This window comes from Capsicum annuum, chromosome 12 (genome assembly GCF_002878395.1).
Source record: "Capsicum annuum cultivar UCD-10X-F1 chromosome 12, UCD10Xv1.1, whole genome shotgun sequence".
In the NCBI taxonomy this organism is placed as follows: Eukaryota; Viridiplantae; Streptophyta; class Magnoliopsida; order Solanales; family Solanaceae; genus Capsicum; species Capsicum annuum.
This window is the reverse complement of record NC_061122.1, coordinates 21677989-21750077: the sequence shown is the minus strand read 5'-3', so window position 1 is coordinate 21750077 and position 72089 is coordinate 21677989. Positions and strand designations below refer to the sequence as shown.

At 32.8% G+C, this 72089-nt stretch overlaps 3 protein-coding genes and 3 non-coding genes across 8 annotated transcripts in view; 3 read left to right on the top strand and 3 right to left on the bottom strand.

The window, feature by feature from the left end:
- Window positions 1-4379, top strand: part of LOC107851425 (iron-sulfur assembly protein IscA-like 3, mitochondrial) — a 5043-nt gene extending 664 nt beyond the window's left edge. The window contains exons 2-3 of one of the 2 annotated variants that reach the window (XM_016696426.2): window positions 2347-2464; window positions 3979-4379. In XM_016696426.2, the coding sequence (XP_016551912.1) occupies window positions 2347-2464; window positions 3979-4090 (230 nt within the window). In that variant the 3' untranslated portion in view covers window positions 4091-4379. Of the gene's footprint in view, window positions 1-2346; window positions 2465-3656; window positions 3752-3978 lie in introns of those variants that run through there. The other variant, XM_047400859.1, reaches the window with a different exon arrangement.
- Window positions 4380-29397: 25018 nt separating this feature from the next.
- Window positions 29398-35797, top strand: LOC107851610 (L-aminoadipate-semialdehyde dehydrogenase-phosphopantetheinyl transferase). Of its 2 annotated transcripts, none has more exons than XM_016696692.2 (5): window positions 29398-29553; window positions 31687-31819; window positions 32974-33098; window positions 34268-34439; window positions 35324-35797. In XM_016696692.2, the coding sequence occupies exons 1-5, from the start codon at window positions 29438-29440 to the stop codon at window positions 35534-35536; spliced, it is 759 nt and encodes a 252-aa protein (XP_016552178.2). In that variant the 5' UTR covers window positions 29398-29437; the 3' UTR covers window positions 35537-35797. The 2 variants fall into 2 exon arrangements, with proteins under 2 accessions (XP_016552178.2, XP_016552177.2); XM_016696691.2 differs by having other exon boundaries at window positions 32854-33098.
- Window positions 35798-38205: 2408 nt separating this feature from the next.
- Window positions 38206-40507, top strand: LOC107851824 (putative pentatricopeptide repeat-containing protein At5g37570). Its single transcript, XM_016696920.2, has one exon. It carries the CDS (start codon window positions 38740-38742, stop codon window positions 40414-40416), a length of 1677 nt encoding a protein of 558 aa, XP_016552406.1. The 5' UTR covers window positions 38206-38739; the 3' UTR covers window positions 40417-40507.
- A 2984-nt stretch (window positions 40508-43491) lies between these two features.
- On the bottom strand, window positions 43492-43607 carry LOC124890004. The gene has a single exon (XR_007048903.1). It is a non-coding gene; the product is annotated as a U5 spliceosomal RNA (small nuclear RNA).
- Window positions 43608-45118: 1511 nt separating this feature from the next.
- Window positions 45119-45233, bottom strand: LOC124889817. The gene has a single exon (XR_007048736.1). It is a non-coding gene; the product is annotated as a U5 spliceosomal RNA (small nuclear RNA).
- A 2887-nt stretch (window positions 45234-48120) lies between these two features.
- Window positions 48121-48237, bottom strand: LOC124890005. The gene has a single exon (XR_007048904.1). It is a non-coding gene; the product is annotated as a U5 spliceosomal RNA (small nuclear RNA).
- Between the last annotated feature and the right edge of the window lie 23852 nt (window positions 48238-72089).

Below are 72089 nucleotides of genomic sequence, written 5' to 3'. Positions count from 1 at the left end.
CCTTGGTAGACAGAGTTACTGGTACTTGTTGCTTGTGAGAGGGAGAAGTTAACCTGTGGAATTAGTCAAGGTACGTGCCCACAAGCTGGCCTGGATATCGCGATACTAAGAAATAGAAAGGGATGGTTCTTTCATTCCATTGATAGAATCTAACTGGAAAAAGACTCGCTATCACTTTGATGAGAGAATTGTTGGCTTGACCTACCAACTACGTGGGAAGATAGACCTTCTTTTGTTGATTTGAAGCAAGAATTTTTGAAAGTAATAATTCCATTCAGTTCGCTTTCGGAAAAATTTTCGTCTCGGATTAGTTTGTTCTGCTCCTCCAACAGCCTCAACTCAAAGGCACATTGTTGATCTCTCTCTGTTTGTGGCTGCATTCATTTAATTCATACTCAACTTGACACGTGGGAAGGGCTTACTCTACTAGTGGTTCGGCTTGGTCTCGCTACCTTCCTGCACTGTTCCTCCCCACTGAAAAGAGCGATTGAGAATCTTGAGAACCTTTCCGAGCGTCTTTCTTCGCGGGGCGACAGGAAATGAAAGGAGTATTAGAAACTGTACCACCTACCGCCATACGTAGGCGGAGCTAGGATTTTGAGTTTGTGGGTTCTGAAATTTTAAGAAAGATAGTTTACTCGATTCTGGGTATAAATTATATGTAAAGCTCCAGCAATAGCGGTGTGATCTGGTAATATTCCAATTTGACCACTATAAGAAGATAAATTATTTCCTCCACTTCTGAATCCCGAACAGTTTAAGTAATATTTGAAGGGTTATACTCGAGGACAATTCATTAATTTTTAACTTCTCTAACTTCAAAACTGAATATACTGGGTATGTTGTTGTTGTTGTTATTTCAAAACCCAATATGAAACTTTGGTTTCATTCCGAATATCCCACACCCTTTGGGAATTCTCTTTTTTCTTTTAATAGAAGGAAATAGGTTATAGATAAAGAGCATAAGAGATGGAGGGGAAGAAATGGTATTGGATAGAGGGAATCATTGGAGCTTTTCTGGGTATGAAATACTTTTTCTTACTTGTAGATCTTTTTGGTTTTAAGGTCATTTACGAAAGCGATAATATCATTGTAGCTCAAATAATTTCAATTTTACAACATTTATTTCACATGATTTTCTTAAACATATATCAGAAACTAATATGTCAGCTACAAATAGAGTGCATAAAATCCACCCCGCTGTCCCAATATATATAAAACCAACTCTCTTCCAAGTTCATATAACAATGTATCCTTTTTAACTTTGATGTGATATGCTCCATGTCGAACTCAACAGTACCTACTATATAATATATAAACAAGTCAACTTAACATCTTAAACTTTGTGTCCAGTTAAATAGTGTCAAAAACAAATGTGAAGGAGGGAGTATTTACCTTGTCGGGTTAAAGTTAATCAGTACAGAGTCAGAGAGAATGGCAGTAATATATCTTGTCTTGGTTTGCTCATTGCTAAATCTAAGACTTCTACTCCAATGTTGCCTAACCTTATGGACTGATGACTTTGATTTTGGAAAATGAATACCATCTTCCAAACTCCTTTGCCATCCTCCCAGTTTTTTTTTCAACTGTGCTACCTGTTATTAAATGTTAATTATCTGCATTTGCTGACTAAAAAATATCTTGCATCTGGGCCTTAGTGCTTTGTTTTAGTCGCAAGAGCATAGTGCGTGATGTGTTGGCTAAACATGTCATCGGTTGAACCCTGTCACTGACAAAGACCTGGTATTCAAGTGGAAAAGGGTAGAGGAGCGGATCCATTGTCCATCAAGTTTCAGACCTTGCGCCATCAGTCTTCAGGATTTCTAGGTTATCAAAAAAAGAAATGCCATACATCTGTCATAGTTTGGGCTGCTCTTAATGTATAATTAGTCTACTGATAATTTAAAAATTTTTCACACCGAGCGAAATCCGTGCACAGAAAGATTCATGATGTACAACTAAGGGCTTTCTTTTTACCCGTTTGAAAGGAAGTGTATCACTCATCAAATGTGTGTGTGCAGGCATGTGGCAGGTGTAGAGGAGTTCACAATAATAGTCTTCATTTATTTATTTTTCCTCAAAGTTTCAATACGACAATACCCTTCTATCAGCATCTGCATAGAGCTAGTTCTAGAGTTAGTGTGTCCCTACAGATTACTCTGCTGACTAATCATAATTTATTACCATTAGAGCTTGCCTAATCTATAACTTAATAACTGGTATACCATCTGTGATATTTCTTAAATAAAAAGTAAAACATCTTTGAAGTTTCTCATAGGAAAGTTAAACCATCTGTGAAATTTCTTCCATGTGTCGTTGATTTCCAAAATGACCTTCCTTGTACAGACGATAAAGGAAAATTCGATGAGGTGGTTGAGGACAAGGGAGTGAAGATATTGATTGATCCAAAGGCTCTTATGCATGTTATAGGTACCGAAATGGACTTTGTTGACGATAAACTCAGGTATGAGATGGTATTTCCGCTTTATATTCTACTAGTATAGTTATATTATGTATTTTATTCATGGCTGTTGCCGTTCAATTTGTAACCTTTTTCTTAAGATCGCTCTTATAAGCTTATTCCTAGAGCTGTCAAATCACTAAGATTAAGTATCAGTAAAAGTTTGATTAAAGCAAGTTTAACTTCCCAGTTTTTCCTGTACCGTCTCATGTCATGACATTAAGTATCTCTATGAGCTAATATTAAAGCAAGTTAATTTTTAGTTTCTCAGTACGATTATGACATAACTTTGATGTTTAATAGGCTGAAGTGAGCTGCAGTGTTCTCTTTTTCCCTGCAGAAACAAGCTTCTTTTTGTTATTCTCCTGAAGCTATCTGCCTGCTTTATTAAATAATATTGACTTAGATTTAGTATTTATCGCGGATGATCTTTGCGACTTGTGTTGTAACACTCTCTAACGAGCCTATCATGTCCTTTTAGCACAACACTTCAAGGAAAAATAAGGTGCAACAGAATAGCAATTACATTATCTGATTCTTTTTTGCTTGTCGTGTCTAGCTATAATGCAATATCTTCTTTGCCATTTGAAATCTCATTCACTTGTAACAAATATACAATCTACCTTCTTTACTGTATCTCGTCTTAGTATCTGTGATTCCTACAGTTGAGTATGAGAAAATATTCTTTTAAATTATACAGACTTCACCCATGATTCATGTCTTCCCTTTTTCTGTTTGTTTCCTCCAAATAAACTTCTGTGATGGTTGCTAGAACAGTTGACTGGATAGTGGATGGCCTCCTTGTGTCTCCCATTTTGATTCTGTAGTTTAGCAACATATGTTTTCTCTTTTATTGCAGTGTCATAGTAAACACCCTTGATCCCATTGCTTTGTTTCCATGCAATTTAGCACGAGAGGAATATGAACATTATATTTTGATTAGGAAAATGGAAGATATCACAAGCTTCCAATCTTTTTCTTCGTTCCGGCAGGGAACTTGTTAATCTGTCCCTCGGCTTTGTAATGGAGTTTCTCTTGATTGGATACTGTTCTGTTTTGATGGTCATTTCATATGTTGGTCATAGGATTCAGTCTCTAGTTAGGTAGTATTTTGGTTAATAGTGATGGTGGTTTTGAGGTGGTCTGGGAGGTGAATTACTTAACTGTTATGAGCAGTATATTTTGTCTTTTACAGGTTATGGTTCCAACTTCCATATATCTCTATGTAACTCAACATCTACCGAAAGAAGAAGGCTAAAGCTAAGATCCAAGTTCTATTCTAAAGTAAACCACGTTGACCAAACTCGGGATAAGCAATCAAAAACTTAGCTGTTCCCATTCGATTCATTTTCATCTCTGTCCTTGTGAAACAGATCCACCGTACTTCACTGCTTAAATTCTAGTGGCACTAACTTGCATACCCGCTTGCTTTCAATTTATTGTCGTTCATTATCCTCGTTTTATCGTTATTCGGGTCTCATAAACGTCAAAACTGACATCCTTGATTTAATGAACAGATCTGAGTTTATATTTATTAATCCAAATGCTACTGGCCAATGCGGTTGTGGAGAATCTTTCATGACGACAACCAGCTCAGAAGCTGCTAAACTGCGTGGCAAATCAAGCTGATAGCTTCATGCTACTAGTATGTCTGTTATATATACACTTAGATCTTATAGAAGTGTGAGTATATAGTCGATCTGTAGTAACAAAATCGACAAGTGAAAGGTCAGAAACAGAAGGTTTTGTTATTTTTCCTTCCCTTTTTATAATCTTTTGTTCTGTACATACTGTAACGCTGTTCTTCACCCCCAATAATTTGAGCGGATGCATGTATTACTTACTGCAGTTGCTGTTGTAAAGAATAAGATTTCCTTTGCGATGGAAAGGCGAATGTAGAATGAAAACCGATTTCATACATACTGTGTTGAAGACCCTCACCGGTACCATTAGACTTTTAAGTTTTGATATATTTGATTAGTGACATTAGCAGATCAGTTCATAATAACATGAAATTTCAATTTCTTGGCTCTTGTCACTTTTCTTAATGTGTTGCATGTTTGCAGCAACATACACATAATTGGCCATGTATAAAAGATACATTACACCATAGTAAAGCATGAAAAACACAAATGAAGAGTAAATATACAAAATCATAGAGTGAAAAATACACTTTTTCAGATGAGATGGTCTCACAAAATTAATTGCATTTCTCCACTTGATCTGGTTTTTCCACATGAGATTTTTTGGACTCAAATTTTAATATCACTCTCTGCATAGCTGCTTTAAATCTTTTCACCTTCTGCTTGTCATGATCTGCTAACTCATAATTCTTCTGAGAGCAGCTGCCACTTGACAACTCATGATCTTCTTGGCTTCCATGGAATTTGTAAAGCTTCACATACCTCATCATGTTTTCCACAAAGTTGTTGAAAGTTGAATGTAACTTATAATCAAAAGTGAAGCTATTTATAGTATGAGAAGACTCAAAAATTGGACGTATAAAGACAAAAGAAATGACAAAAGTTTCTGCTAAATGAGAAAATTCCAAGAATTTTGTTGGTGGTTGGTTGTACTTGTCGTAAAGATTTGATAGATTGGTCCAAATAAAGGATGTCATTTAATTGTGATAAAGTGGTAAGTATTCATTCATCCTTAACTTTGGATTCGAGTCCTCCTGAGTACGGAATCACCTTTGTTAGGATGCATTTTACCCCCAATGTGGGACTTTCCGATGCGAATTTGGATTTAATTGGGCTTCAATATGGGTATCGAACACTGAATAGAAAATCGAAAAAAAAAGTCATTTTGCCGTGATGGAGAAAAACGTTACCCCTTGTTTGTTCAACTATGTAAAAATTGTACAGTATCATGGACTTTAATTATTGTTTGGTGGTGTTTCTGCTCATCCGTTTTGGCCACCTAATTCTGGGGGGAAAATATATAATTTACCCTCTAAATTGGTTAGAAAAGTTCTTATGTTATTCACAATAACATTTTATCTGCGAGTGACCGAGTTGATTTAAAAAATGGTCTTTCAAATGGGTGTGGGTGATCAAGTTAGCTGAAGAAGAGGTCTTAGATTCAAAACTCTCTGCATAGTTTCTCGTTTGAACTCATCGTACATGCTTACCTCATGTGGTTACCTTTTCTGTGTAGTTTGTGAGTTATTATACTAGAGTGAGATTTATCTTGTGATCATCGGCAGGATATCGACTACGAATTCTAAAAAAAATAATGGGGGCGATTACTCCGATTATTAACCTTTATCCTTGATTAAAGTGGAATTAATTTGCCCTATAACATATAGTCATATACATTTGAGATGTTTCACATGTATTTCTCTTCCCTTTTTATACTATCTTTAATAATTTTCCCCACTTTTCCCTCTTTCAAACGTTCCCCCCTCCGTCGGCCAAACCAAAACAAATGGAAGTATGGAACCAAAATTTTAGATTGTCATCTCCTTTTAAATAGGTGCTTTTGACAAAAAATATATATGATTTTAGAAAGAGTAAGAAAAAAAGTATTTGAAGTTATTTGAAATTAAAATTATGTTTAGACATGTATTTACTGTGAAATAAGAATAAATTTTTGTGAATGGAGAGAAAATCACTCAAAAAATTGATTAAAACTCAAAACTATTTCATCAATCTTAAGACATATCTGTGAAGGAAAAAAAAATTAATAATGGAATGTGTGCAAAAACTGAACCGACCGATAAACCGAATTGATAAAAATAGATTATTGAGTTAACGGTTTTTTATTGATTTTATAAAAAAGATTTATTGGGTAAACGGTTTGATTTTGATTTTAGCTTATTGGGTTATCGGTAATAAAGATACACTAAGTTACTGTTTTACCCCTATATATATATCTATAATCTGTATTTATAATCTATTCTGTAATATATTAAAAGTGTGAAGACCCTTAGAAAAGTGATTTGAATTTTTTGCCCTTCATTAAAATACTATGCAATAGACAAAATCGTCTTTTTCACTTTTTAAAAATTATTATTTTAATTATATTTATTATAATTTAAAGTAAAGAGTCCTTATGGTAAGTTTTATAAATTAAGTACTACTAAAAGATATGGTAAGAATTATTAATAAAATTAATAATACACTTTTTTCGGCAAAAAAAAAAAAAAAACATTCCTTTTAAAAAAGAAGTTAACATTTTGTAAAATTTAAAAAGGTCAAAAAATAATAAAATAACTAAAAGACTTATTACTATATAAATAAATCAAAACCAACTAAATATGTTTATTAATTTATTATCATTCACGTACCTTTTAAATTTGGTAAATTTTTTTTTGCCTAATTTACTTATTTCTCTAATAAATTTAAAATTAATTAAAATAATTTAGTAACTTTTCCTTATTTGAGATATTAAATTTAGAACTTTCAAACTGATTAATATTGTATATTAATTTTTTCTTATTTAGAACTCTCTTATATATAGAGATAAAAAATACTAACATCATAAAATTTTCGAGGTATGCTTTTAATCTCGAGAATTTTTTTTGTTTCGTGAATTTTACACTTTTTTTCTTCAAGATATATGTTTTTCCTTCAAAATTTAATTACATAACATGAACACTTAAATATTTGTTTTTCCTTCAGCATCTTTATTGGTTCTTCTTCTACTTTATTTTTTTTCTTCGCCATCGATATTCGTTCTGTTTCTACTTTATTATAGTTTTCTTTGTTATTATTTTTGTTATAAGTAGTTGTCTAATATTATTATACTTATATATAATATAGCTTTATTCTTTAGGATATGCTTCCGTGCATCAAGATCAATATATATAATTTTAATTTTTGATATTAGTAGCGAAATTTTGTTCACTATTTTAATTTGCTCCTCAATTGTAGTGTAATAATGAATTATCATTATATTAATTTGATATTTTTGTAGGAACCTGTAAATTTCAAAATCTGCTCTATGTTTATATAAACATATCCATGTTTATACAGCTAATTATAGTTGTGACTACTTAAATATATTATGTAGGAACCGATAATTGTAGAGACACCAAATCTCAAAGTATATTGTTAATTGACGAAAAAACTATATAAAGAAGGGGACATAAAACCTTATATCCCAAGAAAAATATGTCATATTTACACATTCAAAAGATAATTCAATCATTATATCTGTATAATAACATTAATTTCCACTATTTAAACAAATATTTCATTTCATGTAACATTAATAAGTTTTTTTAAAATAAATTGTTATTTTTATTATTATATATTAACTGACACAATATACACGTGCAAGGCTAGACTAGTATATATATATATATATATATATATATATATATATATATAAGTATTCACCTATTCAGGGAAATAAAAGCACAGTACAAAGCACGGGTTTTGTCGTATACTCGTATTGAAAAGCTTGAAGCATTTAGTAGCTTCCAACAATTAGGATTCAATTTTTTTCCAAACTAACATTCAGTTCAAGTTTGAAGATTTTTGTAAACTAAAATGCATTGCGTATGATTTTGGCGGCAACAAAGATTTCGTTTTTTTATGTTAGTTGTTATTGTTTCTATTTAATGAGTATTTTCTTATTTGTTAACCGAAATCGAACCGCTAAGGATCAAAAACCTATAAGAAAATATCCTATTGGTTGGTTATTGATTTTGCATATTTAAAAATAAAAAATTGATAAAGCGAACCAATAACACGTAAAATCGAATTAAACTGACTGATGCACACCTCTACTCCGAGATTCTGAAAAGCATTGCTAGGCTAGAGCAGCTCAGCTCGCTTCGCTCTTCAACATCCCGCCCCCTTACTCAACCTCGTAACCTCGTGTGAGAAAGGTAAGGTTGGACGGCTATTAGTGCTTCAAAATTGAATGCATTGATGAAGCTTTTAAATAGCCTACGTTTTTTTTCTTTTGAAAACTACATTAAAAATTTTATAGTTTGTTATGTGTAGTCAAGGTTAGAATATTTAAATATTCGTATATTTCCATTTATTTTGAGTGATTAAGCTATTAATCACCTTATTTATTTTACTGCACTTGCTAACTTTTGGTTTGAGCTAAAATAGAACTCATAGTTGTTAGCAATCATATATTTACGTTTGTTATTTAAGTTTTCTACATTATTAAAAGGGGAAAGGACATGAGCTGACCATTTTAAAAAGTGTAAGCACAGAAATCCCGTTTAATATAAAAGTATTTATAGATAATCTCTTTAGATTTTCTCTCTCCCTGTTTTGCAAAATATACTCATACATTGGTGAGTTTGTTATACATTGTGGGGATGTATGATAAAACTGTTTTGCTTACAATTAAGAAAAAAGTAATCAGAAAATATCTTCCAAATCCTTAAATTACGCTATTAAATACCTATAATTAATTAGTGTATGAGATAATATAGTAACTGAAATTTAAATTTAAAAAAAACTCTTAAACAGTACTGTTAATTTTCATCATTGATGATATATCTTGAGAGAGAAAAAAGTCTTCTTCTTTCTTGTTTTTTGGAAATCAAAAAGATAAACATCTCCATATTGTTGCATCATTCCGGTGTTTGGGAGTCGAAAATCAGTTATAAATCATACAAAAGTGATGCCATTATTGTTTCTGAAAGTATTAACTTTTTGAAATTGATTGCGACGATCGCGATGAAATTTGACTATTGACGATGTTCGAAAAAAATTAAACTTAAATATATCGTTGATGGTAATTCTTCTCCAATTATCACAAGGAATGATAATGGAGAGAAGGTTTACGTTAAGTTGAAGAAATAATTTACGGAGCTTGTTAATTTTTCGTTGTGTATATCAACTTTCGACAAATCGAATAAGGATATCGAGTTTGATAGTGAAACTGGGGCAGTACTGTGTATTGAAGGTAGTGAATCTGATTCTGTTGCTTTAACGGTTGTTGAAACGCAGAATCAGTATTCATTATACGTTCCAGAATTTAAAGTTAAAAATTTCATTACTGATTGCAAGAACACCAAAATAAAGGTTAACCAACACTATAAGGATAGTAAACTTTGGTATCAGTAATGGCCAAATATGCAATATCGAATGACTTCAACACTTTTTCTAAACGATCTGACAAACAAAGAAATGAACAAAAATATTATCTTTATTTGTTGATGCTTTAATGGATGTTTTGTTTTGTAATAGCTGTTTTGGAGGAGTAGCTATGTTGACAAAAGTTGTGTTTTTTAATAGCCGTTGCATTAACAATGTATAATATGTCATTATACATTCGAACGAATGTATAATGAAACTGTAATTGGACAATTTTATTAATTTTAATAGAATTATTAATTTTGTAAGTATGTTAATACATTGACAACACGTTTAAATTTTATGCAGCTATGTACTTCAATGTCGTAACAAAGACTTCAAGTGGTTCCTTAAGGCGTCTTCTATGAATCATTCTGAAATCTTTGTGATAAAGAGATTTGATTCGGAACATACATGCAGTCTGAGTGATAGATTACTGAATAATTTGATTGCGACAATAATTTTTGTCAGTGAATTTACAACACCAAAATTAATTAATTACAAGAGAATAGACACACCCGCGGACATAATTGAAGAGATAAAGGTTGTTTACGGTGTTGATATTAACTACATGATGGCTTGGCGGGTAAAAGAGAAGGCAATTGCTATGCTTAGAGGTGGATCAGTTGATGGATATCGAAAAATGCCCCGTTATACCTATATGTTGAACCAGGTTTATCCAAGATCATACATTCGGATGCATAAGCCATTAGATAACGAGTTTAAATACTTGTTTATTGCCTTACATCTTGTGATAAGGGGTTTTGAATTTTGCCAATCTGTTATAGTTGTAGATGGTGCTCATTTAAGCAGTCCATACAAAGGAACATTTGTATCGGCAAGCACTCTTGATGGTGCAGGTATTATACAATACTTTTAAATTTTTTTTCTGTATTCATTGTACATTTTGTATTTATTAGAATTGATTATGCATTGCTCTTGTATGTATAATAAAATATGGACTTGCAAAATCAGTACATAAATTATTGGCCTACACATATTATTTTAATTTTTTTTTATTTAGGATGTACCAGTTTTTGATTTAACAACATAAGAAATGACACATTCATGAAACAAAATTTATGAAAATTTAATTAGCCTTTCCATTGTGTGTTATGTGTATGAGTATGGATTATACGTTAGGGTGTATGTATAATATTATAAATACTCATATTTTCTTACCAATAATATGTTTAATGGCTGATTCATTTACCAATCATTAAATGTATAATTCCTTAACTGTATGTTTATAATATACGATGTAGTGTTATACTTCATAAATATGTATGCTGTTAAATGTTTTCATTGTTTTCAATTAAGCCATGAACGCGTGACAACATGTATGATGATATGTAATACATAATTATAAAATCATTAGAGACTTGTTCAAGGTAGTACATATATTATTGACCTACACTTATTAATTTGATTTATTTTTTATTTTTATTTAGGATATATTTTTCCATTAGCTTACGGTGTTATGGATTCGGAAAACGATAATTTTCGTACTTGATTTTTTCATCAATTTAGGGAAGCATTTGGGGAACGAGAAAATATATTTGTTGTATTGGATCGAAACGAGAGTATCATAAAAGGTGTGAGCATTGTTTATCCTAATGTCCCCATCTAGCTTATATTTGACATTTATGAAAAAATATTTGCAAATATTTTATAAAAAGCAAAGATAGACTTAGTGACCTTTATTATTCCATGACTAAAGCTTATAGAATAGAAGATTTTGATTACATTATGTCAAAGGTTGGTAAGGTTGATCCTAGGATTAAGGAATATCTGGAAGAAGCTAGTTATGAAAAATGATCTTGATGTCACTTTCCTGTTAATAGAGGCAGAATGATGACTTCTAATATAGCCGAATGGATTAACGGTTGCTTGGTAGAGGCTAGAGAACTTCCTATTTTAGGTTTCCTTGAAGAAGTTAGAATTTCATTTGTTGTATGAAATTGTAAAAATAATGAAATTGCATCTTATACAAACACAACACTCGGAGAGAAGATTTCAAGAAATTATGACTGATAATGGGGTTATAGCTTTGCGGATGACGGTATGTATTAGAATAATTATGTAATTAAATGTCTTTTTTATTCGTTATAAATTTTTATGTTATTATCTGTATTAAATAATTCGTTTCTAACAGGTTAAGACAGTTGGTAGTTATATGTACTATGTATATGAATCAGGAAAGAGGTACATTATTGATAATGATCGTGGCACGTGCAACTATGGCTGGTATCAAATTGATGAAATACTATGTGCACACGCAATTGCCGTTTTAAAGAGTAAAAATATTAATGTAAAAGAGTATGATCGTTATTGCTCAGAATTGTACAGGCCAAACACCATTGTCAAGACGTATGAACTCCCGATAGTTCCTATGTCAGACATGAAGGATTGAAATATTCCACAATTTGTTGACGACGAAGAAGTTCTGCCACCCAAAGATAAAAGACCTTCGGATAGGTCAAAGAAAGGAAGGCATTTGAAATCTAGAAAATCACTTACTGCAAGTTCAGACCATTGTGGTAAATGCGGGCGTGTAGGCCACAACCGTAGGATGTGCGACTACTTTTCAAAGGAATCGTGAAGAAGATAATTTATTGTTGTAAATGCTTCTGATTAGTTTGGTTTTAATTGAATAATCAGTTTACTTGTTTTTTGTTGATACACTGGAAGAACTTTAATTTATATTGTTAATTGTTATATGATGTTTACTTATTAATCAATGTAACGTTTTCATAATCGTTTAATACAATTTTCAAAGATCATATTTTGTTACATTATCACTTATAATTATAACATAGTTATATATGTGTATATACTATATAATTTGAATTATTACAGTAAATAGTTGTTGTAACATACTGTGTTTTACATGGTTACCCAATAACATTTCTTATATAATTGATGTATGATATACTATTATACTTTAATAACATGTATGATGTTAAAGTAAAACCGGTGGTTGTTAGCTGACTGGTTGTACCAGTTTTTTATGAAACAACATAAGAAATGGCAGATTCATTTAATAAAAATTGTGTAAAATTTAAGTAGCCTTTTCATTATGTGTTATGTGTATGAGTATGGATTATACGTTGGGTTGTATGTATGAAATTATAAATGCAAAACAGTTCTTCAAAAGATGAATATGTGTAAGAACAAAAAGGACATTCATAAAATGTAAATTAAAATTCAACATCCAAAAAACAATAATGTATGTAACTGTTTAACATCAACCACTTTAAAAAATAATTAGAATAATATAAAAAGGTGCTACTCTAAAGTAACAATTGCATTTTCACCAGTTGATTGAGAATAACTATTCCTTGGTCGAGGAGGATCATCATTATCACTCGTGTAACCTTTCTCTGCCTTTGTCATCCCATAATGCCATAGTAATAAAGCATATCGTGCACGTTGACTTCCAGCATCAAAATCACATAAATGCTCTTGCTGTCCTAGTGCCCTTCACTTAATATTTCTGCGTATGCAGCCACAAAGACCTCACAGTCCCTGATTTGATAATAAAATAAAGAAATAGTATGTTCAATAATTAAACCATGATTATACATGTTTAAAAAAAATAAACAAAAAGTCACTTACAAATTATCAGACGTTTGCTGTGGAATATTTTGAATGTATTCAACATCAAATGGGTTGTGAATGATATGACTAGTTTGTTGACCAAGCTTCCCTTTGTACGCTTCCAATGTTGATTAGTCAGTTCGCTCTATCTTTTTAAAAAAAACATCGTCTGACTAGTAAGTAGGAAGCATCACTGCTAACTTTTGTATTTCATTTGGTGGTTCACTTTTTCTTTTACTTGACAATGAGTCATACACATGCGTCACTCTTTCCTTCAACACAATTACAGCCAATACCCAGTGAAATTCTTTGCCATAGTTAACAGGAACATATACCTCATCAATCATATGCCATGATAATTCTGCAGGAATACAAAATTTATTAATTATATTTGTAATAGCGTCTTCATTCTTAGCCATAGCATAAGATTCTGCATAGTCGTCTTGCATGGATATTTGATCTGTTTGAACTGCTGGATAATATCGGCTATATGTCTTATCGATATATGTTTTGAAGAAGCAGCTGGTTGTTGTATATCTATAAGTATCACACTGTTGCAGCTTCGATTTCTTTCTCAAGTGGTAGAATATCACATCTAAGTACTACATGTTAAAAATAGTAAAAAATTTAAAACACTGAAAGTAAACAACATATTCTTTAGTTATTATTATGTATTGCACAATCACATTAATGTATGAGTTATTGACATTACATGTATGATATGTAATTATACAAAAATTTCTATGTATGATGTAATATAGTAGTGCATGTTGTAATAATAAATACATTTTCCTACCAATTAAAACATACATAATATCGTATTAATGTTTAATTTCTAACAATAAAAAGTGGTACATGGTATTATGCATAAGATTTTCATTCATGTTAGATATATAATAATAAAATATGCTACATGAATGAAAATTTATTAAACATAGATAGTAATGTATGAAATAGACATTAATTGTATTAGTTCTACTTGATACAATATGCTACATAATATTAACAGTTATGCATGCTTTCAATTTAAGTAATAGTACTTCAGATAACACTTCATAACTATACATCATTTTCAAATGTATGATGTTAGTTTTTATAGCAGATTCTAAAAGTAACACAAGCTTGAAATAGTTACATGTATTATATGGCATTATAGTAAAGTTTCGAGCAATAACCACCTTTATGATATGAAACTAATTTTGTTTAATTTACTTCAGCATTTCAGCATATTTTGCGTTGCGACATCAAGCAAAATCAATACTTTGACTGTGCCTGTGCAACGACAAAGTTCAAGTGAGGATAGCCTAATCCTGGAGCATTTTTAAGATAGTAATTGTTCGTTTGTTTCCTGCAAAGTTAACAAGGATTAAACTTCACAAAAATTTATGTTCTCATAGTATTCTCAAAAATTAAAAAAAGCTTCAAAATTACTTACTTGCCAACATGATATTTGAATAACCCTACTTCAAATCACTGAGGGTAATCGAGGATCAATTGGTTAGGCAATTCTTGGTAAATGGTACAACATCAAAAGCATACATCTACTTCTCTTTAGTATCGGAATTACCCTCATCCTTAGAGCTAGAATCAAATTTTGTAATGTATGGTGACCTGAAAATTCTCGACTTCTTTCGATCCCTTTTTAGAGGTGCTTTTATGGCTTCACGCTCCCTAACTTAAGCAACTGGAAAATCAGGTGGAAACTGACTGTCGCGAATCATCCACTGGCTTTCAGTCACTATATTTGGTGTACCAACATCCAATGTCTTTGTAGTTGAAGGTGTTGACAAATCAAATAATAGTGCATCTACAGCGTTTTGAACCGACTCCGTTATTGTACCACCGACATATCCTAAAGGCAAGCATATGGATGTGTTGTGTGTAAAATAAACTTATGAATGTTTAACTTTAATTATGCCTAAACAACTGGTACGTATATGTAGATAGATTTGGAGTAAAAAATCAACAAGAATGACAAAAAAATATCGATAAATCTTTCATACCAGGACTATGTTGTATTTTCAATTCTTCACCACGATCTTCTTCTTTATCGGTCATATGCCCATCCTATATTAAATAACAATCAGCATGTTTGAACACTTTATCAAAGTAATACATAGTTGAATGAATAAAAAAATGTATACCGATGATTTTAAATGGTTATCTGTAAGGCTTGCATATGAATGTATAATATCATTAGTACTGTATAACATAATATTATACACTCAACTGAATGTATAATGAAACTATAACAACCCCAATTAACATTGAGTACAATGAGTTCGTATCCTTTCACAAAGTCGTCATCACCTAATATTCATAAAAACCAATATTACTAGTGCAGAATACGAGTTAACGACAAACACAGAAATCATGGTAGAATAAAGATCCAAATATTTTGATATTCAGCTAAGAACATTATGATCCTTTTTAAAAAAAAATAGCTAGTACGTTTATGTAGATAGTTTTGGAGTAATAAATCAAAATAAGTGACAAAAAAATATTGGCAAATCTTCCATCATAGGATTGTGCTATTTTTTCAAATCTTCATCAAGACGTTTTTCTTTATTGACCATATGCTTACCTATATTAAATAACAATTAGCATGCCTGAACATTTAATCAAAGTAAGACAAAGTTGAATGAGAAAAAAAATTATAACAGTGATTTGAATTGTTATCTGTAAGGCTTGCAATAGAATGTATTAACATATTCTACATATGTATAAGATCAATATCAGACATCAAAACACAATTGTTAACACATAACATTTTTATATTTCTAAGGTGATTCAGAAATGTTATTATATAACCAATAGTAAATAACATAGTTATGTATGAGGATATTCATAAAGAACATTCATTCTGTTGAAGAGACTAGAATTATTAGTAATGTATAACATATTATTATACATTCAAATAAATGTATAATGATACTGTAACAGCCCCAATGAAAGCGTTATAACATATTTCTATTCAGCGGAGAACGTTATGATCTTGTTTCTAAAAATAACATGTGGTACATTTATATATACATATTTGGAGTAACAAACCAACAGGAGTGACAAAAATACACCGACAAATCTTTCATATTAGTACTGTGCGTGTTTTTCAATTCTTCTTCACGGCCTTCTTCAGTATCAACCATATTATTATCCTATATAAAATAACAATGTGCATGTGTGAACATTTAATCAAAGTAATATAATGGTGAAGGAAAAATAGTTTTATAGCAGTGATAACAATTTGATATCTGTTAGGCATGTGTGTGAATGTACAATTATATTTATACATATCATATATATGTATAATGTCAATCATACACATCAAAATACATTCGAAAACACATAACATTTATATATATCAAAGGTGATTCGGAAATATTATTACATAACTAATATTTGCATTCGTAATATTAATTCAATATACCTTCTGTTCGCTTTGAACGTCAGTTGTTTTTGGACATTCAGTATTCGTGTATGCACAATCTTGGATCTCTGTTTCCAAAGGTTGAAGTACTGATGGTTCATCATTTATAATTTTAATGACTGGTCCCTTGTCCTCATCTTCATGCTGTATAAAAATTAAATAAAAATAAGTTTAGATATAGGGATTATACAGATTTATAATAACACACCAACATAATTGACAAAAAGTAACAGCAAATCCTCTTTATATGGACTGTCATATTTTTTCGATCCGTCTTCTGGACTTTATTGTTGATCAACAATTTCTCCTCCTATATAAAATGAATAATACGAATGTATGAGTATTTAATCAAAGTAATAGAAAATTGATCGAAATAATAATTTATACCGGTAATTCTTTGTTTTCTTCTTTCTTCAAAGCTTTAACGACTTCAGCAGGTATATTGGAGATTAATATTTTCAGCTCAGCAATCTTCTTATCAACCTTATAATGTACAGAAATAAATAAAATATTAAAAGCAATTCATGCTTTTAAAAAGGAAAAACTGTGAATAAGAAAGTTAACTTACATATGTGTTGACGTAAGTCTTTATCTGCTCCATAAATAAAGTAGACTTAGAAGTCCCTTGAGGCGTTGTGAAAGATGAAGGAACAGACTTGAGTTGGCCACACTTAGGAGACATACCAATTTTTCCTTCATCTATTAATTCCTCTTGGTTTTTAGAAAACATACCAGACACATGACGTACTGAAGGAGCAGGTGTAGATTTCTCTCCATCCGTCACCCCTGGACTAACTTCCTAAAACATGATTATCTTTCTTCTCTTTGATGCTTGTTCAGGTGATAAAGGTTAAGCTAAACCAGTCTTTCTTAGAAATTCCCGCGTAGGTTTAGTGTTGAAATCATCAAAGTCTTCAGCGACAGTGACAACGGGCGGTTGATTTTCATCGGCTTACCTTTTCAATGTTAGAGTAACAGATGTGGAAGCAACAAATATTGGATCAAATATCTCAAAATCTTCAGAGAAATACAAATCTAAGTACGAACTTCTTCGTTTGTAGGTTGTAAATTCTTGTAAGAATACTAAAAAAATTAATTTCAAAATGAAGTATTAGCGCTTCAATAAATTGACTTGAAAATAAAAATAAGTAATAGGTTATACAATTACCTTACTGAACATGCCAGACATAAAAGATTCATACTTAGGCCTGGTACACTCCACATACCAGTTGAGTATTCTTGGGATAATGTTTCTTAGTTGCAAAGTAGTTTTTTTATCCACCTCAGAGCAACACTCAAACATCCAAATATTTAGAACGTGTGGTGTTCCACCCAATGAATATAACTGTTTTGTGACTCTGAAATCCTGCTTCCAGGAGTTCATCAACTTTTTAAATGTAATCTTTCCCCATGGAAAGTGTCTGTACCGACCATCCTCGACCATCTAGAAGTGAGCTAAACTGATGGGTGCTTTGTGATGCTGAGAAAATAGGAATATATGAACAAAGAATAATATCGTCAAGTTCAGAGCATCTTCAGAGTTATCGAAGTTTTTCGTCTTCACAGTTGTTATCAGTTTTGACCTAGTTATTCCACCTCCAGAGTTAGGAAAATACTTCGACATCAAAGCGGATTTTACCGATGAAGTATATATATACTCATCAATATCACCGGTGCATTTAAGACCGGTGATAATGGCAAATTCAAGCATCATAAATTTCAGGATCTTTCCCTGCACCCACACATAAATCTCGTCATTAATATCCTACTGAATTTCTAGCATAAGAATGCATTTTGAAACCTGCCCTATCCAATTGCACTGAGGCAAGTTGAGAAAAATTCCAAATATTGTATCTCTAAATGCCCCTAAAACATCTTCTCCAAAATACATCTTTATTTCTTCACCAAAACCACGGTTGCATAAGCTACCGATATGCAATGGGTGAACTCGGGACTTTGTTAATACGGTATTTCATGCCCTGAAAAGATAAAATAATACAATAATTACACAACAGTTACACATGTTTGATGGGAACTTATACATTTAAATAATAAAATGCAGTAATGTATAATGTTACATACTACACATTTTTACCTTAAAACATGTATAACATATAAGCTTGTCAGAATGTATAATCATACCTTATACACTATTAAGACTTTCTACATGTATAATACCACATAAAACATAAATGCCTCTTATGTATAATAAGAACATGAAATATATAACATAAAGAAATATATATCAGAATAATAATATTATACATTAGGTTCGAAATAAGCAATGTATGATGTCAGACTAAACATTTCACCTTAAACAGATAAGACATATAAGCTTGTTAGATTGTATAATGGCACCTTATACAATATGAAGACTTTCTAACCGTATAATACCTCAAAAATGATAAAATGCTTCTTATATGTAATAAGAACTTCCAATGTGTAAAATATAGAAATATATACCAGAATACTAAGATTATACATTAGTGTACCAAAATAATTAATGTGTTCTAAAATATTATATATTAATATTTCAAAGTAAGTAAAGTATAATGTATAATCAATACCTTCGGAAGACGTGGTCGACCGGAATCATCAAACTTCTTTTTACTTGTCGTTTTTGAATCTGACTTCATCAATCTAGAACTAGACGCTTCCTTCAATTTCTTCATTATTTTCGGGTCGTTTCGATGCTTTGAACGATTCTCTGCGAAATTGGGTTCTTTGTAATCAAATGTACTAGGAACAAAATCAATGGAAATATCTAATTATTTAGAATCTAACTGACTAAGTCCTAAACTAAAGTTAGGACGAGAATCCATTACCAATTTTACACTATATCGATTAAGCAGAAGCAACTACAAACTAATAAAATAAAAAATCTAACTTGTAGTATATGAAGAAAAATGAAAAAATCAAAGTACGAAACTTGAATATACTTGCAAAATACAGTAATTTCATATAAACAAACATGCATTCAGAGAATAAACGAAAAAAATCTTAAAGTGGTAAAGCTGAAACAAAAAAAGAAGTGAATCAATAAAATCAATTAAAGCTTCAAAAATTACAAATTAGTAACCTCCAAGTACAGGTTACTTGAAAAGGGTTTTCAAATATGGAGAAAATATCGGGTTTGTAATGGGAGTTGGTGGGGAGCAAAATACGAAAGAAAATATAGTGTTTTAGATGTATAAGGTTTATGAGAGAGAAAGTAAAAAAAAGGGATTTATATAATTAGTTTGGGATTTTATTGTAATTAAGTAACTTTATTTTATGTATATATGTAAATTTTAGTTTTTTAAAAAATGGCCCACAACTTGAAAATATGGACAATTGTAGCCAGTCAGCCTAATTTATTTTTCTTTTTTAGCCATTTGGCCCCATTGGACACGTGTAGTCTCTATACACTTGATACACTTTTATACCATATTGATACACTTTTATACTACATTAATACACTTTTTAAAAAAGAGAAAGGGAATTTTATGTAACCACATGCAGTCCCTATACCCAATTGATACTCTTTTATACCACATTGATACACTTTTATAACAAGAGAGAAGGAAAACCTATGCATGCATATGCAGTGTCCATATACCCAACTGATAATCTCTTATACTAGATTGATATGCTTTTATACCACATCGATACGGTATATATACCACATAAATACACCTTTTACAGAGAAAATCTGTGCAAGTATATACAATAATTGTAACTAAAGATTGTATAGAATGTATAGAAATTATGTAATTGTCATATAGAATGGGTATATAAAGCGTAAAGTTATTGTACAAAATATATTTTTTATGATGTATACAAATTATATCATTGTTATATAACAACATAAAAATAAAATAAATAACATCATCAACTAGTTAGAAAATAATAACTACAAACGTATGTTTGATTGTTTAAACAATAAAGAGCCAATTATTTTTTTCGTACTAAACCAACGGGAAAAATGAAACTAGAAAAAAAGCTAAAACAAAAAAAAAAAAGAAAATAAGTAAAATGACAACTATAAAAAATGAAAATAAAAAGAAGAAGAAGAGGAAAAGGCTTACCAAAGTTGGTCGCTATTTGGTCAATAAATGCGCTATAAATTAGAAATTAAACATTTGGCTATTTTCTGAGATTAGTTTCAGACGAGTTAAACGTATGAAATAGCTATTTACCGGGTTTTTAATTTTAGGGGCTATTTTTAAAATAATATTTTAATTTTAGGTGTCATTTTTGTCCTTTCCCATTTAAAAGCTTACAAAGCCCAATTAAGTATGAATTGAATTTATAAAAACTTACTATAAACAAAGCTCAATTAAGTATGGATTGAGTAACATTATTTTTTATAAAATTATTTCCAATTGCCACTAAATTTTATCAAAGACATCTCAATAAAATTAGTGATTTAAAATTAAATTTTAATAAAAAAAACGTTAATGATATTATGGAGGTTAACTAAAAAAAATGAATTAGACTTCAGTAATGTCATGTACTGTCATTTATCATGAAGTTTCACTATGCGTTGGAAGTTCATTTGTGCAACTTATTTCCCTTTTAAAATTATAATATGATGTCTATTTCTTGATTATTGAAAGTGTGTAAGTGAAAACTCTCTCTTATTTCTTTACTGTTAAGACTTGTGAAGTTTTGATGATTGACAAAAGGTTATAGAACAAGTAAGAGTAGTTGGTTCATGAAAAACTGCTTCAAAAGAGTTCAAGTTGCAAGTGAACTTTTTGTGAATAAATTCATATAAGCAAAAATAAAAGAAAACAAGTATGTTACTTCAGATAAACATTAGGAGATCATCATGTGCTAAAAAGAAGAGTTAGTGTTTGACTACAACACTCAAGAAGAGAGTCCAAGAAACATGGGAGTCCTTGTGGAGTTGAAACTCTACTTGATTGTGAAGATCAATAGAAGTTATAAATATTCAAGTACTTTCAAAACAAAATTCATGCACAAATACTAAGAGAAAAAAGTGAGAACACGAGCAAATAAGTAAGAATAATATTTGAGAGAGTTCAGCCAAGATATCGAAGTGCAGCCTAATACAGTGAACCAAATTGAAGAATCAAATTATAGAACCTGTTTCATTCTTGTGTTGAACAATCTTCTATTCTAGTTAATATGTATTAAGAAGTTTATTGAGTTGTAATTTTCATGCTTTCTTAGTGCCAGTGTGTTACAAACTGGTTTAGAAGTTTAGTTTTCGAGTTGGGATAATTCAACGACTTGAAAAAATAAACCTTGGGTGGTTTGTGTGTTTTTAGGAATTAGAGTTAGTTCCTCGGGTTGCTATAGTTTTATAATCTGATTTTGAAGTGGGGAAACTTGAAGTAGGTTTCAACAGTCTGGGAGATTGTTGAACATTAGGAATTACAGTTTATAATTTTTGTAATCTTTTGTTGAGAGGCTCATTGTATTTAGTGAAGTTAGGGTTGAATTCTGTAGAGGTACAAGTCATGATTTTGTACACTTTTTATAAGTCGGGTATTTTCCATGTAAAACTATCGTGCTCATTACTGATTCTGTTGGAACACGTTAGGAAACCTGATCCATCCATAGGCAAAATCGGGCATAACTCACAAGCATTTTTAGGATAAGTAGAAATAACAATTGGTATCTAAGCAGGTTATCTTGTGAAGGCTAAGGTTGCATTTATTTTTTTTAAGATTCAGACGTCTGAATCTGAATGCACGTCTGAATGATTAAAATGTTGTCTCTAGATCTGAAAACTGAATGATTAAGACTGTTTGATTTTCAACATCTGAATTTGCAAAAAAAATTTATTTGTATATATAATAAAATAAAAAGTACAATTCAAATAAAAATAATTATATATCAGAAAAGTATGTAATTTAATATAACTAAATTTTATTATTTGATTGAAAAAAAATATTTAGGTTTGTTAGTGATAGTGGAGATGGTTTATAATGGTGGTTGCGGTGATAATGATTGATGTTAGTGATTAATAATAGTAGTGGTGATAGTTGTGATAGTTCGTATTATAGGGACTATTATGATGGTGACGGTTGATAGTGGTGGTGATGGTTGTGATGTGACGTTGCTTAATGTTAGTAGTTGGAGGTGTTAATTGTGATGGCTGAAAAATAAATGCATGATGATTGACGATGTGTTGGTGCTAGTTGAAGAAGATGTTAGTTGTAATGATGGAGATGGTTGTTAGTAGAGATTAATTATAGCGATGATAGTGATTGAAGTGATGGTAGAAATGGCGTTACTAGTGACAATGGTGGTGGCCGCCGAAGAATGTGTGAAGGTTGTGATGTATTAGTGGTCATAGTTAGCGGTGATGTTAGTTGTGATAAATGAGTTGGTCGATAGTAGGAATTGATCGGTAGTGGTTGATGATGGTGGTGGTGGTGACGGCGGCGGTGACGGTAAATATAATTAGAATAATAGAGGTAGTAGGTGTGGTAGTGGTTAACAATAGTGGTTGGTAGCGATATTTATTGTCGATGGTGGAGGTGGTTGACAATGATGGCGGTGGCAGAGGTGATGACTGATGATTATGAATAGAGTGACAGTGAATATTATCCAATACCAGAATACCTCTTCAAACCTATTAATACTTGATTCTAGATCTGAATGATTAAAACCTATTCAGACCTATTAAGAGCTAAAATCTTAATAAAAAATAAATTCACTTAATAGTCTGAAATCTGAACCGTTCAAATTTAAACCTCCATTAAGTGCAAACAAATGATCCCTAACACCTTAAGATAAGATCAAACATGAATTCTACACCACCTACTGGATACTACAAGGGACAAGACATCAATATGCCTCTGTTGTTCAATGGACAGTACTACTCAAGATGGAAACAAAGGATGAAAGATTTCCTTCAAGTTGTTGACTATGAACTCTGAAATAGAATTATCGATGGACCTCAATATCCCATGAAGAAGGATGCTGAAAATAAGGACGTATTAAAAGAAAAGAATGAGTATGCTGAGGCTGACTTTAAGATGCTTGGAAAGAATGCAAAATCCAAGTATATTCTTATTTGCGAACTTGAAATAGATGAATACAATAGGATTTCAGGTTATACCATCGCAAAATAAATTTGGGACACTCTTGTGGATGCGTATGAGATAATATGGAGACCTTAAAAAAGGATGAGGGAACTAAGGGTAAGTCACTGGCATTAAAGGCGTCTGACAGAGAATAATCAAATTTGAATGATAAAAAGCTTGTCAAGAACTTTAAAAGATTTTTTAAGAAAGAAAAGTTACGGGACAAGAAAGAAACAAGTAACAAGTGTTGTTCCAATGATAAGTCTTAAGTTGGTTATTTCAAGTGTGAGAAGAAAGATCGTATGATCAAGAATTATCCATTGTGGGAAATAGAGAAGGAAAAGGAAAGAGTTGAAAAAGATTTAAAGTTAATAGAGAAATCTAACTCCCAAAGGAAGGAATCTTTTGCTACGATGGCTGCATGAGGATCAAGCTCAGAAAAATCTAATGATAATGGAGTTGATAAAAGTGCACTTATGTCTATAGGTGACTCAGACATGGAAGAAAAAGAAGTAAAATCTGAGGCAAGTTTACTTGATTTTAAAGATAAATTGCATTTTTGTTCTATGAAAAGGCAAATTTCTTCGATGAATGCATTGATTGATGATTTTCATGAGCTCACATCAGATAGGGATCAGTTATTCAGTTCTTTTGCAAGTCTAAAGTTTGATTACATTGATCTTAAGACCTGCAAAAATGTCACTGATACAGAAAATTGCTCCTTAAAGGAACAAGTCAGTCAACTTGGTTCATCTAACCTGGATCTAAAATCAGAAAATTTAAAGTTGTCAATTACTGAAAAAGAAAAAGAAGCCATGAGTGAAAATCATCAAAGAATTGAGTCTGAACTTAAACAAAGAAAAGATAAATTATTTTATCAAAAAAAAAAGGTTAGAAAGCTAACTCAAGAGAACTCTAGGATAAAACTTGATATTGAAAGAGCTACCCGATGGACCAACTCATCTAGAATTGTTAATCATCTGAGTAGTAGGACTCAATATGAGAGGGTTGACATAGCTTTTCATAAAGAAACTATTTCCTCTAAAGATATATGTAATATTTGTAGAAAACTAGGACACCCACTACTGAATATCCAAAAACTACTGAAATTAGGAAGAAAAATATGAAATTGGTTGAAAAGAAAGTTTCTAGAACTAATAAGAGAATCAGGTATACCAACATGCTGCCAACATGGGTGAAAAAAATTTGATTTATCCATGTGATTATAAGAAAAGACCAAGAGATATCTAAAACTAACCTTTGATTCAGTTGCAGACAAAAGAGAGAAAAAGCAAGAAAAATTGGTACATAGATAGCGCTTGCTCAAGACATATGCTGAAGATAAATAAAAATTTCTCTCACTTACTAAAGAAAAGAGTGAAAAGGTAGCATGTGAAGGAGATTGCAGGATGAAGATGTTTCCACTAAGAAGAGTACATTGACACAGGTTATGTGACCTGTCTCATCAGCTAAACAAGATAAAAACTCATTGATAAGGGGAACATCAAATCAGTAAGCAGGATCACCAAGAACATCATCGCTTGTTTATGAGATTAACTCAGTAATTCACAACAAATGACATTGAGAAGATTGAAAACCTTATAATAAGGGAAACTATGGATGAAACATATGGATGAACCTGGTCCATTGCAGGAATCTAATTGGGGATGAGTAATATTACATGAGTATCCCCCAATGATTGGTTAAAGAACACTCTACAAAATGCATATTAAGTTTAATTTTAGACTTAGTCTTGTACATTTAGTTGCATGTCTCTATATCATTTTCAAGTTCAAGTAACACATGCAATATAACATTATATTTGCTTATGTCATAGGAAAATAGCTTGAAATATAAAAACGAGATCAACCGTTGAAATACTGGTCGAGGTATGTCTACAATTTTTTTTCAAATATTAAAAATAATTATAAAACACTTGTAACCCTTTTTTTCAAAATGTCCAAAAGAGACTAACTCCTAAAAGAACTCTATAACCATCACTTTTTCAAAAATAAAAAGTCCAAGATAATGATAATCATTTGTTGTCAATTTCATCTCACCACACCTCTTATCAAAGCCAAACATTGATGTTTTAGAAGTTGTTCATGTGAATAGTAATTCTAAGAGAGTAGCTACTATTAGAATAATTGTTGACAAATGTGCTCTTATTGTCTATGGTTGACAGAAAATTGAGGTATCAAGTGAGGGGAAATATTTTAGACTATGAATCAGGAAGAATGAGTCTATGAGATTGTTAATATTATTGAGGGAGTTAAGAAGAATGTATCTTGTGAGGGGGGATATTTGGGTGACCTCATAGTTGAATTAGATTCATCAGATGAGCTCATTTTATTAATGCATCTATTTAGGAAAAAATATTTAAATACCCTCAGTAGACCTTAATTCTCATATTAAGCTCACTGTAGAAAGAGATTTAGAATTGGTAAACAAGGATGGATAATTGAGAATTGGATATGAAATATTTGCACATATGAAACAAGTTGAGGCATCTGATTCTTCTGTACCAATAAACAAAGTTGGTAGTAAGGGCGCTATTATTTGCACATTAATTTCAAATCAGGTGTGATCTCATCTCTTAGATAGAAATATTCATGCCTAATAAATAAATCACAAAAAAAAAGAAAAAAAAAAAAAGACTACAAACTCTGCAGTATACAAGGCTTTGACTTACTCAAGAAAGATTCTCCTTCATCTCATGCTCCAACTTTACCAAAAGCCCAGTCCTCCTATCTTTGGACTCTTTCAAACCTTTTCTACTCTCATCACAAGTGCTTTAATATTATTTTTAGTTTTGTTAAAAATCTTTGGTGTATCTTATGAATGATCAATGACAATGTTTGATTTTAGTCTTTTGTTTTTGGCTATTTCCTCGTCTTTACAAATACTTTGTTATATCTAACTGAGTTTTTGACTTCTAAGTGTTTGTATAGATGATAGACCCAGTGGCCATGAGCTTAAAATTTCTAACTTGAAAGACTTGATTTGTATAATTGATGCAGATTTTTTATGATGTCAAAAGGAAAAAGTGTGTATACTGTGTAATATTTATAACCCATGATTCTGACCCAGTTCATTACACATGTGTCTTTGAATACTTTATTTAGACTTTGAACTGTCTAAAATAGATTGAGCACAGTACACAAAGTGCATTAGTTTGTAATCATCCAAAAAGAAAGAAATTATTGAGCTCGTGTATATTTTGATGTTTGACAAAGCAATGGAACACGTACATAAAACAAGTTGATCAACATGTTCCTGCATCCAGAGTCTAACTTGTATAAGGACTTTTTGAAATAAAAAATATGTCAAGGAGAAAAGACTACAAAGTCTGTACAAAGTATATTTAATACAGGAGTCCAAAAATGTGCAGACTCAAGCATCCAAGCAAGATAGGAATTCTTGTCATGCAAGAGTTCTTACAGACTTGAATAAACCATATCCACATAAAGAGTCCATAAATATGCAGGCTCAAGAATCCAAAAAGATGGGAGTCCTTGTCAAGTAAGAGTTCTAATGGATTTATAGATTTTGATGATTGACAATATGATGAACCAGATACATGAAACATGTTTCTATTACCTATTCCATAATGCAAGTCCATAATTTTTTGTCATCCATATAATTGAAACAGATTTTGATGATGCCAAAAGGGGAACGATAAGGATTGTGCAGATTTTAGCTCATTCAATTTTTCATGCTTTAGCTTTCTCAGGTCAAGTTTTCTTTATTGAAATGGGATGCACAAGAGCATGAGTTTTCATTCAACTATTCCATGCTTTAGTATTCACAGGTCAAGATGTTCATATCAAAATGGAATGCACAAAGGCCTGAGTTTGTCATCATCAAAAAAGAAAAATTTGTTAAGACTTGTGAAATTTTGATGATTGACAAGAGGCCATAGAACAAGTAAGTGTAGCTGGTTCATGAAAAACTGCTTCAAAAGAGTTCAACTTGCAAGAGGACTTTTTATGGATAAATTTGAGCAAAACTAAAAGAAAGAATGTATGTTACTTCAGATAAACATTAGGAGATCATTATGTGCTGAAAAGAAGAGTTAGTGTTTAACTACAACACTCAAAAAGAGAGTCCAAGAAGCATGGAAGTCCTTGTGGAGTTGAAAGTCTACTTGATTGTGATGTTTAATAGAAGTTATAAATATCGAATACTTTCAAAACGAAATTCATGCGCTAATACAGAGAGAAAAAAAGGGAAAACACGAGTAAATAAGTAAGAATAATATTTGAGAGAGTTCTGACAAGCTATCGAAGTGCAGCCTAATACAGTGAAACAGATTGTAGAACCTGTTTCATTCTTGTGTCGAACAGTCTTCTATTTTAGTTAATATGTATTGGGAAGTTTATAGAGCTATAATTTTCATGCTTTCTTAGTGTCAGTGTATTATATTATAAACTGGTTTAGGAATTTAGTCTTGGAGTTAGGATAACTCAAAGACTTGGGAACATAAATCTTGGGAGGTTTGTGTGTTTTTAGGAATTAGAGTTAGTTCTTATGGTTGCTATAGTTTTGTAATCTGATTTTCAAGTGGGGAACTTGAAGTAGGTTTTTCTAGGGAGATTGCTGAACATTAGGAATTAGAGTTTATAATTCCTTAAGTTACATAGTTTGTAATCTTTGTTGAGAGGTTCATTGCGTTTAGTGAACTTAGGGTTAAATCCTGTAGAGGTACAGGTCGTGTTTTTTTACACTTTTTATGAGTCGGATGTTTTTCACGTACAACTATCGTGTTCATTACTGATTGTCTTTGCAACATGGTCCATCCATAGGCAAAATCAGGCATAACTCACGTGAGTTATTAGGACGTGCAGAAATAACACTTACTTTGAACACACTGCTCCTATCGTCGGTGAATCCAGGATTCAGAAGTTGTGGATATTTGAAAGGTTTGAACATATATTGATGTCTAAATCTGTAAGATTCTGTCCAGAAATCAAAAATCAACTATCTTTTTTATTTTCGTACTTTTCTAAATTTTATATTAATTTTTGTATATTTTTACGTAATCATACCTAATATTTTCTTCGTTTAAAAATATGACCTATTTTCCTTTTTAGTCTGTCTAAAAGCGAATAACCTTGACAATATTTTAATTCTAACTTTCCACATGTCATGTGTAAGACCACAAGATTAAAAAGCATTTTGGTACATTTGACACAACTTTAATTTAAAATCATAAGATTCAAAAGTCATTTTTATTTTCTTAAACTTCGTATCAAGTCAAAATATGTCATTTTTTTAAAACAGAGGGAGTGTGTTAATATGTTCGAAGTTTAACAAATGCTGAAACACCATAAAATTGCACATAGGTCCCTTTCCCTCATAAAAATATATAAAAATTGATAATAAATGCACCCTCAAAATTAATTAAGAACATAGTTAGGTGTTTTTGCCAAATAAAACTTAAAGCTACAAACATAATCTACATCAAATTTAATAGATATTGAAGCATAATAAAATTATACATAGGTCCCAAAAAAGAAAAAAGCAACGAGGAGGAGGAAATTGGAACTGGTCGAGAACAATTTAGCAAGAAAAGAACAACTTAACAGTTTGTGACATCTCACAAAAGACTAAGAGGATGTTTGAACTGATATATTTTTAAATATTTCTTATTTTTAAGTATTTTTTAACATTTAAAGATATTTGAAAAAGACGTAAATACTTTTAAACACTTTAGTTCAAACTTAAAAAGAAAAAAAAAGTAAAATAAAAAACCAAAATTCTACTGTTAGACTTTTGACTTTTAACATATAAATAGCTTAAACGAACTAATCCAAACACCCCCTAACAATTTTTTTAAGGTGAAAACATTTTTCTCATGGAGAAAGGTGTCCAAAGATGGATAGTTGACATATCTGAATGGAACCCATGTATCCATTGCTTCTCTTTTGCTATGTCCTTTCTTCCACAACATGAACACAACTCCATTACCAGGTTCTTGAAATCTTCCTCTTTGTCCTTTAGTTTTCTATGTGACATGCTAAAAGATTCATTTGTATCATGTAAAGTTTTCATCTTTAACTTGTCAGTATATTTCATTTAGACGCTCGAATTAAGTGTTTTAATTGAATACCTTAAAGTGTTCCAATTAGACACTTTCAGTTCGAATTTTGAATTTTTTCTTGTCTGTGTTCTCGTTCGTGTATCAGGCCGTTAAGTTAATCTCAATAGATATGTTATTTGTTTAATTATATGCATTCACCTCAATAAGTTGTAAAACTCCAGATATTTTCTATTTGAGGTTGATGCATATAATTAAAGTAGATATATATATGTTATGTGGGTAGCTTAAACAGTGGTGGAGCCAGGAATTTGACTAAGCGTGTGCAAATTTTCTTCTCAGTGGCATTAAGGGTGTGCAAAATTAAATACGCACTCATAATAACTAACAGTTAGTCTATATACACAACATAATATTTTGACGAAGGGTGTGCACCTGACCACCCTTTGATATAGGTGGCTCCGCTCATGAGCTTAAATATCTCATATGAATGAGAACACACACCATTTTTTTCTTTCAAAATTTGAATCGGAAGTGTCTAATTGGAACATGTTATTAGGAGTTGAGGTGTTCGATTAGTACAGGGTTTAGTTTGATCTAAATGGAATATCTTGGCAAGTTTAAGGGGAGTTATACAGTTCTTTGTTTCTTGATTACATGAAGTGTCCATAGATTTTCTATGAATTGTTAAAATTTTATGTATATCGTATAAAGTTTCATCTTTAAGTTTATTCTATATTACTTTGGTTCTTGATTGCCTAAAGTGTCCATTGATTGCATAGAGTGTCCATGGATGTTATAAGAAAAGCTAAGATTTTCTGTATATCATGTAAAGCTTTCATCTTTAAGTTTATTCTATGCTACTTTGATTCTTGATTGCATAAGTGTCCATGGATTTTATATGAAATGCTAAAATATTGTGTTTTTTATGTACAACTTTCATCTTTAAGTTTATTCTGCATCACTTGGTTCTTGTCCCTTGATTGCATAATTTCCATGGGTCTTACGTTTTATTTGAAGTGCTAAATTGATGTATTTCAAGTAAAGTTATCTTTAGTTTTATATGTACTTTTTTTTTGTGAAACTGGTAGATTTGTATTCATCAGCATTAAGGGTTACGCTAGCCGCCTCCAAAAAATTACAAGAAGACAGAAATACTTACAAGGATCCTATAAAATCCGCTAGTTGGATTTCTTCTTCTATATTCTGTTCTTTACGCCAAAAGCCTAAAGTAGTAATAACTTGTCATTTGATATTCTGTAACGTACATTCTTTTCCTTCAAAAATCCTGTAATTTCTCTCCCATGTATTCCATCAGATGCAAGCTGGAACTTTTCTCCACCATCTCTTTTGGCTTTTGCTTCCACCCCTCCTAATCTAGCAGCTGAGTAAGTCTGCTGTGTTTTGGCATGCTCCAGTTTACACAGGCTAGACTAGTGAATGAATCCCATGCTTACGCTGTTACTTTGCAATGTAGAAAGAGATGTGTGTTTGTTTCAAGTGCCTCTTTGCATAGCAGACACCTAGAAGCTATGTTGATTCCCCTTTTCTGCGGAGCCTCATGTGTCAAACCTGCTCTCTTAGCCATTCTAACCAACTAAGTTGTACAGATTCTTCACTTTTGATGCCGCACCCGTGTCGGATTCTCCAAAAATACACTATTTTGGGAGAATTTGACATGCACCCATTGACATTTTTTAAGAGTCCGAACAACATAGCTAACCAAGTACAGCACTTCACCTTCATTCTTGACTGCATAAAACTTTCTATGGAAGCAGATTGTGAATATGCTCTTTGTTGTACTTGCCTTGATTCTATAATGTGAATATGCACTTTGTATTTAAAGTAAAATTTTCATCTTCAAGTTTATTCTATAGTTCCTTGGTTTTAAATTGCTATTAAGTATCTACCAAAAGAAATTTTTTGAATATACACTTAGTTTTTCTTGCTTTATTAGTTTTACTTGCTTTATTCTATATGGGTATCTTAAGAAGCTTGTTGAGTAATTTGGTCATCAAGATTACCCCTTTGTAAAACCTTGAGTGGGCTCTTTGTTTACTGATCAGGTTCTTTAAAATGGAAGATCGAAAACGGGCTCTTGTGAGCAGATTGTTGCAGTATGCACTGATCCATCAAGTCTTGGGTATCTCATACAATGAAATTGTCATCAGGCGCACTGCTGAGGGAAAGCCATACCTGGTAAATGAACGTGGTCAAATGACAATGATGATAATGCACTTGTTTTGGGTTCTGATTTTTTCTTGAAATTATGTTATCGCTGTTTGCTTATGAAGTATGTTGGAAGTGTGTCTTTTATCATTAGCTAGCTGGATTCTCGCATTCTTCCAAGCGTTCCTGTAGAGTCAAAGACCAGAAGTGGAAAGTTGATTCCTCCTTCGCTGGAATTTCACTGTGAAGATAGGAATTATTTGCAGTAGTCTAATACTGGAAACGTGTTCTATAAAGTCTTATTATCCACTAGACAACTTGCACAAGACAAATACATGGAATACGACATGAAAAACATGATATTAAACCTTTTTCGAGGTTGTATATACGAAATTTCCTTCTGTTGGCTCAACTGAAAAATTAGTTTCTCACTAGTGTCAAACACATACTTCCGATAATATCCTTCGAATTGTTTTCTCTTCGTTTCGGTCCCGCTTCAGGAGCCATGAGGAAAGTTGTCTCTTGACCAATTCCCTTCTTTCTCTCCTATTTGAACACCACTTATTTATCAGTGAGGAAGTGTTCAAGCGATGAATTTTCATCAAAAAGATTTAGTATATATTGGCTCGTTCTTTTAGATCTTTTCCCCTTGTATTAGTGAATGCAGATGTCCTTTACCATATCCAAATAAACCAAAATATCTAAAGTAGACACCGTAAAATACGTGATGAGACAATTGCAACTTTGAAGAACTTATATCTGTGATTCTAATCATATCATATATAGTTTACCAGCATTTACATAACCTGAATTCGGAAAATCCTCCCAGTTACTTGTGCTTTCTCATTTTATTTATGCTTACATCATTGAGAAAGATTGTGAGTCATATAATTTCTAATTTGTTATCTAATATGTTCTCCTCTTGTCAATTCTAATTCAGATGAAAAAGTTTCTTCTTGTATATGTTTGAAACCTGATGCAAGATTGACGTTGAGGATATTCGTCAAGCTACTTGCAGTCTATGTGTTTGCCTTTTCAATATTGCTAACCTTATCTTCTTCTAGAAATGTGACAACCTGAACTTGGAGTTGCCAAATTTTAACTTTAATGCATCACATCATGGTGATTATGTGGCGATTGCCTCTGAACCAATATGCCTTGTGGGATTGGATGTTGTTGCTCAGACTATTCCTGAGAAAGAATCAGTGAAAGAATTCATTCAGAACTTCTCATCATACTTCTCAAGACTGGAATGGTTTAACATAATCAATGCTGGCTCTTCTCGTCAGATTTTAAGTGAGTTTTATAGGTAATTTTCTATTCATAGGCCTTACTTAATGCAAACGTAAATGCCACTATTGAAATTTATTCTCGATTAACCTCAAACTCCTACAATTATGCGCGTTTACAAGATTTTTCCACATTCGAGTCAAAGATCACAGAGAGTTTGGTTTGCTAAAAACGTCTAAGGTAAACGAAAAATAATATGTATGAATCCATACACTTTTTTTCTCTTCCATTACTCATTGAATTTGGTGTCTCATTTTTGGATAAACCTTAGCTGACCGCACGGGACATTTTATTTTTCATAAAGTTAGAGAACATAGATATTTTATGTTAAAACATTATTCACAAGGTACATAAAGAAAACTTCACTAAAAAATCTGTTCTTTACTTCTTTCATCCAAGAACTTAGTCTCTTTGGCTAGAAAAAGTTTGTCTCAGCACAAATTTAGCTCAAATGGCTAATGATTAGGTTTATCCAGAAATGATTTCAACCATTTTACAGTAGGTGGCATAATGCAATAGTCTCTTCTGCTGTGACCAACTCGTCCCCTGCATATTTTACTTGTTAAGTATGTTTTACTGGAAAAGCGGGGTGATGAAATGCAACTCACTCCATACTCTTACTTCCTTCAACAACTCTATGAGAGCATCTATTTAAAGAGACGTAAGACTATAGAAGTTGTAGGCAAGTAATAACTTCCAAAGCATCTCCATCTCTTGCTTGTAAGTTGTGACGGTCAATACTGAGATTTGGCCTAGCTACTAGCAACAATTGCTTTGACCTACGATCTTTTCTTTACTGTGATAGTGTTTCAATTTGTTCTACGTTCGTTGTTTCAAATTGAAGTTATAGTCTCTATTTCTAGCCTTTCCAGATTAATGTCTACTTTCCTGAAATGAGAGTGTCACATTTTCAACTTTCTCGAGGGATTCTGCTTTCCCTTCCAGCGACGACATGAATCAGAGAGTAATCTATCACATCACTTGTCAGAAAATGGTTCATACTTCACAACCAACTTAACAAACTAGTAGAGTTGAATTTGATGTAGAGGGAGTAGAGAATACGATATTAGGAATGTCTTTTTATTTTTCCTTTTTTGTGACAAGTTGAATGACAGGTTTTGTCACCCAAGAAACAAAATCCATGCTAAATGATAGAGATTACACTAATAGATCTGACAACTTATGCAGATACTGGAGTGTGAAGGAAGCATTTGTCAAAGCCATTGGTGATGGTGTGGGTTACAAGTTGGACACCATCGAATTTCATCATAAAAACTGGGAAAACATAGTTGCCAAAGTTAATGGCAAAGAATTAAAGGATTGGAGATTTTGGCTTCTTGAATTGGGGAAAGAACACGTGGTTGGTTCTTCAATTGTACTGATTCTTGTTTAGTTTCCGTTTTAACTGTTTATATAATGCTTGTTTCGTAAGGAGAGTGAAAAAGGACAAAACACACTAGTACTTGTTTTGAATCTCTGATGCTTGATCAACTGGAAGCTTTCGTATAATCAACAGCTGCTCTTTCAAAAACTAGGAACTTAGTTGTTTAACTTGTGAACGCCGGTTAACAGTTTCCATTTTATCATGGCTGTCACGACATGCATTCCTTTGTCTCTCTTGGAACCTAACTTTTGATTACCTGAAAATTTTTCTCTAGAAAGCCACAGAATTTATGAGTTAGGCTTTCTGCCGAAATGGCCTATCTTCCAAACACTATATAATCATGAACTGAAGGTGGTTAAACTGGAATGCAACTTGTAGGAGTTCATACGAAGTACTGATGCCAGAAACATTGAGCCTTAAAGCGGGATGTTTCATCTTCCATGTCAGCAGCAAACACGTGCTAGAAAACATAATCTCCTTTTTTGAAGCTACTCATTTTAACTGCACATGCTAGAGGACGATGTTTCTTCTCTCCTTGAGCCTAGGGTCTATAGAAAACAACTTCCGTACCCTCACAAGGTAGGGGTAAAGTATGTGTACGTGCTCTACCCTCCCCACACTTCACCCGTTGGGATTACGCTGGGTATGTTGTTGCTGTATGCTAGAGAAAGATATGGAACTAAAACTCTACATTGTTGAGTACTTAAGTTTCGTGTTAGTCTAGCAAGCTGGCCGAATTAAAGCAGTTGGCAAACAGAATAGCTACCTTAGTTGCACGGATAGTAGAACTATTTTTCAAGTGCATTATCAGTTTGCAACCTGATTTTTCATTAAGTCTTAACTTTTCTGTAATGTTGCAGGCATCAATTGCTAGAGGTCACCCTATGTATGCCACTGGCAGTTACAAGACAACGTTGAACCAGACACAGTTCAATGACGAGGAATACAATTTGGGACTTCATCTTCCGAACACAAGCTTCATTTTCCGGAAGGTAGAAGACCTTTGGCCTTCCAATGAAACAGGTCGAGTACCACCATGTTTATCGCAAAATTGTGTTGTGTTGAAGGATTAAGAACAACTCAAAGAAGCTATTGATTGATTCACTGAGTGAAACTTGGGTTCTTCTGCCATGACAAGTGCCACTTAAAGTAACGAAAAATTTTGTAACAAAAACATGATTTTCTGCTTGTAGAAGTTTTTTTTGCGTCCAAGAGCAGACCTAGCTTAGAAGTTATGAATTCACGCGAACCAGTAACCTTTGCCTAGACATGACATATGTATTATTGGGGAGGAGCCAAATCCAAACTTCTTGTAATATAGCTATATATGTACATTTGCATGCGTCGTCACCTTGTATTCCCAAGTCACACAACTATGATATGTTTTGCCAGTCTTTTTGATCAACTAAGACCACTAAAGCATTGGCTTTAGCCACCATAATTTTAAACAGCAATAACATACCCAGTATAGTGAGTGACATAATGGATCGACCTAAGACTGCTAGTTAATGAGTTGCTAATGCGATGTCAAAAGTGAGGATGGTGTGGACACAACTTCACCTTTACTTTGTGAAGGTAAAAAAGTTGTTTCTGATAAATTCTAGTTTCAAGTAAAGCGTACTTTTAAACACAACCAAAGTATTAATTAATAATAAGAAAAAGGGTCATTATTTGCCCTTTTACTATTGAAGAAAAGTTAATATTGTCCTCTTATGTACTATCGGTTCATATATGATCTTGACGTTATAAAATTGGTTCAAATTTGGCTTTTCTCAATTAAGCCCATTCATTTTAGCTAAATTGACACTCCCAACTCACCAAATCAATCCTCCTTCTACCACCATTATCTAAAATTATCAACACCTTCATTATATATGTATTATACTATTACCACCAATATAAATAATCTACCTTATACATTATTAAGATAATTCTTGTAAATTCATGTGTTCTCGTATTGAAAATAGACAATAGTACTCAATAAATTTACTTCTAGTGGTAGCTAGTAAATACACATCATATTATACAATTATTATTAATAAGGAAAATTAAATTTTATGCTATTTTTTTTAATTTGGTTGAAATTGTTGGAATGTGCGAGCAAATTAGGAGAATTTTCTATCTTTCCTATATAGCAATTAATTAAGAGTTGAAAGAAATGGAATCATAGACTCCCTTGGTCCCATTTTATTTGTTTCTGTTAACATTACACCACTTCCCTTAAAAAAATATCAATTAGGTGTTGATTTTACTAAACTAGCCTTATTAGTTATGTTTTAAAAGTATAAATTTGAGTTTTATACACCTTATTGGAAGAACATGATAAACTAGAAATGCATATCGGTCGATTTGGTTTGGTTTTGTATATTATCGGTTTGATGTATTGGTTTTTGACTTGTAAACATGCTAAATCGATAACCAAACCAATAAAATTTTCATTGTCAATTTTCGGTTAATTGATTTTTTATCTTTATCAATTCGGTTTTCGATTCAATCTATAAGAAAATACTCTCCTATTTTTATACTCTCTCTGATTTTCATTGGTTTATACTAGCTTCACGTATAAAGTCTAGAAAAATTATAAGAACTAAGACAACAACTATAAAATACAAACGATAGTAAGGTATGTATTTAAAATCTAATGTCACTATTATATAATTTTGAATAAAAATATGATTATAATATAATTTTATTGGGTTATCAGTTTATCGAATCGATAGCTCAATAAAAAAATTTTAAAAATCGTTAACCTAATAACGTGGGCGTTCGGTATTCGGTTCGGCATTTTCAAAGTTCGGGTTCGATAATTCGGTAATCGGTATTTGAACATAGATACCACATACCATACTTATGAACATCGGTTCGGTAATTCGGTAGTTGGTAAATTAAACTTCGGTACAGTATTTGATTTTATCATATTAAAGTTGGAGAAGTGCAAATGTACATTTAAACTTCAAAGAGTATATTTAATAGAAACCTTATTTAGTATTATTTTTGCTTCTTTTTACGATTATATTACCAAGTTTCAAGAGATTTTTTGGAATGACTAATATTATTGTCTATTGTGTTGGTTATATATATATATATATATATATATAGGATTCGATATTTGTTAAATATCGAATGTCAAACGGTATTAATATCTTGAACCAAACCCAATTTCGAATACCGAAATGTTAAAATTTTACTCTCAAATATATACTGAATACCAAATTATCAAATACCAATTTCCAAAATTTTCAGTTCGGTTCGATAGTTCGGTTTTCATAATTTTATGCCCAGTCCTACTGAGTAATAATTCCATATTGATAAATCAATAATATTTTTTTTTGTTTGTTTTGAATTTATTTTTGCAGACCCAACTTATCTTGATCTCACAAATTAGATAAGTAAATTGAAATAATTAATTTTAGTAAGAAGAAACGAAGGGAGTAATAAGAAGCAGACTATGATTATAGAAAAGATTAGGGGTCGTTTGGTTTGAGGTATAAGTAATTCAAGGGATAAGTAATTTCGAGATAAAATATAAAGATCAATTGAACGAGTGTTTGGTTAGAGGGATTAATCAATGGTGGGATAACTTATTCCACCATTTACACCATAGTGATGGGATAACTTATCTCATATGCATGGTGGGATAAGTTATCCAGGGTAATTCCGAGATAACTAATCTCGATATTAATTATCTCGGGATAACAAATTTCCAACCAAACGACCCCTTATAGTGTTAAATTGAAAATAGTTAAAGAGTATTTTTGACCATCTATCAAATTTAAATTTGAAAAAAAAAAAAAGGTCGCAAAAACCCTGAAAAAACTCTACAAGGTCCACCCTATTTCATCATCACTCAAATCCAAATTATTTCAGTATATTTCTTTACAAATTTATACTAGCATACACCTTCTTATTCCAATTTCTTTTCAACTACAATTTGTTTGTATATCCACCCCACCCCCGAAAAATACATTAGGCTTTGAAAAGCGGAAATAGGAGAGGGGATTACAACGCGGAAAATCAAACCCTCGTGAATAAAGTGAAAGTTCATACACCCAATCAAAGAGCTACTAAAACTGTAATAGCGGGTGTTGATTTTTCTTCTCTCAAGTTTCATTGGGGCATTTTCACAAACACGCAAGGTGCATGCTAATAAATTCAGCTACAAACTATATACGCAAGGTGCATGCTAATAACTAATCGCGGCATAACTTGTTTCCGACCCAAAACGACCCCTTAAACCAGCAATGTGGAAGTGTAATCACCAGCTAGTTTTCTTGCTATGTCTTTGGTTCGAAGATGCTTAACAACATCTACTGAACCATCACCCATTGTGCTTATAAATTGGTTGAGAGCCTGCAAATCGATCAGAAACCTCGAGCAAGTTCACACCCACATTATCCAAAAGGGGTATGAGCAAGACCATTTTATCATCAACCAGTTTATATCACTCTGTAACGCGTTTTCGTGTAATGTATCTTATGCTACAAGTGTGTTTGAGCATGTTATTCATCCCAATGTTTATGTATGGAATACATTGATTAAAGGGTATAGCAAAAAATCATCTCTAGTTGGTTGTTTCGTAATCTTGAAACGAATGATAAGAAGTATGAATGTGGTACTTGATAAATATACTTTTCCATCGTTGGTTAAATCTTGTTCTAATGCGTTAGCGTTGAGGGAAGGGCAGATTGTTCACGGGTTAATAGTGAGATATGGAACTGATAGTGATGTGTTTGTAGGATCTAGTTTGATTGATCTTTACGGGAAGTGTAAGGAGATTGAGTATGCACGTAGAATATTCGATGGAATTCCGATAAAGAATGAGGTTACGTGGACTGCTATGATCGTTGGGTATGTGTACGCTGGTGATTTGTCGAAAGCAAGAAAATTATTTGATGAAATGCCGGAGAAAAATGTAGGATCGTGGAATGCGATGATTAGGGCGTTTGTGAAGCTTGGTGATTTGGTCGGTGCGAAGAAATTGTTTGATTGTATGCCTGATAAGGATGTGGTATCTTTTACTACTATGATTGATGGTTATGCTAAGGCTGGTGACATGGCATCAGCGAGGTTCCTGTTCGATCAGTCTTCTGATAGAGACATAATTTCATGGTCTGCTTTGATATCTGGTTATGCTCAGAACGGGCAGCCCAATGAAGCTGTCAAAATTTTCCATGAAATGTTGTTGATGAATGTTAGGCCAGATGAGTTCATAATGGTAAGTTTGATGTGTGCGTGTTCCCAGTTAGGGCGTCTCGACCTGGCAAATTGGGTGGAACATTATATGAGCCAAAATTCATTTGATTTTAATCAAGTACATATATCTGCAGCCCTTGTGGGTATGAATGCTAAGTGTGGGAATATGGAAAGGGCAAAAATGTTGTTTGAGGGGATGCCTAAGCGTGATCTAATATCATATTGTTCGATGATACAAGGGCTGTCTATGCATGGTTGTGGTTCTCAGGCTGTAGATTTCTTTGATAGGATGCTGAATGAGGGTCTTGTGCCTGATGATGTTTCCCTAAAGATAATTCTGACTGCTTGTAGTCGTGCAGAACTTGTTAAGGAGGGTTTTCGGATATTTAATCTAATGACAAACAAATATTCTGTCAAGCTATCTCCAGATCATTATGCATGCGTAGTAGATCTTCTTGGAAGATCAGGAAGACTTAAAGATGCATATGAACTTATAAAGTCAATGCCTGTTGAACCTCATGCCGGTGCTTGGGGTGCACTTCTTGGGGCTTGTAAGCTACACTGTGACATTGAGGTAGGGGAGGAGATATCCAATAGACTTTTTGAACTTGAGCCTCAAAATACTGGTAATTACGTGCTTTTATCAGATATCTATGCTGCGGCAAATCGGTGGTTAGATGTTGCGCTGTTGCGTCAAAAAATGAGTGAGAAGGGTCTCAGGAAGATACCTGGTTGCAGTTGGGTATTGGACAATCCTTAACTTTTTCCTATTATTGTTCCATGTATTCTTATCCCTTTTTACGGGGTTCCCCCTTCAATGAAAAATTAATCTATTTTCTTTTTATCTCTTATATGAGCATTTGATTCATTTTACTCGTTTCATTGTTCGTCTTCTTCAGGAGCACTGAAATCTTGAACTGTTTTACTTGTTGGATCTGTATAGTGAATAGTTTGAACTAGGAAATATCGATGTTTTTTGTTTTTATTGAATTACTTTCTTTTGTCAGCCTGACATTTTTCCTGATGGTGGTTCGCTTTTAACTAGTGTTTTTTACTATAATGTTCCAGTCTTCTTTATCAAGTAGTAATAATAAGAAAAGCTATTCTAGATTAGGCTAGATACCTTTATTTTTCAGATGGAGCAGTCTATGCATCTCCCAAATAATTTTCTTCTCAGCTTTTATCTATTAAACGCAAACTTTGGAACGTTATTTATGATAGCTTCCAAGATACCCATCTCAGATTTGGAAGTTCGCGTAGCTTTAGCAGATCAAGACAAGAAGACTTAAGGTCCAGAACAGGCTTAAGTGGAGATCTGAATGAGGATTTTCAAGAAATGATTGAATTGTCTGTGCTAGCTGCCTTAATAAATCTAGCCATAAACTTGAGTACATAAGGGCTATTTTTTGGATTAAGAGGTAGCTACTATACATAGTAGAGCCTTTGCTTATCTGGTAATTCGTAAAATGGGTGGAAAATCATTTGTTGCCTGTCATAATTTTTTCAAGGGGTTTGCTTGAGATTCTTAATCTCCTGAGGTTTCCTATATATTAGGTGCTTACTTGACTGTTATTAGAGGTGATTAGGGCTTGTGTCCCCTAATTGTTACTAGTTTCTATTTCAACTTTCGTGTCTATCTTCTATTTCTTGTTTATTTTCCTTTGTCTGTCTTTCAATTCCCTGAAAGTTATCATTTGGTATTAGAGCGGGGTTTGTGTTTGTTTTAACATACGTTGTCTAGTTTTTTTTTTTTGGACATTCCTAGGGAAACTCGCAGATGCTACCTTCTAGTGTGCACTGGGTAAACCCACTCTTGTGCAGTAGCTCACAAAAAACAAACCACACAAGATATGTATACCGCACTAGACAAGTCCAGTGGGATGAACTCGACTGTGAAAGACCAAGTGAGGGACATCCCTAACACCCCATTTAGGATACCACACTCGCTGCACCAGACTCAGCCTATTGAGAAAGGACATCGTCGAATTTGATTCCTGATCTCCGTTATGGGATCCCCCTAACCCAGTTACCCTTTCAGATTTTGTCTAGGTTTTTGATTCGCACGAAAAAAAAGAGTTTTCAAAAATCCCAAAATAGAAAAAAGTGTATCTGTTCTTCGCGTATAACCTTCAAAAGAAAGCTTGTTGAATTTTATTTGAAATCCAAATCGGCGTTGTGACTGAAAAAATGATTGGTTTGGATTGTTAGAGCTGAACTAGTCCCAATTTTATTTGACACGAAAATCCGGAACTCTGAGAACTGTGTTTTTTCGAATCTAAAATTTTATTGAACAAATCTTGGTGTTGTGTACAACTATTGGAAAAGCATCTATGAACTTGAATCTGAAATGTGGGGGTTATTTGGAGTTCCTTTAAACCTACCATGAAGTCATGAACAAAAATTGTCACAAAAACTCCAATAAGGCGAGATTGGATTCTTTGTTCTTGGGGGTGGTTGTTTAAATTGATTGCTAAGTAATATTCCTATGCTTGTAAGAAGCTCATGATTCAAATCTGAGCTGATTTGGTGAAGTTATTGTACTGATTTTAAAAATCAGCACTGGAGAAATGGACAAAGAAGACAACTTGAAAAGCTAGATCATGTTTCGCTTTCGTCTCCCTGAATCAACTTATGACCTGAAGCAGTGCACTGAGCTGAAAATTGAAATCGAAAATTCGCTGGATGAGATTAATCTTTCAGACAAACTGTCAGCAGCTTGCTCCGTGAAAAGTTTCGTCTCCATGATTCAGGTTTGTCTCCCCTTTTGCAACTTAATTTGAATTCAGGAATTTCTTCAAGGAATTGCGTTTGCTTTTCTGATCTGAGAACTACAGTTTATCTTTGATTTATGGATCGATTGGAAGTGAGTTTCGTAGAAAATTTCGGAAATTGTAAAGTTCCTGCAGTTGTGATAATTGAATTTCTTGCTGTTTCCAAATTCTGATAGATTAGCTGCTGTCGATCGAGGATTTCTTTTTTTTTTTATATAATTAAAATTTCTTATTTGTTTTGACTTTATTTTTAAACTAGAAATTATGTTGGAGACTAACCAATCTTAGATTCAGTATTGGAGTTGCATTCTATATGAAATTGTGATTCAACAACTGAATAGTGAAGATGGGCTTGGAGATACCAAGCACCTCTGCTGTTGATCCGTTAACAAACGAATCAGGTGGTTTTACATTCTGGAATGACTGAGTTGGAGCTGAAATTTGAAAGTTTTGAAGGTATTGGCTGCTAGAATTTGTTTTACTTACATGTGTGATTGTGTTCAATGAATGTTAAAAATTATGTAATCAAGCTTATTGTTGTGGATACGGAGGAATTCACGCATAGTTCAACAAAACCAAAGAACATGGAATAGCCTTGCAAGGAATATTATCCGCGGGTAGTTCATGTCAAAGGTTGCAAAAGTAGGCTAAACTAAGTATACACATCTAGAACAGTTGAATTTTTAAGCTGTAGAGATTAGTTGCTGCCATGTGATCAGGAAGTCACGGGTTCAAACATCACATGAAGTCAGGGGTTAAGCCTTGGAACAGCCACTGGCAGAAATGCAACTTAGTAAAGGCTTCAATTTGAAGGTTTCTTCATCATGATTTTGAAGTTGAAGGTTTCTTCATTGCGATTTTGAAGTGTAAGGTCTGGCTGCAAAGCCTAGAGCATACTGGTATAATCCTCTATGTTAGCTTATAGAGTAGGTAATCCATCCAAACAAGCTTTAAAAGTCCAAGGGCTTTCCATTAGAAAAATATTAAAGCTTTTAACTAAGAATTGGTGGGGAAGGGCTTTCCATTAGAAAAATATTAAAGCTTATAACTAAGTATTGGTGGGGATTTCCCTATAGGGAAACCCCTCCAAAAATTGGCATATGCCACTTTTTGCAACGAGCACACGGTATTCTTTAGTAAAAGGCGAAAGAATAGTTCGCTATGTGCTCATTGCATGGCTGCATGAATTTGACAGTTGGCTGGAGCCAACTTTAAATATGGGGCAAAGCTGTTCGTTCTACTGCTTGCGTCTGATGTGGGATAAATTCTGCAATCAAACAATCATCAACTGGTTAGAGAAACAGAAAACATTTTCTCATTACAAAAGAAATTACTAAAAACAAGAAGAGAAAGACAATAAACTACAAATATAGCCAATATAATGGCCATTTACTACCATTTGCCACTGAGAGAATAGGTGAAGGGAAAAATGAGAAAGGAGATTACAGTATTCAGAATCAAAATTTCACCAAAAACACATCAAATTGATTGCTAGGTAATGTTCTTATGCTTGTAAGAAGCTCATGATTCAAATCTGAGCTGATTTGGTGAAGTTATTGTATTTGTACTGATTTTAAAATTCATAACTGGGGAAATGGACAAAGAAAACAACTTGAAAAAGCTAAAGATCATGTTTCGCTCTCCCTGAATTAACTCATGACGTGAAGCAGTGCATTGAGGTGAACATTGAAATCGAAAATTGTCTTGATGAAAGTAATCGTTTAGACAAACTGTCGGCAGCTTGCTCCATGAAAAGATTTGTCTCCATGATTCAGGTTCATCTCCCCTTTTGCAACTTAGTTCGAATTCAGGAATTTCTTCAAGGAATTGTGTTTGCTTTTCTGATCTGAGAACTACTCTTTATCTTTGATTTATGGATCAATTGGAAGTGAGTTTCTTAGCAAATTTCAGAAATTGTAAAGTTCCTACAGTTGTGATGATAGAATTTCTTGCTGTTGCCAAATTCTGGTAGATTAGCTGCTGTCGATCAAGGACTTCATTTTTTGAATTAAAATTTTTCTTAATTGTTTTGACTGTATTTTCAACGTAGTAATTATGTTGGAAACTAACCAATGCTAGATTCAGTATTGGAGTTGCATGCTATATGAAATACCAAGCACCTCTGTTGTTTGTCTGTTGACAAATGAATCAGGTGGTTTTACATTCTAGAATGACTGAGTTGGAGCTGCAATTTGAAAATATTGGCTGCTAGATTATTTTTTTACTTACATGTGTGATTGTGTTCAAAGGATGTTAAAAAATATATACTCAAGCTTATATTTCTGGATTGGAAGGAATTCACACATATTTCAACAAAACCAAAGAACCTGGAATAGCATTGCAAGGAATATTATCCAGGAGGTGCATGTCAAAGGTTGCAAAAGTAGGCTAAACTAAGTATACACATCTAGAACAGTTGAATTTTTAAGCTGTAGAGATTAGTTGCTGTTTACTGTGTATGGAGCTGTCCATCATAGCATTGTAGACTGTTGAAAATTATATTATTTATACATGATTAAAATTATTTTTTATATATTATTTTCGTTTACTTCTAAACCCCTCTAAGATAAGAACTCCACCACTGGTTGAAAGTTTCTTCATTGTGATTCTGAAGTTTTATGTCTGCTACAAAGCTTGGAGTACAGCTTTTCATTAGAAACATATTTTTTTTAAAGTTTCATATATCAGTGTATGCCACTTTCTGCAACTAGCACTCCAAATATCAGCATATGCCACTTTCTGCAATGAGTACACAACATTCTTTAGTAAAGGGCAGAATAGTTTGCTCTGTGCTCATTGCGTGGCTGCGCGATTTTGCAGGGCGGCTGGAGCCAACTTTAAATATGGGGCGAAGCTGTTCGCTCTACTGCTTGTGTCCGATGTGGGATAAATTCTGCCATCAAACAATCATCAACTGGTTGGAGAGACCAAAACGTTTTCTCATTACTAAAGAAATTACTAAAAAACTACAGATATAACCAATATAATGGCCACACATTACTACTATTTGCCATTGAGAATATGTGAAGGAAAAAATGGGAAAGGAGATTACAATATTCAAAATCGAAATTTCACCAATAAAGTAAAAGTTCAAATAGCCAATAGACTGAACTACTAAAATTTACCTATTTATTCGTCATTTCCACTACTCAAATGACAACATTTCAACTAACAATACGTTTGGATTCTTAATCTCCTGAGCTTTCCTATATTTTAGGTGCTTGCTTGACTGTTATTAGAGGTGATTAGGGCTTATGTCCCCTAATTGTTACTAGTTTCTATTTCAATTTTCGTGTCTATCTTCTATTTTTTGTTTATGTTCCTTATTCCTTGTCTTTCAATTCCCTGAAAGTTATCTTTTGGTGTTAGAGCACGGTTAGTGTTTGTTTTAACATACTTTGTCTAGTTTTTTTTTTTTTGGAAATTCCTAGGGAAACTCACAGCTGCTACCTTCGAGTGCGCACTGGGTAAACCCATAACCATGCAATAGCTCACAAACAACAAACCACACAAGATATGTATACCGCACTAAACAAGTCCAGTAGGATAAACTCGACTCGACTGTGAAAGACCAAGTGAGGGACATCCCCTAGCACCCCATTTGGGATACCACACTCGCTGCACCAAACTCAGCATATTGAGAAAGGACCTCCTTGGATTTGATTCTTGATCTCCCTTATGGGATCCTCCTGCTACACCAACCCTGCTACCTTTTTGGATTGTGTTAGGTTTTTGATTCACGCAAAAACAGAGATTTCAAAAATCCCAAATTAGAAAAAAATGTATATGTTCGCTGGTTGTCTCTGTTCTTCGCCTATAAACCTTCAAAAGAAAAAAAAATCTAAGCTTGTTGAATTTTCTTTGAAATCCAAATTGGCATTGTGATTAAAAAAATGATTGGTTTGGATTGTTAGGGCTTGAACTAGTCCCCATTCTCATCCTTGAGTTCGAACCTACAATTTAATTTGACACGAAAATTCAAAATTCTGAGAATTGGGTTTTTTTTCGTATCTAAAATTTTAGTGAACAAATCTTGGTGTCGTGTACAACTATTGGACTTTGAACAAAGTATCTATTGTAGGAAAAATTATAGTTTATTTCAAAATAATTATTATTCGAAAAAAAAATTATTGTCATGGAAAATAACAGGTATTACATAATGTTTTTAAATTTGTCATTTGGCTATGTAGGTGTATGGAAAAGAGCCAAAGTTGTATTACTCCATTGAATCAAAACACATGGTATGACACTTGTATAATCTTGAAAGGAGTATGGTTCTTTCTTGACATTTAGTATAATATGTGTATCAATAATAGCAAAAGAAGCAACTTTCCTTTGATCAAAAAACAAGTGTACTAACACTTGTTATAATCTAGTAGGAAGAATATTCATTATTTTACCTATATATATGTATGCTTCTTTGTATGTTATAACGTAGAGAGGAAAAAAAAACAATAACACACACTTTATTTAAATCATTCTTCTTTTCCATTTCATTTACTTCTCCATTACTATTATACAATCCTTATTATTAGTTATATTATTTTTCAAATTAACTTGTTGGTATTTGTATTAATAGTTTTGTTGATTCCTGTATTCTCTAAATATTTAGAGAAGTGCTTGTTTAATTCTGGGCAAACATTTCACGCTGCTAAAATAGTTTTTTAGGATAGTGCCCAGCACGACTCAAGTATAATAAATATATATACACTGATATATTATACTGTTAATACTATCAAAATAATATTTTATTCACAGCTGTATAATAGTATTATTTTTCTTTATTCCCGAACATCTATGAACTTGAATCTGAAACGTGGGGGTTATTTGGAGTTGTTTAAACTTACTGTGAAGTCATGAACAAAAATTGTCATAGAAACTCCGATAAGGCGGAGATTGGATTCTTCGTTCTTGTAAGTGGTGGTTCAAATTGATTGCTAGGTAATGTTCCTATGCTTGTAAGAAGCTCATGATTCAAATCTGAGCTGATTTGGTGAAAGTTATTGTACCGATTTTAAAAGTCATAACTGGGGAAATGGACAAAGAAAACAACTTGAAAAGCTAAAGACCATGTTTCGCTTTTGTCTCCCTGAAGCAGTGCATTGAGCTGAGCTGAACATTGAAATCGAAAATTGGCTGGATGAAAGTAATCGTTTAGACAAACTGTCAGCAGCTTGCTCTGTGAAAAGTTTCATATCCCTGAACTAATTCAAATGTCTCCATGATTCAGGTTCGTCTTAGTTTGAATTCAGGAATCTCTTCGAGGAATTGAGTTTGCTTTTCTGATCTGAGAACTACTGTTTATCTTTGATTTATGGATTGATTGGAGAGATTCAGTATTGGAGTTGCATTCTATATGAAATACCAAGCACCTCTGCTGCTGTTGGTCTGTCGACAAACGAATCAGGTGGTTTTACATTTTGGAATGACTCAGTAGTTGCTGAAATTTGAAAAGTTTCAAAGGTATTGGGGCTGTGCTAAAATTTGTTTTGTTTCACTTACATGTGTGATTTTGTTCAAAGGGTGTTAAAAATTATGTAAGGAATGGAGTAATTATCCAGGAGGTGCATTTCAACATATTCCTCTATGTTAGCTTAACGAGTGAATGCAACACATTCCATCCAAACAAGCTTTAATAGGCCAAGAGCTTTTCAACAGACAAATATTAAAAGCTTATAACTAAGAATTAGTGGGGGTTCCCTAAAGAGAGACCCTTCCAAAAATTGGCGTATGCCACTTGTTGCAACAAGCACACGGTATTCTTTAGTAAAAGGCGAAAGAATAGTTCGCTATGTGCTCAATGCGTGGCTGCGTGAGTTGATAAGGTGGCTGGAGCCAACATTAAATATGGGGCAAAGCTGTTTGCTCTGCAGCTTGCATCCGATGTGGGATAAATTCTACAATCAAACAATCATCAACTGGTTGGTGAGACTAAAACATTTTCTCATTTATTTGCCATTGAGAATAGGTGAAGGAAAAAATGGGTAAGGAGATTACAACATTCAGAATCTAAATTTCATCAATAAAGTAAAAGTTCAAATAGTTAATGAACTACTAAAATTTACATATTATTCGTCATTTCCACTACTCAAATGGCAACATTTCAACTAACAGTATGTTTCGATGGGTTTACCCATCATATTGTGTTGTCTTGTTATCATCAATATCATATTTGTTTTAATTGTTAAGTCCATTTTATTATATCGCATCATTAAAATTCATTATCAGGTAATGATAAAAAAAATTCATTTTATCTCAATCGATTTGATAAGATCACATGGTTTGATTGTTATATTTCTTTTCTCATTTTATCTTCAATTATGAGTATTTAATAATCCTATTTTATCCTTTATACTACCTATTTATACCCCGTATCCTACTTTTCTAATAGGTTAAATCACTCAAAATATTGAGATGTGAGATTATGTAACGACGAAAATAATACAATCTATCCAAACAATACATGATAATACAACACCATACGATACAATACATTATGAAACAATACGTAACAACCATCCAAACAGACAACAAAGGGGTGAGTGAATTAACTAGCATAGCCTAGTGCAGAAACACCTACGGCGCCAGCCAATGCAGTCACCGCCAGAGAAGCCTTCGTTGCGGCAAATAATAGCACAATTGTGGTCACGGAGGCATGGCCCCCTGTACCTATGGCTTTGTGAGATACACACTCTTCCTTCCACTTGTGGGATTCCCATTTCTGCATCCACCATACCACCAAATTCATCAAATACTATGCTACCCAAAAAATTTAAATGCATGTACCAACTTTTGAAATCAATCAATAGCGGATAAAATGACATTTATTACTTTTGATTTTGATTGTCTAAAGTACTTTTAGATGTCCACTTACATAAGTTAAATCTTGAAATTATTACTCCCTCCATTTCAATTTATCTCATTTATACGGTATAATAAGACCTCTCTGTAACGCCACCTCGCTGTAAGATTTCTCTATAACGTCACCTCCTTAAAAAACGACATTTCACCTCATATTCTCTGAAAATAATTTTTCATATTATATTTTACTTCTCTATAACGACATTTTACCTATAACAAAAATGACGTTTATTATAGTGATAAATTCTACAAAGAATTACCTCTCAATTAAACATTATGTAATAATATTTTGTATGAAATGTATTATTTATAAAATAAAATGCCAAAATATTTATAATAATCATCATTAATATCATGCATACAATAAATTTCAGGTATGAACATCTCATTTAAAGGAAAAAATTGTATTGAAATAGTGCATATCAGTTAATTACTAACTTCACGAGAAAAAGACTACTAATGCTTGTCCTTTTTTTATATTCATGCTCTTTCTAATTTTGTATGCTTTTATTTATAACAACTAAATAAGATTTGAACATCAGATGCCAGAATACATATATAACACCTCTATAGAAACTATGAAATTTTTCAATAAAACTGTCACTATAGAGAGATTTAACTATATTTGATTTGATGTATTAAAAATAATATACATTGCATAATTCTTTTCAAATAAATCTTTTACGAAATTACCTTTTGGGACCTCTACAAATATAATGAAAATGTGAAAAAAATTTGAGGAACAATTATATCATTAAACATATTAATGCATGAATTAAAATTCATTACATTACTAATACATCGTGTATTAGTTATACTAACATCATGTACTAGTTATATATGCATCAAAAAGTTTATTTATATATAAAACATTAGTTACACATATGCTAAAAAAAAAATTTAGCTAGTAATACACAAAAACTATATTATGTATTATTATTTTTTAATGCACTCCATCAACAGACTGCTAGAGGTATAACAATATAAAATAATGGGGGGAAAAACTTACGTGAGACAAACAAAATGAGAAGCAGGGCGAAAAGGCCAAAAGTTTTCTTCTCCATCTTAGAAAATATATATTTTTTTTTTCAGTATTAGACAATTTAATGTCTTCCGAAAATCTTTGAATGAAGCTGTCAAATGAGAAAAACTCCCTATATAATATATAAATAGAGGAGTTAGAATAGTGTGACCATTTTACCCTTGAGAACTTAACACCTCCATAAATTTTTACCAAAAATCCTCCGTGCTTCTGTTTCAAAATAAGTATCATTTAGTAAATGAAAAAAGTATTTCAAAATAATTTTTCTTTAAGAAATTCAAGAGAATAATTAATAATTACTTTTAATTATATTCTTATATTTAAAAACTACTTATTTTTGATATTGTATGTTACTTCTCAAAAACATCTAATGGATAATATAATTAATGATATCCTGTAAGTATTTGCTATTTCTTTAATAAGATAATACATCGAAACACCCCTAAACTTGTAGCCAAAACTTACTTTAGACCCTAAACTTATATGACAATTATTTACCCTCCTTAACAACCTTAAACTGAATTTATTTCACCCCTTAGAAGCTGAAGTGAGATCGCGTGTTGCTGGGCGCGTCGAAGTCTTGTCTATACCTTTTATATTTTTCTTAAACGAAAATATTCTTTTAAATTTTCTTAACGGGTATAAATCCCAAATCACCCATCCCAATTTCATCTTCAAAAACCCTAATTTACTTCTCTTCTTCCTCAATTTCTCAAAATCAGCTTCCTCTCCGAAATTTAAGCATAGTTTTGAGACTGGTTTCTCTTCCATTTTAAATGTAAGTGCTCTTGAAGAACCGTAATCTATTTTTCTAACACGCAATGAGGTCGGTTAATTTGACTAAACTTTGTATGGAAGAAAATGATAATGCTTTGTACAAAGAAGTTCATTGTAATCATGGATTTTTGTTGCATATGAAGACATCTTGGACTTTGAGGAATCCCGGCAGAAGATTTTGGGCATGTTTTTATTATGGGATAGATATCAATTTTTTTTTTATTTTACTATTCTGATAGACTTGATTAAAAATTAATTCATTCTTTATTTTTCACCATTGAAGGGTCCAAGATCTTGTGACTTTTGGTGTTGGAGGGATAGAGAAGATATTGATCCGAGGTCCAAATATGTGATTCCAAAACTAATAGAGAAATTAGGTGAGCTTGAGAATTTAGTTGAGTCTTCTCAATATATTGACAATCATGCATCAATTAATGAAGTTGAAAAAGTTGAGTTGAATAAATTTGTTGAGGAAACTTCTCATGAAGTAGACAAGCCTAAAGAATCCAAAGATGATAATTGCGTTGATATAAAATTGGAGAAGTTGGAAGAAGAGGTTGAGAAGATCAAAGAAAGAGAGAAGAAGTGGAGAAGAATTGCTAAATTTGTTGTGTTTTGTTGTTCTTCACTACTAATAGCTATAAGCTATTGGCTTGGGAGGATACATATAAAGAAAGGTTCAATGGGGTTACCTTAAGGTGGTTGTTCTTGTTAGAAGATATTTAGCTTATTTTGTGATTGGTGCTGTTTCTTTAAGCTTATTTTGTAATCTACTTTGGCTGGTGACTATTTCTTGAGCACTTGGTGGTTGTATTTTGTAGTGCAGCTTTTTTAAGCTTCTTTTGTAATGTATTCAACTGTTGGTTGTCTTGATATATATGAAGAAAAGTAGTTGAATTGATTGTATTATAAGCATTTGTTTTTTTTTTGTAATGGTGCAACATCTTTTGTAATGAAGTTAACCACAACTGCTTATAGTCACAACTAGTTAAGCAAAACTGCAAAAACTATCATTAACCACAACTGCTTATAGTCAAATAAGAATTGTGCAGACACAGCATCATAAATGCTTCAAACAGACATTTTTCAACATAATGCAGTCACAGTTGCTCATATTTCTAACAAAAATATATAGCCAGAAGTGCAGTCACATTTACATCTTGCAATTACACATAAAATTAGTGCAGTCACAGCTGCATAATTGAAGTCACTAATCAAAATAGAAATTGCCTAAGTGGAAGTAACTATTGTTTCAGTACACAACATCAATACACAAAAATAAAAATCAGACTGCTTCTACTGAAAGGTTGATGAACTTGTTTGGCTTAGATGATTCACTTCAGCAACATTTGATCTTGTCCTTATCCTTTTCTGTGCTCTCATTACTTCGAGATCTTGTTGTGTCATAGCTTTCTTTTCATTCCATTTCACACCGGATTTGGATTTGTGATATCCAAGATGTCCAGTCACTATGGAGGAGTTCATAGGCATTCCAGGCTAAAAAAACAAAGTAGAACAAATTTATTTTAAGACTTTTAAAAGATAGACTTTAAACTAAAAAAATTTCATCAAATTTAACTTACATTGAGAATTTTATTATCACTTTCTGTTTGAAACACCCCCATTCCAACCATCTTAGGTCTTTTAAAAGTTGCCCCTTTACCTCTTCCAACATTAGCAGCAGGTGTAACTACTCTTCCTCTACCAATATTACCTACAGTAACATCGGCAGCAGGTCCTTTTTCTCTACCAACATCATCTATAGTAGCAGTAGCAGCAACTCCCCTTCCTCTACCAACAGCAACAACTCCCCTTCCTCTACCAGCAGCAATAATATCCCTTCCCTCTACCAGCAGCAACAACTCCCCTTTCTCTACCAGAAGCAACAACATCAACTTTCTTCCCTTTACCAGCAGCAACAACTCCTCTTCCTCTACCAGTAATAACAATATTAACTCTCTTTCCTCTACCAGCAATAGCAACATCAGTTCTCCTTCATCTACCAACATCAGTAGCAGCAGTTCCCCTTCTTCTACCAGCATCAGCAGCAGCAGTTCCCCTTCTTCTACCAGCATCAGCAGCAGCAGTTCCCCTTCTTCTACCAGCATCAGCAGCAGCAGCCTACAATATATAATAAAAAATGTAAGAAAATAACAGAGAAATGAACTAGTAGTAAATGACAAGTCAATTGTTACCTTTGTATACCCTTTTGGTCTTCCTCTTTCTCTTTTTATGCCTGTTGCTGCAAAGGAACCTACACTGAATTTTGTTGAACTTGTAGCCAAAGGACAACCCTTCTTATTATGACCCTTGGCATGACATATGCTGCAGCTCATCTCAACATCATGTTTAGACAACTATCCAGTCTTGTTTTCACTTTGCTCTTTTCTTCTAGATTTGTCAGGTCTGCCTGGAAGTTTTTTTATTATTGGAGGTAAAACAGAAAGGTTGGTTGATTTTGACCACATTTGCATAGTAGCAATAGGCTGGATGTAGTAACTATAAGTCTTGAGGTAGGTTTCCTTGGTATACCAATGTGCAACATAATGAATTGGCTCCAATCTCCTATAATGTAGTACATCTACGGCATGACAACAAGGTATACCTTTCAACATCCAAGACCTACATGTACAACTTCTATCTCTCAAACTCACTATGAAAGTATTGCCATAGCTATCCTTAACTTTAAAACCAAACTCACCATTCCACTCAAGGGTACACTTCATTGATTTTGTTGTGTTTTCTTGCAATATTTTTAGTGCCATTAGAGAAATATTAGTTAACCAAGTATCAACAAAATCTCCCAGTTGTCTTATTCTTCTCATCACCTTGACCCTTATTTCTTCAAGCATTGTGATGATATTCTTATGTCTGGGCCCCAATATTCATAAATTAAAACTTTCAGCCATGTTGTTGTCAACACTGTCACAACAATTATGTTACTTGAAGTACACTTTGGACCACCTTTCTATATTATACCACAAAAGATCTTCACAAATTTTATCACCTAAAAGCTCCATATGATCCAAATTTCTTCTCAATTCTTGCTCATATGTGAATTTGACACACTTTCAAAAATATTTTTTCCTTTCAATACCCTTTCAAAATTTGGACCAGTTGGCTAGAATATGTCTTTCACACATTCTTTGTTCTGCATTTGGCAGCAATTTTGTAATTGCATTGTCAAGACCCTTCAAGAAATAATAAATATTAGAGATTATAGTTAAAAGAAAAAAATAAAGACAATTAATAACAAATGCTTTACCTTCTGTATATCAATGATAGTAGTCACTTCAGACCCATCTCCCGGCTCACGATCATTCTTCACAAGTCTTATAAATCATCACTAATTGAATGTGTTTTCAACTTCAACCACTGCCCAGGCTAATGGTAGCATCTGATTATTCCCATCTTTACAAACAGCCACAAGTAGTTGACCTTTACAAACACCTTTCAAAAAGCAACCATCAAATCCAATACATCTTCTAGCACCAGCTTTGAATGCTTTCTTCAAAGCATTAAAGCATATATAAAATGATACAAATTATTTTTTTCCATTTTCAAAGGTTTCTTCACTAAGCTTCACCACACATGTGCTACCTGGATTGGTCTTTAAAAGCTCATCTTTATAATCCATAATCCTTTTAAACTCCTCTACATGGTCACCCGTGATCTGCTGCAACACAATATTTCTAACTTTTCTTGTCACTGTCCTCCCAATATATACCTCCAATTCTTTTTTCACCAAGTTTTGAAACCGAAAAACTTCAATACCAGACTCAGATATAATTCTGTCTCTGTATCTCTCTGCCAAGTACTTTGAATTCACAAGTTTGTTTTTTATTGTGGCATTACATATGTGGACTGGATTATACTTCTTCACCTGAAAATCTTCAGTTCTAAAATCATGACTTCCAAACAACAATCATGGACAACCATCAATACATTTTACTCTCACCCTTTTTGGTTCATTCACATACTTGTCTAATTCTACATGTTCTTGCACAGCATACATAGTAATAACTTTTCTAAATTGCTGAATATTTTCAAAACAAAGACCAAGCTCCCAAACTATTTTTTTACAAGTAGGATCAAAGACAATTCTCTTATGATTTCTTTTTGTTTTTTTTCGCTTTTCTTTCTCTTCTTTCAGATTGTTCTACTTCATCACTTCCATCATTGCCATCATCACTATCTATTTCAAAGCTAACATCAACATCAGAATCAAAATATGGCTCATCTCCAGCTATTTTTTCCTCTAAAGTAGTTTTTTTGTTGGATAAAAACTTATCATATCGTAAGTCAACTCTTTTTTTACCTAAACTAACCCCTTCAGTTCTAGGCTCCATTTTCTTCCTTTTTATTTCTTCAGATCTCTTCTTTTTGACAGCTCTCTTTTCTTCCCTCAAAACTCTATCTTCATCATGAACATCACTACCATATTCATCTTCACCTTCATAAAAAAAGTCTTCATAATCTAAATTTACAGTATCATCAGATTCACTTACCCAATCAGATGGAATTATTGGCACATCTGATGCAGTAACAAAGCTAGTCCAACCCAAACTTTGCTCATCATGAGGATCAGCACAACAATCACTACCCAAAATATGCTCTCCACTAGCAGCAACCCCACCACCATCACTATTGAAGTTCTGTTTAACAGTAGCAGCAACACCATTACAACTACTTTTTTCAATAGTACTAGCAGAGGGTGCACTACTCAAGTTCTGCACAACAGTTGCTGCAACACCACTACCCAAATTTTCCTCTACACTACCTAATTCCTCACCATCAGAACCAACAACACCAAATACATTACACTCTCCAACACTAGTAGCAGCACCACCACTATTTAAATTTTCACTCACAAAAGGCTCTTGAGGTGTTGCAGCCTCTACAAAGCCATCTTCAAACCCTAATTTTTCACTTATTCCACAGTCTTTTGTCAAAAGAAGTAGAAGATTCCTCACCCACATGGAAAATATATTCAATAGCAGGTGCTTTAGGGACCACGTGGGGTTTATCTACTAAATGTGACACATATAACTGAATAATATCTCTATTTTTAAGTTGAGGTACAATATCCAAAATATCCCTATCACAAGTCACTTTTACTAGGTAATTACGTTAAGGAGGTCTCATATAGACAATGCATGATTCAACATTATAACCAATTTCTTTAACATACCCAACAAACTCATAGTACGAAAACCAGTCAATATTGACACCAAAACAATCTGTAACAATACCTCCATGGTACTTTATACAAGGCTTTTGTTGTAACCTTGCTCCATGATGAAACCTCAATATAATATATGCAAAATTCATAGGTAATCTGAAGAAAAAAAATTACAAAAAAGTACGATCTTTACAACAAAATTAATTTTTACAGCATAGAAAAACCCTAAATCCAAATACAACAACTTAAACAACTTCAACAATTTACGAAAAGCCCTAAAACGAACCTGTTAGAACCCTAATCGAGTTGTAGATCATATGATTTTGGGTGAAATGGAGTTGAAAATTAACCTAAATTCGCGATTTTTGGCAGCTGAAGTGAGAGAAATGTTGTTGAGTAAGGAAATTAGGGGTATTTGTTAAGGTTAGGTCGGGTTTTAATGATTGGGTCGGCTTTATTGGGGTTGGGTCAGATTTTAGTAAGGGATGGATTGAGTTTTAGTAAATGGATTCATTAAATGACGTGGACAAATAAAAAATGTGCGTGTCCAACACTACCTAGTTTTGACTTTGGATAAGATTTAGAGGGGTGAAATAAATTCAGTTCAAAGTTGTTAAGGGGGGTAAATAATTGTCATATAAGTTTAGGGTCTAAAGTAAGTTTTGATTACAAGTTTAGGAGTGTTTCGATGTATTATCTCTTCTTTAATAGACATAAAAAAAAAACTAAAGCGATACTTAATTTGATACCGCATGATGTGTACTTCCTCTATTGTAATTTACTAAGCCTCTATATTAAAAATAGATATTTTATTTTATTTATTTATTTTAATAAATTTATAGAGAAATTCTATATTATCATTAGTATAAATAATTATAGAAAGCAGTAGTTAAATTTAAAATTTTAAAATATTATTAATAAGATTAATTTAATAAACACTGAGGATGAAAGCTACCAAGCGAATAGAATTAGATTAGTCCGGACATAATAAAATAAAATGCGAATAATTTGTCTTTCTCGTATTATATTGCATTAAGTTTACTATATTATCTTATATTATTCTAATAAAATATAATACCCGAATATATGGTAATCTTCAATTAGAAATTTCAAAATATAAAAAACTAAACATATAAAAATATATATATTAAAAAATTAATTTATATAAATAGAGTATAACGTTTTTTTCATTAAAAAAAATAACTTACTTTTCTTTTTAGTTCATCTAAAAATAAATAATTATATTTCTTTAATTAACATATTTAAGATCTTAATATTAGAAGAATTCTAATATATTTAATATAAATTTAATTTAAAATTACATAATTTTTTTTTTACTTTTAAAATTTTGTTCATAATTGAAATAAATTATTCCTTTTTAATAATAAAAACATAACTTTTTTATCAAAAGATATTTAAATGATCCCTCAACGCAACAAGGGTCATCTGACATGGAATGCCCCGGCTTGTAAGCTCTTTTTGATAAGTAAAAATTTATCCGCACTCAACATATATATTAAATATAGATTTTTTTAAGTGATTTGAACTTTTTATTACTTTTTTTCAGACAAAATTATCTTCTAACTATTTTTTAAATTTATTATTTAATTATTTTTATTATATTAATTAATTTTCTTAAAATATATGATAGAAGAATTAATTAATATTTTTCTTTCTACTAATTAATTAATATTTTTCTTTCTACTAGACTTTCTTAAATATATGAGACTCCTAAAATATATGATAGTCAAATTAATTAATATTTTTCTTTCTACTGTTCAATTAGAAAATTATAAGTGGATGCTTGATTTTCCAACCTATAAAAGAATTAATTAATATTTTCCTTTTTATTGTTCAATTAGAAAAATATTAGTGGATGCTTGATTTTCTAATCCTCAACTTCTTCACTGTTTTTTTCAGGATAATAGAATTCAACATGTGTGTATGTATATCTTTTTTGTTTTCATTCAAAATCATTCTTTAGGATCAAAATTTTCGCTCAGATAAAAATTAGTTTGATCAAAATTGAAGTTTTGTGATAACTATTATATTTTTTTTTATAGTTTACAGGTTATAGATGAATATCGGTTGGCTTTGAAGAATTTCTTGTGTAAATGTTATGTTTAATTGTATTGTTTTGAAATCTTTATTATCTTATTATTTTATTTTAATTTACAGATGCTAGATGGATGTGGGTCGACTTTGAAATTTTTTTTTAGGTAAATGTTAGGTTTAATTGTATTATTGTAATATCTCTATTAGTTTGTTATTTCATGGTAGTTTACAGTTCGTAGATGAATCTTGATCGGCTTTGAGAAATTTTTGTGTGTAAAATTTATGCTTAATTGTATTATTTTGACATAACTTTTATCGTATTATTTTGTTGCAGTTTACAGGTGATAGATAAATGTTGGTCAGTTTTGAGAATTTTTTTTATGCAAAGGTTAAGTTTAGTTGTATTATTTTGATATCTCTATTATCGTATTATTTTTTTTATTGTTTACAGGTGGTAGATGAGTGTTAGATGACTTTGAGAAATTTTGTGTGTAAAGATTAGATTTAATTGTATTATTTTGATGTCTCTATCATTGTATTATTTTGTTGCAATTTACCGATGGTAGATGAATGTCGATCGTCTTTTAAAAATATTTTTGGTAAAAATTAGGTTTAATAAATAAATTCTCCATCTTTACATACTCAAAAGATATTAAATTTAATTATTATATTCATTTTTATTATTTAAATAAATATCCTATTTAGTGTAATTGTTGAACTCATTAAAGAGAATTACATGTGTAAGGTGCGTACACCTAAACTAGTTAGTATAAATAATTATAGAAAGTAGTAGTTAACTTTTAAATTTTAAAAGATTGTTAATAAGATTAATTTAATAAACACTGAGGATGAAAGCTACCAAGCGAATAGAATTAGATTAGCCCGGACATAATAAAATAAAATGCAAATAATTCGTTGCTCTCGTATTATATTGCATTAGGTTTACTGTATTATATTATATTATTCTAATAAATATAATACCCGAATAGATGGTAATTTTCAATTAGAAATAAAAAGAATTAAACACATAAAGAAATATAGATTAAAAAATTAATTATATAAATATAACATTTTCTTCATTAAAAAAGTAACTTATTTTTCTTTTTAGCTCATTTAAAAATAAATTATTATATTTTTAATAATACTTTAATTATAATTTTTTATTTAACATATTTAAAATCGTAATATTAGAAGCATTTTAATATATTTAATATAACTTTATTTGAAAATCACATAATTTAATTTTTTTTACTTTTTAAATTTTGTTCATAATTGAAATAAATTATTCTTTTTTAAGAGTAATAAAAACATAACTTTTTTATCAAAAGATATTTAAATGATCCCTCAACCCTATTTAGTTCTTCTCTGACTCCTAGGACCCAACAAGGGTCATCTGACATTGAATGCCTCGGTTTGTAAGCACTTTTTGATAAGTAAAAATTTATCCGCACTCAACCGGGATCATTCGAATCCTGTTCATCAAAAAATTATATTATTTTTATATGATAATTTTTTTTTTATATATCAATAATAGAGGATGAAGTCCTTCAACTAGTTCGTATATGTACTATTAAAATCCCTCACTGAAAATTTTGAATTCGCCCCTGCACTCAACATATATATATTAAATTAATATTTTTTTATTATAATTAAATATTTAAATAAAATAAAATATTAATTAATTAATTATAATTAAATAATATAAATTTTAAGCTGAAACACATGACATATATATATATATATATGAAAAAAAGTTTTACCCCTTCCGATGCTGAAGTCTCACGTGAAATGCGCCAGAAATTAATAGTATGGCAGCCAAGTTCCATTGGCGTGCATGGGCGGCCGCAGAACCTCAAATTTAACACTTCATAAGTACTTACTCTGTGCACCGGGCTGCCGTTACTTCCTCTGCTGTTTTTTAAATTATCATACTTCACTTTTTAGAATTAATTTAATTAATTTATAATAAATAAATTAAATTAATTTATTTAATATTTTAACCAAAAAAATGTAAACAAATACTATAAATACAATTTTTCTTATAGCAATAAACAAATTACATTTAAAATGTTCATCAAAGTTTCAATTATTTTAATTTTTAAAAATAATTATGAGAACTAAAAAAAATAACGAAAATAGTCCATTAATCATCGGTTAATCTGCCGTATCAAGATATCGAGGTAAAAGAGTATAATTAGAATAGAGAAATATTTTATATAATTAATTTAATTAGAATAGAGAAATATTTTATATAATTAATTTAACGATTTCATAAATCACTGAGAATACATATTAAACAAATTCAAACTTAACTTGACAGAATCATTTGTTATGCATACAAAATTATTATTCTAAACCAATTCTCTCTAATACCAATTAGATGGATAAAATAGGATATCTTGTATAATTAAGTCCAAATAAAATTGATAATTAATATCAATAAAATTTATAGAAGATAATTTATAGTAAATTGTTTGTGTGCGGTTTCTCGAAATAATTTAAATATACAATGCCAAAAATGGTCTGACAAAATCAAACTTTAGAATTGAAACTTTGATTAAACTTCAATTATTTTTGTCTTACTTCATTTATTTTTTAAGTAAGGATATCTTAATAAAATTGGTAACTTAAAATCAAATTTTAATTTGAGACCCTAAAAATAATGCTTATATATAATATATAAAAAATAATGTTGCCTTTTTTAAAAAAAATTCATAATTATTATTTTTAATATAGCGTTGTATTTCACAGAGAAATATTATTATTTATACTAGTAAAAATTAATTTTAGTTAATTAGATATTACCCATATCTTTTGAATACATTACCTTGGATGATATCGTAAAAATATTATTTATTACTATGAAGATTTGAGTAGTTCAAAATTTTAAAATACTTCTTTTGAATGATGATAATTTTTTTAATTCTATACAGATTTTGTACTTTTTTTTAGTATATTCAATATTGTTAAAAAGTAAGTAAAATCATAAAATTAACAATTTAAAAATTTCCGAGTCTTTAAAATTTTAGAGCCTAAAACAATCATTTTACTAGGCTCGCCCTTGACCACTCCTAGTTTTAAGTTCATACACATATAGCTCATTTTCAGCCAAATTTTTTCAGACATAGTATTAGAAGTTACATTTGACTAAAGTTTAATTACTTTTGTTGACTTAAGTCATTTATGTCTCTAAGTTCATACACATATAGCTAAATGTCAGTCAAATTTACTGAACTACAACTATATACGACTCAAGTTCAAGCAAAAATAGTTAAGTAAAGAAAAAGTGTCTGAACTACAACTGCGCATAGCTGAGTTTCAGATATATGTTACAGTATCTGATGGTAGACTTTGTTAAGACGAGTTGTAAAACTTTGTATGTCTAAAGTTATCTCGAAATAAATACACATGAAAAAAGATTCAAAAACAGACACTTTTAATAGCAACCTTTTTTTCTTGATAACCGTCCTGTCCGAGCCAATAGCAACCCCAAAATCAGGTATTGATGCACTTCACCCTTATGTAAAGGAGTATCATAATCCTAATAAGGGACACAAAGGATTGGATCATAAATGGACCAACAAACTCAGAAAGAAAATGGTGTCATGATATGAGGATGATCAAGAAGCTGGCAGCAATTCAACTACAATATTAATGGTCATTAGGAAACATTTTCTTTTCAATTAAGTTATTTTAGTCCTAAGTCCTTAGAGTTCTAATATTTTACTTTAGTCCTTGTAATTTTTAATTCTTAGTAACCAACTGCCACGTGTCCTAGCTGACTAGCATTTTTTTTTATAGTTGTTGTACTGCATTTCTGGAATTATCAATGAATATATGAATTTATCTTCCCTCTCTTCTTTTCTTATATCTCTCCCTTCTTTACTCTATAGTTTCTATTTTCTTCACAAATTGAGCTCACTCCTAGCTCATATCGTGACATTAGTATCAGAGACACGCGATTACTTGGGCCAACGATGTCTGATGACCAAAAGTTCAAGGGACTGGAGGAGGGTATGAGGAAACTGAAATCCCAACTCAAATCCATGGCAACTGATAATGCAAAAAAGTTTGAATCACTGAAACTAAACCAAATAATCTTTGACTTCCCCACACCAAGAAGCAAAGAAGACGAACAAGAAGCTTGAGATAATCATTTCGCAGCTCGACTCTGTTCGACGACCCGAAGGACCTCCGTCTATCCCACAATCGCCTCATACGTCTATGTCGAGTGCTCAAGGCCCTATAGCGGCTTTTGAGACAAGACAAACTTCGGATTCTCGAGCTCAGGTATCTCACTCGCCTTCTTCAACTCCCTCGAGTTACCTAGTTGGGCAGGATTTCACTTTCCTCCCTTTATTTCCCCCAAACTCGTCTCCGATTAAGACTACTATACCAATGCTGTCAACCACCCCTATCATGACCACTGTGCCACCTCTTTTCCCATTCTCACCCCGTCCAGTAGCCCAATATCCTTATGACACTAACCCTCACTCCTTTAAAGCCAAAATAATTTTTTTGGAATTTAACGGAACAAACCCCCGGGGTTAGATATGAAAATATGAGCAGTTTTTTGAAATCTACCAAATCCTTGACCAAAACAAAAGGAGTTATGTGTCAGTTCACATGAGGGATAAGGCTGATATATGGTTTGATAAGTCACATTTGGAGAAGAGGGGAACAAATTGGTCTATATTTTGTCTGGAGGTTTGCCGTCGATTTGGCAATATTCGTCCAATGGACATTGTGGATGAGTTTAATAACCTCAAGCAGACGGGTAGTGTTGAGAGTTACCAGGAGAAATTCGAGGAGCTTAAGTCATACATGTTGTTGATTAACCCCTTCCTCACTGAAAGTCATTTCGTAGCTAGTTATGTTAGCGGTTTGAAGTCTGAAATTAAACCTCTTGTCGGACTAGCTAACCCTATTTCGTCAATGGATGCTTATGAAAAACCTCTTGCTTATGAAGCATCCTTTAAAGCCCCGTCTAAGTCTTTGACCATGAAATCTAGTTGACATCTCTCAACTTCATATACCCCTAAAGCCTTAACTCCTTACCAAGGCTCTTTCCCAAACCAAAATCAAAGAGCTATAGTCCCCTACACCAACCAATACCCCCAACAACGATCTTCTTTGCCACGTCCCACAGCTCCCTTCAAACCAAATCCAGTGGTTGAGGACCTCAAGGAAAAAGGACTTTGCTATAGATTCCATGAAAAGTATTTCCCAGGGCATCAATGCAAACCAAAATCATTGAACGCGATTACTTGGGAAGGGCAAGAGAACCAACCAGAAGCCATGATTCCTGTTGTGATAGAAGAGGGTGATAACGGTGGTGTAGTACCAGAGGATAATCAGGCTAACAATGAGAAAGTAATGGAGATATCTGTCTGTGTAGCATTGGGTATAGATAACTCTCCATCTACTGTGAAGATCTTAGGTATTGTTAAGAAGATACCTCTGAAAATCCTAATTGATTCAGGGTCTACACACAGCTTTCTGGACCCAAATATAGCCAAGATTCTCAAGTTAAATGTGGAACCTTTTCCTTCACCAAGAAGAGTGAGGGTAGCTAATGGTCAAAAGATGCATTGTGGAGGTTATTACCCTGAATTTTGGTGGTCAATGCAGGGTGAGATATTTGGTTTTCCCTTAGACTTGTGAAGGTAGGAAGTGTTGACTTAATCCTGGGAATGGATTGGTTGGATCTCTACTCCCCTATTATCTTAAGGACAAGACCCCTCAGTATTACCTTCTTCAAAGAAGATCACTGGATCACACTATGGGGAAAGCAAGAAGAGCACAATATACTTAATGGGGATGAACAGAGGTTATAGAAGATGTTAAGCAAAGCAAATGGAGAGATGAGCACCATTTGTGTTGTTGAGAGCTTTTATGAGAAAACTGCTAGCACAACCATTCCAGAGGTAATCTGTAAACTATTGGAGAATTTCCAAGATGTGTTTACAGACCCCAAGGGATTACCCCCACATAGAGGCTGTGATCATGCTATTCCTATGGTCAAGAATGCCCAACCCTTCAATTTAAGACCTTATAAATACTCTTTTGATCAGAAGAATGCGATCGAAAGCATAGTTAGTGAGATATTGAACTCTCAAACTGTGATTCCAAGCCATTCTTGCTTTGCATTCCCTGCTTTATTAGTCAAGAAGAAGGACAATTCCTGGAGGTTATGTGTAAACTACAGGAGATTAAATGCATTAACAGTGAAGAACAAGTACCCCATTCCAATGGTAGAGGATTTATTGGACGAACTAGCAGGGTCTACACTATTTTCAAAAGTGAATTTGAGGTCAGGATATCATCAAGTTAGAATGAAACCTGGGGATGAATACAAAACCGCTTTTAGAACCTATCATGGGCTGTGGCAGTTTAAAGTAATGCCCTTTGGCCTCACTAATGCTCCAGCCACATTTCAATCCCTAATGCACCAGGTTTTTGCTCTTTTTCTTAGGAAATTCATTTTAGTGTTCTTTGATGACATCCTGATCTATAGCAAGACCCTAGAAGACCATATCAAACATTTAAAAACTGTGTTGCAACTACTTAGACAGAATCAGTTATTTCCTAAAAGATCAAAGTGTGATTTTGCTCAAAGCAAAATTGAGTATTTGGGGCATGTAATATCTGGACAAGGTGTTGGAACTGACCCCACCAAGGTGTCAGCTATGATGCAATGGCCTGTTCCTAAAAGTTTGAAGGAACTAAGGGGTTTTCTTGGACTTACTGGATACTACAGGAAATTTGTGCAGAACTACAACATAATCAGTAAACCGTTGACTTCACTACTAAAGAAGGGGGCCTTTGAGTGGAATTCAGAAGCTACTAGAGCTTTTTTTTTAGCTCAAAACAGCCATGACTAGTGCACCCTTGCTTGCACTACCTGATTTTAATAAGACCTTTATTGTTGAAATGGACGCTTGTGGCACAGGTGTTGGAGCTGTTCTCATGCAAGATAGGCATCCCTTGGCCTATATAAGTCAAGCACTTAGCATGAAACATCAAGGCCTTTCCACTTATGAAAAGGAGCTTATTGCGCTATTAATGGCAGTGGACAAGTGGAGACATTACCTCTACCCACACCATTTCATCATTAAAACTGACCATTTCAGCCTCAAGTTTCTGCAAGAACAGAAAATCACAACCACCTTACAGCACAAGGGTCTAACCAAACTCATGGGACTCAAGTTTTGAAATCCACTTTAAAAGGAGTGTAGAGAACACAACAACTGATGCATTATCAAGGGTGCAAGAAGGTTCTTCTTCTTGTAATATCATATCACAGGTTCAACCTAAATGGGTAGAGGAAATTTGTAACAGCTATGTAGAGGATCCAGAAGTAACACAGTTAATAGCCCAACTATTGGTGGATCCCACTGTCGTCCCTGATATTACTTTGAACCAGGGTTTGTTGAGATACAAAGGAAGGATTTGGGTGGGCAACAAGACTGATTTGAGACACCAGATAGTGCATCACATTCACTCTACTGGATTAGGAGGACATTCAGGTGTTTCTGCAACCTTGCAGAGAATCGAAATTGTATTCTATTGGCCAAGTATGTCCACAGATATCAAAAAGATGGTGCTGGAATGTGATATATGTCAGAGGTGTAAGGATGAACAGGTGGCCTATCCAGGTCTTTTGTTACCATTGCCTGTTCCTGATAAACCTTGGGAGCACATTACTATGGACTTTGTGGAAGGATTACCTAAGTCTGAGGGAAAAGATACAATTTTTGTAATTGTAGACAGATTTAGCAAATATGCACACTTCCTATCTCTTGCTCATCCTTTCACTGCAGCTCGGGTTGCTAAAGCTTTCATGATGCATGTCTATAAACTGCATGGATTGCCTCAAAGTATTATTAGTGATAAGGATAAAATCTTCTTGAGTCTATTCTGGAGGGAACTCTTCAAGGGTCTCAAAACAGAGATGAAATTTAGTTCAACTTACCATCCTCAAACAGATGGTCAAACTAAAAGAGTCAACAAGTGTTTGGAGTATTATCTAAGGTGTATGTGCAACCATAAACCAAAAGAATGGCATAAGTGGCTCATTCTTGCTGAGCTGTGGTATACAACTCCAACTATCATCCCTCTTTTAAAATGTCTCCATTTAAAATTTTATATAGATATGACCCCCCTCAACTATCATTTGACTTGATTGCTCAATCAAAAGTGGCTGAAGTGGATAAGTGGCTCCAAAAGAGGCAAATTATGGCTAAGGTACTTAAAGGAAATCTGGAGATGGCTCAACAACGAATGAAGTTCTTTGCAGATAGGAATAGAACAAAAAGGGAATTTGAAGTGGGAGATTGGGTGTATCTCAAACTACAACCATACAAACAGACTACTGTGGCATTAAGAAGCAACTTGAAGTTGACTTCCAAGTTTTATGGCCCTTATATAGTGATCAAGAAGTGAATTCATCCGGTGTTCCACATCTCTCAACTTAAGAAGAAGATTGATGCCCATATTACCCCTGCTATTGACCCTCCTATTTGCTCAAAAGATGGCCAACCCTTAGTAGAAAAGTGGCCATCTAGGATAGAAGAATGGTAAAGAAAGACAATGCTGCAGTAGCACTTAAGTGCTGGTTCAATGAGCAAATTTACCTCCTGAAGAGGCTACATGGGAGGAATACAAGTTCCTTACATCTCAATTTCCAAATTGTGATCCTTGAGGACAAGGATCTTTAAGGGGGATGGAATGTCATGATATGAGGATGATGAAGAAGAAGCTGGCAGCAATTCAACAACAATATTAATGGTCATTAGGAAACATTTTCTTTTCAATTAAGTTATTTTAATCCTAAGTCCTTAGAGTTCTAATATTTCACTTTAGTCCTTGTAATTTTTAATTCTTAGTAACCAACTGCCACGTGTCCTAGCTGACTAGTGTTTTTTTTATAGCTGTTGTACTGCATTTCTAGAATTATCAATGAATATATGAATTTATCTTCCCTCTCTTCTTTTCTTATCTCTCTCCCCTCTTTACTCTATAGTTTCCATTTTCTTCACGAATTGAGCTCACTCCCAGCTCATATCGTGACAAATGGATCCAGTAGTAATGTGCTCAAGTGAAATATTGTTCATAGTTTGCTTCTCATTCCTACACACCTTCTCTTTGTTTTCCGTGCCTCTAGTGAGTCAGAGAACACGCAAAAATTTCATACATAATAGATTATCAATTCGAACTAAAAAGATATGAACCTGACTGTCATACGATGAGTAACTGAGAACAAAGGGGACGGATAAGGAAAGAATGAAGTAATGAAAGAGGATGTCATTAGTATTATCATATAGAGAATGGCGAAGTGTAGCAATTAGACTACCAGGAAAGTTGTGATAACCGGCAGCAAGTGTATCAAATCACATAGATAAGCCCCTACCTGCCAGCACACGGATGAATAGGGCGGGCCAAACACAAAGGGGATATATGTCTGGGAGATGGTGCAATACTCGTGTTCGATCTCAGAGTTGACCTTATTCAGGAAGTTAATAGAAATTAGTGACCGAGCAAGTGAACAACAAGCATTGCAGAGAAAAGAGCAGCAGCATACACAGATTAAAGAAGTTACAAACATAAAACAAGAATAGTACCGATTGAAAGAGGCATTTGCAGGACAAAACTGAAAATCTGAACAAAAAGGAAGGACCAAGATGATAAAATATCTTCCCGTTGTGCATATTAACTTCAGCTAGTAGTTCACGAGCCCCGGAAATGACCACAATTTGGTCACGGACCTCCCACTCCCTTATGGCAGACACCTTGGCGTCCGCCCATCTTGATTTGGCTTATGACATGCCCCAAGAGGCCTACATCCTCCCATTATTACAGGAGTGATGCAGGAGTAAGAAAGTGTTGAAGGACGAAAACCTGAATAGTTGAGAGATCGCCATTTAGACTGAAGACAAGTAAAGCTAAAATATTTCCCTTTCTTTCAATAATGGCAGTGCCAAACTACAAAAAGCAAAGAATGAAGAAACAGGTGAAAGCCTTGTGTAAGACAATTTCAAGTTCGCATCTTATGGACTGCAAGGCCAGAAAGAAACACTAGACACTTAGAGGAATTAAAAAACATCGGAATTTGGTGTAAACTTTCTGTGTAAAATAAGAGATGCATATGATTTTGAAAGTATCTGGAACTGCTGGATTCAATGAAAACAGGCAGTCGATGGAGGAGCCATCCTTGAAGCAACAGTAAACTAAGAAAATTATCCAGAACCCAGTAAGCAAAAGGATGGTGCTTCAGAACTCATAAACTAAAAATTACTCTACCTCTAAGGCGAGATCCAAATCTTCGTACAGTTTTCTGGAACACCAAATACGGTGCTGTTACATAAAGAAGTTACTTACAGATGAGCAAAGTAAGACCTTTACCTCAGTGGTAGATTGGCTGTTTCCGTAAGACCCCTGGATCAAGATAAAACAGTCAAGAAAAAGAAGTAATGGAAATAAAAGAAACAACAGACAGTAATAATACAACATATAGTAATGAAACAACATATAGTAGCAGAACTATACGTCAACAAAATAATAGAGTACTATAATCAACCTACACGAAACAATAGATGATAACAGAAATTGAAGAGCAAATAAATAAATGAGAACACATAAAGTTTGTCCAAGAGGTAGTTCCCAAGTATCCTTACATATCATTGATCAATCAATCTTGTATTGTTAAACGGCATGTCAAGAGGAACTGCACAAGTTACATTGTCACTATTGGTAATCTGATAATTAACAACTAGAGAACCCAACACATGCGAAGTAACACATCAGCTGCAAGTATACTTCCAGCAAAACAAAGACATATCTCTTTTTTCACCGGGCAAAAGGACAGAGTAAATTCAAATAAGAACTTCAATACATTGCGGCAAATCATATAAGCCAATCATGAAGTATCCAACGAGTAAGCAGCAACAGTATTCATCGAGTGAACTCTTCAGCCTTATTAATAACAGGCATTAGCAAGAAGAAGAATTTTAGATGACGAGGAGGAGGCGGATGAAACAACCCTAGTATATGAAAGATGATCTCTCTCTTTCTTTCTGTAATTATTTTTTGTTTTCTGGTAAGGTACACGAAGATGGTCTTTCCTACTCAAGAAATGGTAACCAAGTGGGGTGTTGTGGGGGAAGTATCAATGAAGCCAAGCATACGTAAGGAAAAGAACTAATTTATAGAGTAAAATTGAAATTACAAAGCCAAGTATTTGAGAGAACAAGATCTCTCCACTCAATAAAAAAGGACATAAGACTAACGTAAAAGATAATTTATCCACATTATTCACTTGACTAATATCGCCATCGAGCACCAAATTCTATTACAAATTAAAGATGTCTTCACCTTCGACTACAACAAACTATGATTGAAATAAAGTTGACACGGTCAGAGGAAAGAACTATCCAGGAAGTTAGTAAATATTATTTTCAGTAAGGTAAAAGTTCGTTAAAAGGCTGTCAAGAAGGTGCTAAAAGGTTACATGAACAATAAAAAGACTCCAGAAAGAAATACAGGCTACTAGACTTTCCTTCTGAACAAACCTAGGAAATCCATTAATTCGTTCAAACTATCTATTGAATTACTTCTACACCAGAAGAACAATGCTGTAAACAACTATCTAACTATCTATTGAATTACTTCTACACCAGAAGAACAAATGCTGTAAACAACTATCGTTTACTCTAGAAATAGGAGATCTATGTCCTTCAAAACATGCCTTGTTCCGTTCCAGCCATATTATCCAGAAAATGCGCAAACGCTTCTCTTTGTGAGTAACCTCTTGTTGCCAACTTTGTAATAAAGCTCTCACATTCCGAGGCATCACCCATGCAATGCCACAGATACTTAGACATAATTTCCAGCATGGTTGGAAACTCTGAAATGGATAAAACAGATGCTCGGTGCTCCACAGTTTCTTGATCTTCTTGACGCAAGTAGCATCTAGTACATAATACAAGATTATTTTTTTTGCAGATTATTTTGTGTTAACCACGTTGCAACCCACACATGTTGACCTGGCTGCTTTGTTAACAGGCTGTAACAACTCCTAACTGAAAACTTTTTTTGTCCTTGCTTGCTAGCCAGATTATGGAATAAACTTTACAATGATCAATATGAACTAATTCTATTTGTTGAAGCAACTGGCAAAAAGCCCTCTACCTCCCAATTATTAAATTCCTTCTAAACTCTAGCTGCCAACTAGAATTTTAAAGAAAACCTGCCAAATTATTACTGTTCTTTTTTGTTGGGAAATTGAATAAAGTAGGGGATTCGTCCTTCAGGAATTCATTTCCAGCCCATATATCTGTCCAGGATTTTATGCTAGCTCCAGGCCCACCTCCACTCTGGTGAAAAGCTTGAAATCTTCCCACAACTCACATATGTCCTTCCATAATCCACCATCCACTCTTCTTTCCATGGATTGCATTTATCAGCTCTATCGAAGCTTCAGTACCTTCCATAGAGTGCCTCCACAACCGTATGAATAGCAGACTTCTATTGTGAAGTTTTAAATTCCTCACACCCAGCTCGCCCTCCTCCTCATCTTTCATAACCATCTGCCATTTGACTAAATGGAACTTTCTCTTCCCTGCATTACCATCCCAGTGAAACTCATTTCTAATTGAGTTCATTTTTTGTCCACTGCAACCGGTATTAAAAATATAGACATTAGGTAAGTAGGTCATCCAATACACTACTAAGAGTCAACCTGCCCCTAAAGGATAAATAATGCTTCTTCCATGAAGTGATTTTGCTAGTACACCTGTCCAGAATACCTTGCCAGGTACTAGATCATTTCTTTTTTCCCCAAGTGGAAGCCCTAGGTACACAAGAGGGAAATCTTTCTACCTTAAATCCAATAATGTACATCATCCACACTAAATACTGAAAATACTGCTTTTCATCAGATTCATCATTAGCCCAGTGACGGCTTCAAAGGCTAGCAGTATCCCTCTTAAGGTACAATAAATGCTTTCTATCTGCTTCACACAACAGTAAGGTATCGTCAGCATATAGAATATGGGAAATAGTCACACTATCACCACCAATTTTTCAAAGCTCATTCCTTACATCCAGCCAAAATGTTCTGCCCTCCTTATCATCATGCTAAGAACCTCCATCACCAAAGTAAACAAATAAGGAGAAAAAGGATCTCCGTGTCTCGATCCACTATGAGATTTAAAGAAACCATGTGGCCTCCCTTTGAACAAATGAAACTCTAACAGTGGATATGCAATACTAGAAACATCCAATCCATGTATCACCAAAATTCATCTGTTTCAAAATATTTAGTAGACACGACCAATTAACATGGTCTCTATTACGTCTTGTTTCTGTATGCCATCTTTTCCTGTTACATGTTTCTTTACGATCTTGGTGTACTATTCTCCATCTTGAGCCGGGGGTCTATCGGAAACAACCTCTCTACTTCTTCGGATGTAGTGGTATGGACTGCGTACATCTTACCCTCCCCAGACCTCACTACACTGGGCCTCTTGTTGTTGTTGTATAAGCCTTTTCTAGATCATGCTACCCTTTTCTTCTTTGACTTCAGTAGTTGATCAATACATTCAATGGCCACTATAGCTGCATCAGTTTTTTGCATCCCTTTAATAAAAGCATTCTGATTGACTGAAACTCGCTGATCAATCACAAGCTTGATCCGTCCTGTCAAAAAGTTCAGCAATTATCTCATAAATACTCCCTAATAAAAC

What these genes read in the sequence shown, in the direction of transcription:
- LOC107851610 (XM_016696691.2), top strand. Translation starts at nt 29,438, where the DNA reads ATGGAGAAAGGTGTCCAAAGATGGATAGTTGACATATCTGAATGGAAC. An exon ending in GAACACAACTCCATTACCAG is followed by an intron (nt 29,554 to 31,686) that starts GTTCTTGAAATC and finishes TTTACTGATCAG; the next exon opens with GTTCTTTAAAATGGAAGATC. An exon ending in AATTGGGGAAAGAACACGTG is followed by an intron (nt 34,440 to 35,323) that starts GTTGGTTCTTCA and finishes GTAATGTTGCAG; the next exon opens with GCATCAATTGCTAGAGGTCA.
- LOC107851824 (XM_016696920.2), top strand. Translation starts at nt 38,740, where the DNA reads ATGTCTTTGGTTCGAAGATGCTTAACAACATCTACTGAACCATCACCC.